Source organism: Xenopus tropicalis, chromosome 1 (assembly GCF_000004195.4).
Source record: "Xenopus tropicalis strain Nigerian chromosome 1, UCB_Xtro_10.0, whole genome shotgun sequence".
NCBI classification, from domain to species: Eukaryota; Metazoa; Chordata; class Amphibia; order Anura; family Pipidae; genus Xenopus; species Xenopus tropicalis.
Window position 1 is genome coordinate 202,125,065 of NC_030677.2, and position 72,089 is coordinate 202,197,153.

At 42.1% G+C, this 72,089-nt stretch overlaps 1 protein-coding gene across 1 annotated transcript; it reads right to left on the minus strand.

The window, feature by feature from the left end:
* Positions 1-15,031: 15,031 nt before the first annotated feature.
* Positions 15,032-59,070, minus strand: onecut2 (one cut homeobox 2). Its single transcript, XM_002934443.5, has 2 exons — positions 57,342-59,070; positions 15,032-19,927 (listed from the first exon to the last, which is right to left on the minus strand). Exons 1-2 carry the CDS (start codon positions 58,444-58,446, stop codon positions 19,641-19,643), a joined length of 1,392 nt encoding a protein of 463 aa, XP_002934489.3. The 5' UTR covers positions 58,447-59,070; the 3' UTR covers positions 15,032-19,640.
* Between the last annotated feature and the right edge of the window lie 13,019 nt (positions 59,071-72,089).

A 72,089-nucleotide genomic window follows, 5' to 3' on the forward strand; every position in this document is an offset into this window, starting at 1 on the left:
CCTTTGTCACCTTAAGTACCTACAGTATCACAGGCTGCAAACCTACCCCTGGGGCAGAATTAGCCTGAGACAAGGGGCACATTATACATTACATTTTTGAAGCATAAAACCACAGAAGTCAGAAAAATACCAAATGATATATATACACATTACAATGTATGTATGTATAACTTTATTTATAAAGCGCCACAAGGGTACCCAACGCTGTACAGTCTTACAGAATACAAAATTACACACAGGGAGTACAAGTGATATAATAAATAAATAAATACAATAAATATATACTGTATATATATATATATATAAGTGCCATGTGGTATGAGACACAGTAGGAAGGAGGTCCCTGCCCCGTAGAGCTTACAATCTAAGTGGTTGGGTAACATACAGGCACAAACTGGAAGGTAAGAGTGCATCAGGTATGGGCATTTGCCCTAATGTAAATTATACCTGTTTGGCTGTGAAAGTTCCACCTGTGGAAGACACACAGAGCTACTAGTAGCAGCTACTTGTCACGGCTAAAAAAATAGACAATGCTGATCATTTACTGATAATTGTCTCTACGTGTGTTTAGCAGAGGCAATTCTCAGTACTGTCTATGGCAGGGGATTTTCTGGAGTTTAGTAGTCATGACAAGTAGCTGCTACTAAGTAGCTCTGTGTGTCTTTACCCTACTAGTAGCAGCTACTAGTCGTGGCTACTAAAATAGACAATGCTGATCATTTACAGGCAATTCTCAGTATTGTCTATGGAAGGGGATTTTCTGGAGTTTAGTAGTCATGACAAGTAGCTGCTACTAAGTAGCTCTGTGTGTCTTTACCTTTAGGGCTGTGGCACACGGGGGGGGGGAATGTAAATCGCAATAACATTCTTGCCGGTGGGATGTCATATCGGGGAGATTAGTCACCCACGACAAGGGAGATTTGTCGCGGGCGACTAATCTCCCCGTGTGCCACAGCCCTAAGGGTAAAGACACACGAAGCTACTAGTAGCAGCTACTTGATGTGGCTAATAAAATAGACAATGCTGATCATTTACTGATATCTGTTTCTCTGTGTGTTTTAGCAGAGGCAGTTCTCAGTATTGTCTATGGCAGGGGATTTCCTGGAGTTTAGTAGCCATGAAAAAGTAGCTGCTACTAGAAGCTCCGTGTGTCTTTACCCTAAAGGGCCTGGTCTTCTTTAAACAAAGTTTTGTTATGATGTAGACATTGATATTCTGAGATAATTTGCAATTGACTTTCATTTTTTATTTTCATTTTTTTTTAGCTTTTCAGTTATTTAGCTTTTTGTTCAGCAGCTCTTCAGTTTGGAATTTCGACAGCTCTCTGGTTGCTAGGGTCTTGTTTACCTTAGCAACCAGGCAGTGGTTTCAATAAAAGACAGGTATATGAATTAACTAAATAATGTACATCATCAACAGGCCCTAGAGGTTTGCAAAGCCCTGTAGGCTGCGTTTATCCCGATGAAATAAGGGGGATTTTCAACCCCCTCCGATCCTAATCCGAATCCTGCTGGGTGGGTTTGAAGGTTCGGCCGAATCCAAAAAAGTGGGTTTGGTGCATCCCTAGAATGAATAGAAGAGGGACTGAATATAAAATATGTAATTATAGGTAACAACAATAATTGTTAGCTCCTCTTCTGCATCTTTCCAGCTTTCAAATAGGGGTCAAGCTGACAATATTAATTGTAAATTTGACCCCTATTTGAAAGCTGGAAAGATGTAGAAGAGGAGGGCAACCAATTCAAAAAATATACAAATAAATAATGAAGACCAAATGCAAAGTGACTAGGGATAGAACATTCTATAACATAGGTAAGGTAAACCACCCCTTTAATATAGTTTTAATATGAAGCTCTTTGCACATATTGATATTTGAGTGTTCAGAAACCACTGAACCAGTTGCCATTGGTCTTTATTCATCTTTAGTCATTGGTCTATATTTGCAGTGTCCTTCTGGAATAAAAGGTGTAACTATGTAGCTATGGCCCAGAGCGTGAAGTCCTTCCTATGTTCTTTTAGCCAAGCCCCAAAGAGATTCCTGTTGTGCTGTGTCGGTCCCAGTCCAATATATTGTTCCAGGAACATCCCAGTACATGTCCGTAAAGCTGATTGCACCATGTTAGGATGCTGATGTGCCTAAGTAACTAAGCACAAATGCACTGTAGGATAATGCTGGGCTCATTGTGTTGATGTGTGCTGTTCCTGCTTATGTCAAAATCTGTCTGCTTGGCAGATCCTTCCCCATCCAGGAAGCCGGTGGGGGCTTATTTCATCAGGAAAAACGCAGCCTACAGGGCTTTGCAAACCTCTAGGGCCTGTTGATGATGTACATTATTTAGCTGGAGTGGTTGGTAATGGTGGGACGATGTTGCTGCTGGATGTGGGGTTTTGATTGATATCCTTTTTGTTACTGCCACTTCCCAGATCACCAACTGCGGAACTGTGGAACCCACAAGTCCATTTATTATAGTGACACTGTCCTGGACTCTTGCTTAGTGTGTGGCTTTTCTTATCCTTAACCCTGCTATGGCTATCAGTCTACAGGGCTTCTTCTCCGCCTCTAGTAAGGTCCAAAAATGCTCCCCATTGTACTATTTGTATGGTTGTGTAGTAAAAATGTACACCCTGCAGTGTATGCTGTTTATTCACAAATATAAAGAAATGTTGGTGGAGGAGTCTTCCCGCTATAGTTCCAGGGGTACCCAGGGCAGGAATATAAGCACTCACCCTTAACTCGCCCTAAATTACATTTAGGTTGGACCCCCTTAGCCCATAACAAGGTTACAGATATATAGAAACATTGGGGTAACAGTCACCCTGCTATAGTTCCAGTACTCAGGCACAAATAAGCATCTCACCCAAAATCCCCCCTAAACTGGGCCTTCAGGCTTGGGCCCCCCTTAGCCCATAACAAGGTTACAGATAGTAATAGAAACATTGGGGTAACAGTCCACCCTTGCATAAGAGATTCCAGGGGTACCCAGGGCACAAATAAGCACTACATCCCAAATCACCCCCCTAACTGGCCTTCAGCTGGGGCCCCCTTAGCCCATTAACAAGGTTACGAATATATAGAAACATTTGGGGTAACAGTCACCCTGACTAGTTGATTCCAGGGGTACCCAGGCGGGCACAAATAAGCACTTCACCCCAAATCCCCCCCTAAACTGGCCTTCAGGGCTGGGCCCCCTTAGCCCATAACCAAGTTAACAGATTACTATAGAAAACATTGGAGGGTAACAAGTCAGCCCTGACTATATGTTCACATGGGCTTAGCCCAGGGCGACAAAAATAAGCACTCACCCAAAGTCCCCACCCTAACTGGCCCTTCAGGGCCTGGGCCTCCCTTAGCCCATAAACAAGGTTACAGACTATATCAGAAACATTGGAGTAACAAGTCCACCCTGCTATAGTCCAGGGTACCAGTGGCACAAATAAGCACTCACCCCCAAATCTCACCCTAAACTGGCCTTCAGGCTGGGCCCCCTTAGCGGCCCATAAACAAGGTTACAAGATATAATTAGAAACATTGGGTAACAGTTCACCCTGCTATAGTTCCAGGGGTACCCAGGGCACAATAAGCACTCACCCCAAATCCCCCCCTAACTGGCCTTCAGGCTGGGCCCCCTTAGCCCATAACAAGGTTACAGATATATAGAACATTGGGGTAACAGTCACCCTGCTATAGTTCCAGGGGTACCCAGGGCACAAATAAGCACTCACCCCAAATCCCCCCCTAACTGGCCTTCAGGCTGGGCCCCCTTAGCCCATAACAAGGTTACAGATATATAGAAACATTGGGGTAACAGTCACCCTGCTATAGTTCCAGGGGTACCCAGGGCACAAAATAAGCACTCACCCCAAATCCCCCCCTAACTGGCCTTCAGGCTGGGCCCCCTTAGCCCATAACAAGGTTAACAGATATATAGAAACATCTGGGGTAACAGTCACCTGCTATAGTTCCAGGGGTACCCAGGGCACAAATAAGCACTCACCCCAAATCCCCCCTAACTGGCCTTCAGGCTGGGCCCCTTAGCCCAATAACAAGGTTACAGATATATAGAAACATTGGGGGTAGACAGTCACCCCGCTATAGTTCCAGGGGTACCCAGGGCACAAATAAGCACTCACCCCAAATCCCCCCTAACTGGCCTTCAGGCTGGGCCCCCTTAGCCCATAACAAGGTTACAGATATATAGAAACATTGGGGTAAAAGATTATATAGGAAGAATGTGAAGGAGTCAGTTCAATAGAGTGTAGGCTTCTCTCTTGATGTGTTGGTTTCCCCTATAATCAGGGGGGCTGTAACCCAGCACAGCATAGAATCATAAGATGAAATAAGATAGTGCAGATGTGAAAATAGGAGAAAAAAAAAGAAAAGCCTTGTGCATCCTCAGCACAGACGCGATACTCAAACCCCTAGGAGGTTATTCATTTACCAAAGGGGGATGTGTAGATTGAAAATAACCCACAGTGCCCCTGCCTTGGGTTACACCAACAGAAAGCGGCACAGGGGGGGGGCGAGAGGTGCCACGGGATGACAGACAGAATGAAACATTAGAGATTCAGGGTGACATATAGTACAGGATTGTGGAGTGGAGGTCAATAAAAGAACAAGGGTGTCAGAAGTCGTGGGTAGGGGGGGCAATTAAATAAGCAAAGTGATCAATAAATACTGTATAGTAGTTGAAACAATGGCCTTTATCATAGATACTGGTTAAGGCAGTGAGTGCTTGCTAACTATATATTTGTTGGTTAAGACATTTAGGGTTCAAGTCCCCAGTTTTGTAACTCTAAACATTCCCCTAGTAGCATATATTTGAAAATATGGTCAAGCTATGGTCACAGGAATATCCAAGCCTGATTGGCATTTCAGGTCCACCAACCTCTGATCTAACAATAATATAGAGCAGTTATTCCCAACCAGTGGCTCAGGGGCAACATGTTGCTCCCCAACCCCTTGGATGTTGCTCTCAGTGCCCCCAAACCAGGGAGTTATTTTTGAATTCCTGACTTGGGGGCAAGCTTTGGTGGAATAAAAACAAGATTTCCTACCAAATAAAGCCCCTGTAAGCTGATAGGGTGCATAGAGGCACCTAATAGCCAATCACAGCCCTTATTTGGCTCATCCAGGAACTTTTATGGTGCTTGTGTTGCTCTCCAAGTTTTTTACATTTGACTGTGGCTCACGAGTAAGAAAGGTTGGGGACCCCTGGTACAGAGTGATGCAGTAGGTGAGAATTAAGCAAGAAACAGGCTGAGAAGTTATTTAGAATAGTACTTCTCTAACTATGAGACATCTGGGGAGTACAGGTCAACTCCATGCTCCTCACACTTGTAGGCAATGTGGTTATGGCTGATACAACCCCGGCGTGGTGGGTACAGGATTCAGATTCAACCAAATCCTTTTGTAGTAGAATGGGATGGCACACCTAGTACATAAAGATATATAGGGGGGCGCTCTCTGTGTAGGGGGCTACCTGGAAGCCACCAAATTCTTTTGTTTCAGCCAAAGCTGAAAGTGCTCAAAAATGGGCAGGTAATTGGCCACTGTCAGGGGTCTTTCTGACAACCCTTATGATATCCGGCCAAAAACAGGTCATATGTCTATCAAGCAGGTTATAATTTTCCATCAGTTGAGCATTGCATAAGCTTGTTGGTGTGGCCCTCTCCTGATGGGTTCTACATGGACCTCCTATATAACCCAAGGGAAAAATGACTTGACCTCTGCCTGGTTGCCTATATAGGGTAAGGATCTGCTTGTCTCCAGACCTGGGTATGCCCAGCTTCATTAATATCATGTGACTTTAAAGTCTGTGATCACTGCACTATCTTTGTGCTCAAGGTGCCCAACGAGGGAACGGGGATGAAATATACATTACCAAGATGAAAGGGATTTACTCTTCAGGTAAGTGTATATATTGCCCTAGGATCCATATCTATCAATATACATTACAAATTGTAAATATGTGTACTTTTATAAAGAAAACCAGTTCATCAGGAGTGAATTAAAGCAGTTTATTTGACATTAATTGCAGAATTTACAGCACTGATAGGAATGAAATAAAAAGAAATCCAGATCAAGCAACATTGCAGACAATACATTGATGTTTAACAAAGATGCCATCAAATACAAAAATAAAAAACATAAGGAAAAGAATAACAAATAAAACATATTTGTTTGGACACATGAATTTATGGAGAGGACTAAGAATTTTGGGTTAAAGTGCCCTGATGTAGCATCGCCTACCAAGGAATCCATCTTCACACCATTCATCAGACAAAGGATAGAGGCGCATAACTGCCCTGGGTGAGTGGGGTTTTACTAAACAGAAAGGAGCGTAGGGGTAGTAAATTGCATGTAGTGTCTCACAATTATAACCAGGGTTTGCCTTTGCCTCCCTGTAAGCCCTGCACATTATAAGCACTGAGCTCGGAGCACTGGCAGGACTGGATCAGGGCTGAAATAATCCGTAGGCAACAATAAGACACAGTGCATAGGTGTTACAGAATAGAAATGCACCATTTAAGGGCAAATAGAGCAGATTTATGGGTATCTGTTCAACCGACTGGACTCTGAAGCATAACCTGTAAGTGTGAGGGGGGTATGTTGAATGCACAGAAGATTTTTGCCATTTTGGCATTTATACATATGAATGGGAGCCGCTATATTGTTCTCTTACCATATATATTCAGTATTAATGAATAGTTGGAATCTCAGCCATAAAGCAGGGTAGGACTGCTGCTTACAATGGGGATCAGATAGGGTCTGTGCCACTGTGACAGAATGCTCTGTTATACAGATAGCTAGAATCTCAGCCATAAAGCAGGGCAGGACTGCTGCTTACAATGGGGGGATCAGATAGGATCTGTGCCACTGTGACAGAATGCTCTGTTATACAGATAGCTAGAATCTCAGCCATAAAGCAGGGCAGGACTGCTGCTTACAATGGGGGGGGGGGATCAGATAGGATCTGTGCCACTGTGACAGAATGCTCTGTTATACAGATAGCTAGAATCTCAGCCATAAAGCAGGGCAGGACTGCTGCTTACAATGGGGGGATCAGATAGGATCTGTGCCACTGTGACAGAATGCTCTGTTATACAGATAGCTAGAATCTCAGCCATAAAGCAGGGCAGGACTGCTGCTTACAATGGGGGGATCAGATAGGATCTGTGCCACTGTGACAGAATGCTCTGTTATACAGATAGCTAGAATCTCAGCCATAAAGCAGGGCAGGACTGCTGCTTACAATGGGGGGATCAGATAGGATCTGTGCCACTGTGACAGAATGCTCTGTTATACAGATAGCTAGAATCTCAGCCATAAAGCAGGGCAGGACTGCTGCTTCCAATGGGGATCAGATAGGGGGGAGGATTACATTTATCTGATGCATTATAGCCAGATTTACTATGTATAAATGCCATTACTAAGAGTAGAAATATTCTGTGCACCCCGTTAGAAATTCCCCCAGCTCTTATCATAATCAGGAGGTAATAAATGGAAGAAATACCCCTTTTTATGAAAAGGTATATAATATTCTCGTCACACAGTCATAGCGTCTGACTTTTATAAACAGAATGACCCACAGATTTAATACAATAGAGGATAAAAAACAGGTTTTTTGTTGTTGTTCATATTTATTTCCCTATCAATACATATAAAGGGCAACACATAACAAAAAAACATAAAAAAAAGTCATGGCATTCCCATTTGGTTGAGAACAGAAGGCAATAAGTACAAGTGGCAAATATAACAGGAAGAAATTTGGCAAAAATATTCATTAAAAAAACATTTTCAGTTTTAAAAGACAGAAAATACAGAGAAACCTGACTGTCCCAGGCAAAGAAAACAATATAAATATTAGGTCAGTGAAAAAGCCGGTTTATTTGGCAAAAAAAAAGGAAAATGGGTTCTTTGGCAAATAAATTAGAACATATAAAAAAAGAGACTGACTTTCCACTTGGTTTGATTACTGGGCCGTTGGGTTGATGGGTCACAGCCCCAGAATTCCCCCTCCCATGGCAGAAACCAAAATGATTGTTTTTATTATTATACAAAATATTTCCCTTCCCCCCAGTGTGTCGTGTTTAATACAAATGTAACTGACGAGTAGTTCTACCGACACAACTATCTTTGGCAAACTGCATTATTGGCTTTCGCTCACAAGCACAAGTCGTACATTGTCTTACACGTGTGTCTATGGCAGAGCTGGGCTTGTGTGTTTGGTAAAGGACCAGTAACACCAAAACAACTGGAGATAGGGCAATAGGGTAAGATACTGTTTAGCCATGAAGGTGGCCATTTAGGCTGAGATAGGGCAATAGGGTAAGATACTGTTTAGCCATGAAGGTGGCCATTTGGTTGAGATAGGCCAATAGGGCAAGATACTGTTTAGCCATGAAGGTGGCCATTTGGCTGAGATAGGGCAATAGGGTAAGATACTGTTTAGCCATGGAGGTGGCCATTTGGTTGAGATAGGCCAATAGGGCAAGATACTGTTTAGCCATGAAGGTGGCCATTTGGCTGAGATAGGGCAATAGGGCAAGATACTGTTTAGCCATGAAGGTGGCCATTTGGCTGAGATAGGGCAATAGGGTAAGATACTGTTTAGCCATGGAGGCGGCCATTTGGTTAAGATAGGGCAATAGGGTAAGATACTGTTTAGCCATGAAGGCAGCTGTTTAGCTTTAGATAGGCCAATAGGGCAAGATACTGTTTAGCCATGAAGGCAGCCATTTAGGTTGAGATAGGGCAATAGGGCAAGATACTGTTTAGCCATGGAGGCAGCCATTAAGGTTCAGTAGGTCAATAGGGTAAAATACTGTTTAGCCATAAAGGTGGCCATTTGGTTGAGATAGGCCACTAAGGTAAGATACTGTTTAGCCATGAAGGTGGCCATTTAGGCTGAGATAGGGCAATAGGGTAAGATACTGTTTAGCCATGAAGGTGGCCATTTAGGCTGAGATATGCCACTAAGGTAAGATACTGTATAGCCATGAAGGTGGCCATTTAGGCTGAGATAGGGCAATAGGGTAAGATACTGTTTAGCCATGGAGGCAGCCATTTGGTTGAGATAGGCCAATAGGGCAAGATACTGTTTAACAATGAAGGTGGCCATTTGGTTGAGATAGGGCAATAGGGTAAGATACTGTTTAACAATGAAGGTGGCCATTTAGGCTGAGATAGGGCAATAGGGTAAGATACTGTTTAACAATGAAGGTGGCCATTTAGGCTGAGATAGGGCAATAGGGTAAGATACTGTTTAGCCATGGAGGCAGCCATTTGGTTGAGATAGGCCAATAGGGCAAGATACTGTTTAACAATGAAGGTGGCCATTTGGTTGAGATAGGGCAATAGGGCAAGATACTGTTTAGCCATGGAGGCAGCCATTTGGTTAAGATAGGGCAATAGGGTAACATAGTGTTTAGCCATGAAGGCAGCCGTTTAGCTTTAGATAGGGTAAGATACTGTTTAGCCATGATGGTGGCCATTTAGGTTGAGATAGGGCAATAGGGCAAGATACTGTTTAGCCATGGAGGTGGCCATTTAGGTTGAGATAGGGCAATAGGGCAAGATAGTATTTAGCCATGGAGGCAGCCATTCAGTTTGAAATAAGATACTGCCCTATTTCAAGCTGAATGGCTGTCTACAAGGCTCTGCAGTAGCTTATTTATATCAACTCTATTTAAACCTCTGAAAAATGATATATATTAGATAAGCTATATAAAATACAGTGGCTTTAGAACTTAACCCAGGAATTAAACAGGAATCAAATGTCTTGATCGGCTCCATGAAGAACTATAGATTGCAACCCTTTCTGATACAGAATAAGCCATTTGTTAACAGGGAATTCTTTATTTGTAGGTGCTGGTTAGAAGGATGTAAAAAAAATATTGTCCCTTTTTGGCATTACTGGTCCTTTATTGCAGAAATATGGATTTGGATGGGACTTTCTTTATTACAGAAATAAATGCAGTTATTAAATATGTCAATGAAAAAAATAACAAATACAGCGAGTGATGTAACAACAGCTCCAATTCAAGCTTCCCGAAGGCAACCAAGCAGATACTGGTTTCACACAACAGCCAATTGGTTGCTATGGGTTACAAGAACCTTAGCTGCTGATTCCAAGCCACTCCCTGCGTGGGTTTTTGCAGTAACATTGATACGGTAACAGTGTTGAGCTGACATACATCGGCACAGGGCAAACCTATCTTACCCAATGCAGAACTTTGGTATTGTTAGCTGTTGATTTGACTGAACCATAGGGTGCAGTTTCCATAGTCACTAGTTTTTTTTTCTATTTTTATTGGGTTTTTTTTAAAATTTGATTTCACACAACATACAACGTGGCAGTAGACGGTGTCTGAAGAGTACTGTATACAACCAATGATAGGTAAGGGAAAGTGGGAAATCAGACGGAATCGTGAAGGAGAGAATTGCTTGGTGGGCAGGCAAGCAGCAGCAGGGCCATAACAAATGTAGACTTGTATCAGCTTTGGAACCTGTTAGTTAACTGTATATGATACACAAGAGTTGCAAATATTCTTGTACATGGGGCTTAGTGATGTCATCAGGTATAATCAGTGATGTCATTCTTGTAACATGACTCAATAAGTCCTAGTGCTTTTATACAGGTCACAGAAATCTTCACTGACTTCCATTACTCTAACATTTTACAACAAGTACATTATCAAGTCATATGACAAAAATGACATCACTAAGCATTGATTATAACTGGTGACATCACTAAGCACCTTTACAGGATATCCATGGCTCTTGAAAGCCCTTGGTGACTTCTATTATTCCCAATATATATACATCTGGAATTAACACAGACTTTGGAATTCTAGGATATACTGAGTCAACTACGTTGTTTTTTATATCTATTAGTCCCTTTGATCGGCATCTGAAAATGCTATCTAGTTGTTAGGGTCACTGACCCAGACAACCAAAAAAAAACCCCAAGATCATGAGGCTTAAGTTTTATTTATTTCTATTGCTTATATTATGCAGGCCATCTATTAATCATTATCCATACTGAATTTCCTGGGCTGGTTGCTACAATAATTAGGCCTTAGCAACCACATCACCTGTTACAAATCCTGACAGCTGCACAACAAAAAATATAAATATGGAGACAAATTGCCTCATAATACCTGTGTTTAAATCATTTGACATTAATTTCAAGGTGAACTAAAGAGGGGACATGACCATTAACTGCTTAAATATAGTTGGTAGTGGTGGAATCTGTTTTCCTCTATAGAAGGAATGCATTACAAGGCAACCTGTGGTGCCACTGTGGCCAGTAAACAAGGGGTTAAAGGAAATGTAACCCCTTACACAAATGTATGTTTACCCCAGCTGATGAGTTTAGTTGAACGAAGAAAATCCTTGTGATGTTGCTGCTCAGAAAATTAAGTTAGTGAGAAAGGGAAAGTCTAAGACTTTTCTCTGCTTACTAACTTCATTTTCTGCCGACTGATCCCCGATTCATTTTCAGCCAAACTGATCAGCAGGTGGCGCAATTGCTTCTATTTAATTTCAATAAGACATCAAAATATAACAGGTTCCAAAGCTGAAATAAGTTCTCATTAAAGAACTGGATTTATTAATTGGCCCCACAATACCTTATGCTTCTGCTCTTAATGTCTTCCCCATGCATAAAAACATCGATGGGCAACCGGCCAGCGTCCAAATGCTGACAAACTGCAACTCTCAGCAGGAGAATGTTGTAGTCGAGCAACATTGGGAGGCAGGAAGGTTTCCCCGTACTGGCATTAAATCATAGCACTGCTTCTTCAGTCCCAATCATAATAGAAAGCAGCAACACAGAACAACTTCCAAATCATAAAACAAGGTCAAATATCATTTTCTACACAAAGCAAATTAACCTCTTTTAGCCCAGAGCGCAAGTGGGTGCCCTGCTCAGCAACGCCCCCCCCCCCCCCCCATCGACGCTCTCCGACGCTAAAAGACGTTAATACAGATTGTTTCCTCAGCAACAAAAATAGGAAATTGTAAACTCTGGCCTCATTCTGCAACGCTCCCCAATCCTCAATAAATAAGATTTAAAAAAAAAAAAAAAAATCCCCCCCCCAAACAGAACAACGCATGTCGTTTCAGTTGATGAGCGCACCTTCTGCACTAATACAAAAGCACAACCTAGAACGTATAAAGCTTTTCTTTTATCTCTTAAATCACAGTTACTAAAAGAAACAGTGAACAATATATTACATACGCTATAATTACATTACTCTAACCACTAGTATCTATGAGGTATATCTGAGAAAATTCGGTAAGGAATTGTGCGGTCTGCCGCGCCGCCCGTTTCAGATTAAAGCTTTCAAACCGTGAACGTACAAAAAAACCAAAAAAAAATCCAATATATTTACAAAGAATCAAAACGTGAAAAGTGCAGGGCCGGTTTTAATGTAGCGGAGAAGGGGTGGTCGCCTGGGCCAATAGAAGTAGATAAAATTACAAAAGCCTTTGTATTATGATACACTTGTTAGATATATTTAATGCAGGGATCCCCAACCTTTCTTACTCGTGAGCCAACCTATGCACCCTATCAGCTTACAGGGGCTTTATTTGGTAGGAAATCTTGTTTTTATTTAACCAAAACTTGCCCCCAAGGAATTAAAAAATAACTCCCTGGTTTGGGGGCACTGAGAGCAACACCCAAGGGGTTGGGGAGCAACATGGTGCTCACGAGCCACTGGTTGGGGATCACTGGTTTAATGTATCCATGAAGGATGTCCAGCCCTTCGACATTAACCTGGGCGGCTACAGGTTGGACATTCCTAATGGACGTAAATCCATTTTCCCCATGAAAAAAACGGGGGCCCCTCGCCTTCTTTACTAACTCCGGCCCTGGGAAAAAAAAAGGGATTAAGGTAAAGGGGACCTTTGGTATTTTGACTTAAAGAAAAGGTTGTTCTGTGCAAGAGGGTGTAGCAAAGCACCGCAGTTACAAAGAGTGGGAGATCCCAATGCATTAGGCAATGCCGAGGAACTCACAACAGGGGAGTGGGGGAATAGACAGAGCTTGGCTACTTCTGGACTGACTAAATTGCTGCTTTGGTTTAAGCAAGGCACTGGTCCCATGGTTATGGAATACTCTGCGAGGAAAAGGCAAGGCCGAGAGCTGTTACCAGGTTAATCCCCCCTTCAAGAGACAACAGGCTATGTTTGAAAGTAAGGATTATATTCATCTATTATCCATTTTTTTTACATTTATTTACAAGGAAGGCCATACTGCTTGCATCAACAAAGATAAACCTTTGGCATTCTCTGTAGAGCCTAAAGCAACAAACAATAGTCATAAACAATGGAGCAGTAGAAATCTATGAAGATTGCCTTGACTTGGCCATAGACAAAAGATGTTTGATTATTTGTTTATCCACCATCTACCATGTTTGTGGACAATTGGACTATCCATTCTACCTTGTGACCGATTAAATATCACTGGACTAAGGGTCCTTTTCAGCCCATACATGTGTCATGAAGCTATTGATTAAATCAAGAGAGGCTCAATCGATAGCCAATGCCCTCCAATATATGATCACCTTCAGCCAATGCAAGCAGTATTGCACTTCCCACTCATATGTATAAATAAAAGAATTTAGATGATGAACGCTCTGTGCACATCAAATAATAATAAATAAATGGAAAATAAACCCTACTTCTAAACATGGCATATTATCCCAGTTCTAGACAGTTCAAAATTCACAATATCCAAAAGATCAGAAAGACGAGTCAAAGCAATGTGTTCCTAGTTCAAAGGTTACCCGCCTGGTCACAGTAGGTTTTTTTTGTTAGACTTCTGAAATGACTTTCTGCAATGACTTTAAACCTTTTGATTTATCAATAAAGAACTTAAATAAAAATACTGCTTTAAAAACTGCTTTGGCAAAGGCACTCCAAAGCTCTGGATTTGCAATATATATATATATTACATCATGTAAGTACTGGTTCCAATATCTTCCTGTTCTGGTCAAGGGAAGACAACTGCTTATGATGCAATTGGTCAATTGAAGATATAGCTGTTTACTTTTCCAGACAATAATTGCACCCATGGACTATAAGGGTGAAGACACACTGGGCTACTAGTAGCAGCTACTTTTTCATGGCTACTAAACACCAGAAAATCCCCTGCCTTAGACAATACTGAGAATTGCCTCTGCTAAAACACACGTAGAGACAATTATCAGTAAATGATCAGCATTGTCTATTTCAGTAGATATGACAAGTAGCTGCTACTAGTAGCTCTGTGTGTCTTCACCCTAAGCCTCTCAAATCCCAATGGGAAGCAATTCACAAAAATTCTTGGTGGTTTTTCTAAAGCACAGGCACAAACAAGTGGGTAGTCTTTGAATGAAGGTAACATTTAGTTGAGTAGTTTATAGTAACCCATGGTGCACCACTGTAGGACAAAGAGATTACCTTCTGTCTCTCAAAAGGGGTGCACCATGTTGAGAGGCAAAGAGATTACCTTGACATGGTGTTTCGAGGCAGACGGTAACCTCTTTGTCCTACAGACACTGGGATAAATGACTGAAATATTTGATCGTATATTCTAGCACCAATAAATCACCTAATGTCCATCCAGATGCATCTACTGAGGACTTCTTTGGACCTGGAACACCTTGCTTTGCTCCCTTGTGAACTTGACACCCACAAACAAAACCAAAAGACGCTCTCAGGTCAATAAGCCAATTCCACACAGGTTTTTCTTTGGGCTATCTGAGCTTCAGCTGTATATTTAGAAAAGAAAAATGAGCTCCTTTTGTCCAAGAGAGAACAGAAACACAATCCACTGCCATGCATGTTAGTCCTCTCTTTAACCAAAGGAGTGAAGGTTCCAGGAACGAGGCAGATGCAAACAGCAGACCGCACACTGAAACAAATCTTTGGTATCTTTGGTATCATCAACAACGATTAGAATTACAAAAGGAAAAAAGTCAGTGAGGTAGCCTATTTTTGGTTCTCACTAGGAATAGAAATTTTTTTTTTCCGTTTTAGTTTTTTTTTTTTTCCATTACACACATAGTTCGTTCTTGGAAGCAGCTAGTTTTAAGGGTTATTTTTCCTTTCGCTCTCTCTTCTTTTTTTTTTTTGGTTTGGAATGTCTTTTGGGTTTTTTTTTCCTTTTTGCTTTTTTTTTTTTGTATTCCCCCAAGCTCGTATTAGAAGCCACAAAAGTTTCCAGCAAAAAAATCTTTGGTGAGCAATAACAGTAGTGTAAATGGTATTTGTATTCCGAATGTACAACTCCAGAGTCAAGATGAATGCTTGTCCACAAACGTCGCTCTGTTGTTCTGATCAGCCAAAAAAAAAAAACGAAAAAAACCAAAACGAACGAACGAAAAAAAAATCATAGTGCTTTGGTTGATTTAAATAAAAAATATAAACTATACAACGCACTGTTCCAGTGGATGCCCAATAAATTAAATAAATAAAGTTGCACCGTGACATAAAATGGCAAAATGATTGGATGCGTCTCCGTCGGAAATAAACTTAAATAACTTAATTACGGCTTATAAAAAAAAAAGTACCATTGAAAAATTAAATACATTTTTTGAAAAGTGTTGTTTTTTTGTTTTGTTTTTTTTTGTAACCTGCATTTTTTTCTCACATATGTAACAGAATTTGGCTGCTTTGTAAAGCAAAGATACAGAGTCTAACAAAAGAGCATCTCTGATGCCGTAAGCCTTTAACCTTGATAAATAAGTAAATCAATAACAAATTCAAGCACAAAATTACGTTAAATAATCGGGAAAAAAAAAAAGAATTAATAAGTTAATTATACTTTGGATTTAAACCGAATGAAATAGGGCAAAAAGGGAGGGGTTTAAAGCTTTCAAAATAGCGAGTGGTTTTACATTAAATTATTATTATATTAGATTCTGTTAATTAATAAATAAATATTAGTCAAGACAGCCAATAAAACATGAATAACAATGATAACAAAAACATAGTAACAAGCAAACAGCACATTTTTTTTTTTATGCCATAGAGGCCACCCCTGCCTAGTTCCTATTGGTCGCAGGAGGTGACTATCACATATGCAGGCTTTGCTTGTGCTGGTTTTGTCTTTTTCTTTGGATTGAGCTTTAGGTAAAAATAGATTGAGAATAAAGCTATTCAACCGAAGTTATTAACACATTCTTTGTTCTTCCACTGATGATCGGCCTCTTGGGTGCCAGAAAGGTGCAACTTTTTGGCACTCAAGGGGTTGAATTAATGTACATAGTTTCTTGAAAGTTGAATTTATCTAGGATGTGCCCATGATGTAGACTCCCCGTGAAAACAGAAGATGTTGGGATACTAAGTATTGCTTTACGGGCAGTATTTGCAACCATTTCCCAATTCCGTGCTATAAATGGATGTTCTCCAGCTTGGAGCCGTCAAACCTTCCAGAAACTGGATGTTTATGCAACTGGGGAAGGTGCCGAGGGGAACTCTTGTGCTTCTCACAAATGTTTCCAGAATGAAAAACAGCTCAGCTCTACAATAATGGTACAATGGATTCTTCAAAGCGACTTGTCAACGTTGTCTGTAATGGTGACGGGAGAAGTCACCCCAACAGGCACCGCTCGACAAGACTTTCCATTTATAATAAAATGGAATTCTCTTATTCTAAATATTCAATTATATATCCAGCTGGAGTGTATTTCTGAATCCCCCAAAACAGAAGTAAATTTATTGCCAAAATAAAACACTAATTGGAGAATCTCTAGTCTAGAATAATTGTCCTATTTCCAAAAAGATGGTGTGTCAGAGCCTATGCCCTCAATGGTGGCTCCCGATATCTAATTCTAGCCTTGGACCACAAAATGCTTGATATATTATTGCTCTTCCCTTAGTTATTAACTCATAGTTGTCAATAGTTATTCCAGGATTTGTGAAACCCAAAGTTGGAACAAACACTTAGGGGCAGATTTATTCAAACCTGAGATTGCCTTTTTTTCCTGAGATTTATAAAAATCTCTCCAAAAAACAATCTCAAATATTTTCAAATTTGAGTTTTATGAACTTGAATTTTTCTTTCTCTACCAAAAAAAATGTAAATGGCAAAATCTAACAATTAAAACCTAGACATTACAGCTATTTTATTTTTTTTTAGTTTTTTTTTCCAACCAGTCAAAATAAGTTATTTTTGTTGCAATCAACTTGAGTTTTTTTTCTAACTATGCTAAAAAAAATTGCAAAAAACCTCAAATTTGAAAATTTGTAAATCTGCCTCTATTCTTAGAAATAAAATATCAGCAAAATTTGAAAAATGCAACAATAAAATCTCAAGTAGTGATGAGCGAATTTCCACATTTCGCAAAAATTTGCGCGTCAAGAAAAGTTGCGGTCACATCAAAATAGGTGCGTTTGCGCAAAAATTGGGCTAATTTGCTGCAAAATGGGTGCGGTTGTGTCAAAAAAAGTAGTGCTCGACAAAAAAGTTGCACGACAAGTGCGTTTCGCAAATTTTTCTGTTGTTTTGTAAATTTTTGGGCAAACCGGAATGGGACTGATTCGCTCATCACTAAGCTTAAGTGATTTTTCTTTGTTGAATTGCTAAGCCTTTGGGGAAAACAATGAGTGGAACTAATTCTTAAGCAAACATTCTAAATGTTTTATGTATAAAAACTGATTATAGGAAAAAGTGAGTAGAAAAAATCCACAGCAATTTTTGCCAGATTTTTTTTTACTTCTTTTGAAAGGGAAAATTTTGCTTAGGAATTAGTTCCATTCAACGCTTCCCATTTTTTTTGTACATTGACCCAAATCCAAAACACGAAATTCAGCACACAATTGTTTTTGTATCCCAACACCTTGTGTCTGGAGCCAGTTAAATCCTATCGCTTTATGTGGGAATATGCATTGGGTGAAAAAAGGGCAATTTTCTTACTTCCATAACAATTAGCTTTAAATAAAAAACCTGATGGTGGCACTGTAGGTGCTTAGCCGTGCAAGAAGCATGTATGAGGTGAAAAACGAAAGCTATTGAGAATCCTCTTCTTTGGTACTGTAGCTATTGAGGTTTTGGTTGCTCTGTCCCTTTGTTTTCTTTGAAAAAAATAAACTGCATAGGCACAAATTAAAGACAATCTTCAACTTTAAGAGAACTAAGTGAGTTGTCAAATGAAGCAGCAACAGCATCCTTCAGTATTCGCTTTGCCTTTTCACCCTATCCAACCCTTTTTTTTTGTTTTTGTTTCCTCGAGATCTGCTTCCTAAGACGTTTGTCCAAACACAGTGTGTTAGTAGTTTTTTCCTGACGTGCTTCCTTTTCTCAATGGAACAGTTTGTTGCAGAAGAAGTAGGTGCAGAAAAAGTTTCTTTGGTTTCAATTAAGTGGTACATAAAAAAAAAGTCTTGAATGTCTTTAAAGAGTTATTATAGCCTTTGGCTTGGAACACAGACCCAGATATACTACGGGGGGGCCATTCACTGGTGAACAAAAACAGAAACCAACCACAAACAATGTTGGAAGAACAGCGGCCATGTTGGATCGCAGTGTGACCATGTTAAGTATTAGCTTCCTAGCAAAAAAATTAAATATCATAAATATTCTTCACATATATATATATATTTATAAACGGTAGTAAACTATCCAGGTGTTGAAGCAAACACGCTTATTGGTTTGTAAAACATGGCGTTCTACATTCTTTGGTTATACTTTTGTTCTTTGGTGTGCTGTACGGTTTGGGAACGAGGCTCAACGACGTCCCCAGTATAGACAAATATCGGTGTATTTAAAATGGAAAATATTGGCTTTGATTTATTAAAACATGACCAGATGTTCCCATAGATCAGTAAATCGATCCTTTGGTCATTTGCCAGATTCAACACCTTTTCATGGTCGAGTGAATAAGGCAACAACCTTCATTATTGACTTATCTGACACAATAGATCCATAGAGAACATGGACCTACCCAATGTGTTTCTGATACCCATACAGTGACCTCCTGAGCGCAAACATTATATATACAAACGTATGGAATGTGACTGGATTCAAGTTGTGGCATATATCTATTTGTATCTTTATATATTATATTTTGTGCTTCAGACTGTACTTTTACATCACAAAACGGTCTCCAAGAGGCATCTAAGTGTAGTTATTCGGTAAAAAATAATATAAAGACTGTAAAATATACTGAGAAACTAGATGACGCCTTTCAGAAGCAACAAAAATAGAGCTGTTCTTTGGAACCACCAGGGTTGAGGATTTGTGCTAGGAGGGGAAACCACTGTGTTAGGAGGTTGTGGTTGATTGGATCTTTGGTTTCTTGTGCTATGGATTCTGAATGGGGCAAAACACAGATACCCCTCTTTAACCTGTTTGGTTGACAGATGCCTCTTATTGGTGGGAGAATGCAATGAGGTCTTGGGTGACCCACTGACACCGAGGCATTGATATTGCTGTTCTGCTACAGGAGCCTCACAATGTATGTGGCTCCCAACAGCAGGTAGAGTGTGCGTTTGGCAGCACAGCAACATAAAAGCAAGATTAATGTATAACTTTCACCAGTGAATAGCCCCACAACCACCAAAAAAACAAAATGATATTTCTATAAATCCGGTCTTCTCTTTTTGGTTACGGTTGAGTCGTGCCCCATTTAGAAGCCTTTACCCCTCATGCTTTGGTACAAGTGCTGGAGTTTGAAGAGCTTCCCCCTGTACTGAGATCGTCCTGCCATTTCTCTAGGCTTCGCCTCCTGGCGTTCATGAAGAAGTTGCTGACGGTGTTGAGTTCCAAGCCCAACTGCTGGGAGATGGTGATCTGCATTTCTTTGGACGGGCGCTTGTTCTCTTTAAAGATGGCAAACAGCGTTCGGCGTTGGAGATCCGTGAACACTAGACGGGACTTCTTTTGGGTGTTGTTTCGGTCTTTGTTCGGTTCTTGTTCCTTGCGTTTGCATGCTTTGATAAAGGCAGACAAGAAAGAGGTGATTAAAATAATGTTTCATTAATAAAGTGACAGTTTTTACCAATAAGAGCAACACAATGACCCAAGAATGGTAAGTACATTTCCTTCTTTCACATCTATTTTATCTAGTCGGTTCATTCCCATTTTGGGATTTTTTTTTTAAGTTATGTAGACCACTCTAATACACAAAGCAATACAAGAAATACTGCACAGAGGTTGTACAGGTATGGGATCCCTTATCCGGAAACCTATTATCCGAATTACGGAAAGGCCATCTCCCATAGACTCCATTATAAGCAAATAATTCTAATTTCTACAAACTATTCCCTTTTCCTCTGTAATAATAAAACAGTACCTGTACTTGATCCCAACTAAGATATAATTACCCCTTATTGGGGGCAGAACAGCCCTATTGGGTTTATTTCATGGTTAAATGATTCCCTTTTCTCTGTAATAATAAAACAGTACCTGTACTTGATCCCAACTAAGATATAATTACCCCTTATTGGGGCAGAACAGCCCTATTGGGTTTATTTAATGGTTAAATGATTCCCTTTTCTCTGTAATAATAAAACAGTACCTGTACTTGATCCCAACTAAGATATAATTACCCCTTATTGGGGGCAGAACAGCCCTATTGGGTTTATTTAATGGTTAAATGTTTCCCTTTTCAATATAATAATAAAACAGTACCTGTACTTGATCCCAACTAAGATATAATTACCCCTTATTGGGGGCAGAACAGCCCTATTGGGTTTATTTAATGGTTAAATGATTCCCTTTTCTCTGTAATAATAAAACAGTACCTGTACTTGATCCCAACTAAGATATAATTACCCCTTATTGGGGGCAGAACAGCCCTATTGGGTTTATTCAATATTTAAATGATTTTTAGTAGACTTAAGTTATGGAGATCCAAATTACGGAAAGATCCCTTATCCGGAAAACCCCAGGTCCCGAGCATTCTGGATAACAGGTCCCATACCTGTACCAATGTACAGAAGTGTAATTCTTGCGATTAGGAGCCATTTTAACGAGTAATGGGTCAAGACAAGATTCAAACAATAACTGGGAGTTTGCAGTAACGTATAAACAATTAGGACCCAATCGTTATCAACCTAATGATATAGGATTAAAAGTTGTTAGATCCAATATTCATAAAAGGAATTTGTCTCTGCATAAGCAGCCATTGTCTCTTTAGAAGGCTGGCCAGTAGCTCCTTATCCCTCTTATTGTCCTTTTATTTAGTTTATTCCCACAGAAGGGAATAGTGCTGGCAGCTGTAGAATGAAACCTAATCTTATTGCCAAAAGGGGCTGAAGTTTAGCAATGTATCTACCCCAGTGTGGGTATCCTCCTGCATTTGTGGGGAAATCTAATGGTATAGTGGCTCTTTGACTAAAACACAAAGTTGCTTCCAGTTGTAGACCCATACAGTGTATATATATAGATATTTTTTTTCTTTAATTACATTTTTTGTAGCTATGTACACACACACACACAGCAACAATCACAAATACGTAGCACCCAGCCAAGGTGCTGTACACAAAAACACACGCTCGGTGCAGCTACAGCGGAAAAAAGCAAGTCCTTTGTACATGGCTGTATCCAGCTATCATCTTGGCAGCGCATTTATAACCATGCTATGCCAGCACATTTTTAAAGTTCTCTTTAGCTATTTGTGCGAAGGCACATTTCAAGCTATAACAAGCAAAGCCATTTGTATTTGTTGGCATTTGAGTAAGGTTGTGCCTTCTCCCATTTGCTCAGCCCTAATGGAATATTCTTGGCGCCAATAAATATATGATAATAATAGCTACGCCATATAAGAGATATCAATCTCTGCCGCGCAGTTTGGCTCTGGATACGAACATGGTTACCTTAAACAAAAGGGGTTAATGGAATTGCTGTGCCCTGATGTTGTGGGAAAGGGAAACATGGTGCGGGGCCAATGTTATTGCAGTGCAGAGAGGGCAGTCGCCCCCTTGGGCCCAGAGCACCTAATGGGGCCCTATAAAAATAAATATTATCAAAGCAGGGCAATTATTCCCTATTGTAAAATTGTACTGGCCAAGCTTTTCTTTTAAGTCTGTGCCGATGAAAAATAGTCCTAAAAATGAACCCCTAGGGGCTAATCCACTAATCCGAATCCCGAATGGGAAAAAATCGGATTGGAAACGAACATTTTGCGACTTTTTCGTATTTTTTGCGATCTTTTCGTCGCCGTCGCGACTTTTTCGTAGCCGTTGAGACTTGCGCGAATTGTTGCGACTTTTTCGTATTTTTTGCGATCTTTTCGTCGCCGTCGCGACTTTTTCGTAGCCGTTACGACTTGCGCGAATTGTCGCGACTTTTTCGTATTGAGCGCTAGAAAATGGCGGGCAAACCTTTTCCGATTTTTTCGTGTCGGCTACGAAAAAGTCGCGACAATTCGCGCAAGTCGTAGCGGCTACGAAAAAGTCGCGACAATTTACGAAAAAGTCGCGGCGGCGACTAAAAGATCGCAAAAAATACGAAAAAGTCGCGACAATTCGATTAGTTAATCGGCCCCCTAGTGTCCATTTCCAATTGTCTTACAATGCTACTGTCTATATCATTAGGTGCCCATATATACAAACATTTCATCTCATTCTTTTCTGACTGTGCATAGGCCAACAGCGTTTACCTCCCCAACTGGAATCTCACTGGGCAATATAAAGACCTTATGGGTCTAAGGACCTTATGGGGTCATGACGTGGGTCTGTAATTTACATTGATCTGGACAGGCTTGCCTTGCCATAGGATTGTTGGCCAGAGAGCTGAATCGGCTTCCTTTTTAGCTTTGTACTTGAGTGGCCAAATTAGGCAAAATGTGATTCTTTGATGACCTACCAAATACAGAGATCTTCCTACAAGGGAATTATAGGGCAAACCTCTAGCAAAAGGCCCATATCATCCCACTAACCATGCATCTAACTATACTCCCGGTACAAAGCCGACTGCTGTTTCCAAGGTAAGTTGTATTGATTTGGGCCAGAACTGCAGCTTAGGAAATCCTTTTAGTGAAATGTGTCATGAAACGAAGACATTGCTAACATGCTTTTCAATCTGTAAATTGATTTGAGCAGATTAACGGGCAAGTTTGCATGACATCCCGCATTCAGATCACACGCAAATCGCTATCCTCTTGCTGCATTTAATGGCACAGAGTAGCCCGTTTCATTTGCTTTTGAAATGAAGACTGAAAGCTCTGCTCCAGCTCTCACAGAAATCCCCTCATTTCCCGAGGACAAAGGATGTAAAGCCCAAACCATAATGGCCCAGGCTGCCCGTAGCGCACCATCTGAAGCTTCCCACCTTTTAGTATTGTGCTTCTTTTCTGGAAATTCATTCATATACAGGAAGGTACCAACTGTGCATGTATTTGGGTAGTAGGATGATCTCTAGAAACCAAGGACTTCTACTTCTACTTCTACATCCCTATTCCTCTCATAGTGCTTCTATATTCCCTATCTTATCCGTGTTACATGCTGCTTGTCTCTTGTTACCCCATTCTTGCTGTCCTCCTCTGAAGGTATACCATCCATTATGCCATATATCACTAAAATATTTTTTAGAAGGCTGTTCACTATTTTGATAGCATTTTCTACTAGAAGAATTTTTTGGACTTTCACCCACTGTTGAGTGGAATACCCCTCGTTGCCTTTTAATATCAGTTTGAAGCCAGGAAAATTCTGCCCAATCTGTCGTGTGGTTGGCTGGTAGACCCAAAATGTGAAGGTATTGGCATTAACAGAGAAATGTTTCATTTTGGGCAATCAACTGGATACTCTGGGTTTCTTCCCACAGTCCAATAGCATACAGGAAGGTAATTGGCTAATATTGACCCTAGTGTGTATGAATGTGCTATGGACCTTAGATTATAAGCTCCACTGGGGCAGGGACTGATGGGAATGTGATAGGGACCTTAGATTGTAAGCTCCACTGGGGCAGGGACTGATGGGAATGTGATAGGGACCTTAGATTGTAAACTCCACTGGGGCAGGGACTGATGGGAATGTGATAGGGACCTTAGATTGTAAGCTCCACTGGGGCAGGGACTGATGGGAATGTGATAGGGACCTTAGATTGTAAGCTCACTGGGGCAGGGACTGATGGGAATGTGATAGGGACCTTAGATTGTAAGCTCCACTGGGGCAGGGACTGATGGGAATGTGATAGGGACCTTAGATTGTAAGCTCACTGGGGCAGGGACTGATGGGAATGTGATAGGGGCCTTAGATTGTAAGCTCCACTGGGGCAGGGACTGATGGGAATGTGATAGGGACCTTAGATTGTAAGCTCACTGGGGCAGGGACTGATGGGAATGTGATAGGGACCTTAGATTGTAAGCTCACTGGGGAAGGGACTGATGGGAATGTGATAGGGACCTTAGATTGTAAACTCCACTGGGGCAGGGACTGATGGGAATGTGATAGGGACCTTAGATTGTAAGCTCCACTGGGGCAGGGACTGATGGGAATGTGATAGGGGCCTTAGATTGTAAGCTCACTGGGGCAGGGACTGATGGGAATGTGATAGGGGCCTTAGATTGTAAGCTCCACTGGGGCAGGGACTGATGGGAATGTGATAGGGGCCTTAGATTGTAAGCTCCACTGGGGCAGGGACTGATGGGAATGTGATAGGGACCTTAGATTGTAAACTCCACTGGGGCAGGGACTGATGGGAATGGGATAGGGACCTTAGATTGTAAACTCCACTGGGGCAGGGACTGATGGGAATGTGATAGGGACCTTAGATTGTAAGCTCACTGGGGCAGGGACTGATGGGAATGTAATAGGGACCTTAGATTGTAAGCTCCACTGGGACAGGGACTGATGGGAATGTGATAGGGACCTTAGATTGTAAGCTCACTGGGGCAGGGACTGATGGGAATGTGATAGGGACCTTAGATTGTAAGCTCCACTGGGGCAGGGACTGATGGGAATGTGATAGGGACCTTAGATTGTAAGCTCCACTGGGGCAGGGACTGATGGGAATGATATTTAAACATTTAACAAGTTCCCCAAGTCAAAAACCCTTTCTAAACATTTATTTCAGCACAATACCTGTATTCTGTCCAACAGTATGTAACTAGCACATTGTCTACATTATATCTATAAATGTCTCTCTGGTAACCGTGTCAGTCACATCCCGCCCCAGATGTACCCCCATGTACCCCCACAACAAGAACCTGGTATGACAAGATTAAACACTTACAGGACTGCAAGATAGCGGAGAATTCTGGTGCTGCGTAGTAACATCATATGAAAATATGAAAAGAAAAAAAAATATAGAATTAAGACCTGATATTTGGTATGCTGCTCAATAATAGTTTACATCTTGTCCTACAGGACTTGTTCACATATTATATAGAAACATGTACATTCGCATATTGTACCAGAAGTCAAGATATATTACACTGGGGTACGGGGGGGGGGTCTTTGTAGCTGGAACGAGTACTTGTCTGGCCTTAAGTGGCTTTCTGCTTTGTACAGTGGCTTTAAAATAGGACAGTAGTGTAATTAGGGGTGTAACTAGGTGAGTGTAACTGGGTGAGGCTAAGGTTGAAGTCACACAGAGCTACTTAGTAGCAGCTACTTGTCACAGCTACTAAACAACAAAAAATTCCTTGCCATAGACTAGGGATCCCCAACCTTTTATACCCCGTGAGCCACATTCAAATGGAAAAAGTGTTGAGGAGCAACACAAGCATGGAAAATGTTCCTAGGGGTTCCAGTGAGCTATAATTGGCTACTTAATAGCCCCTATGTGGACCGGCAGCCAATAGAAGGCTCTGTTTGGCTTTACACTGGGTTTTATGCAACCAACACTTGCCTCCAAGCCAGAAATTCATAAATAAGCACCTGCTTTGAGGCCACTAAGAGCCACATCCAAGGGGTTGGGGAGGGACATATTGTCCCCGAGCCACAGGTTGGGGATCACTGCCATAGACAATACTGAGAATTGCATCTGCTAAAACACACAGAGAGACAATTATCAGTAAATGATCAGCATTGTTTATTTTAGTAGCCGTGACAAGTAGCTGCTACTAGTAGCTCTGTGTGTCTTCACCCTAAAGGCTGTGGCACAGGGGGGTGATCAAAATACCAACTACCCTCTGAAGATTACTTCCCATTGACTCTAAAGTGTTTGTTCTTGGGCCTAAATTCATGCCCATGAAGGGACTATGGTGCCCAAGGAAAGTACCGATTGCCCATGCCCATTCCCTCATCCAATACCCCCTAGCCACAGCAATCCTGCCTTCTGCTCACCATCTCTTTGCCCCTGTCGCTCACCATTGAACTTGCCATCTGGGTCAGGGCGGCAGGAGTGGAAGGTACCAGTCAGTATTTTCTTTTTTTTCTTCAAATTAGTAGCTCCCTAGGCCGTGCCTAGTCTACCTACCCCTAACTCCAGCCTTGCCATGGTACTACCATTCCATGACTGGCAAGGAAATTGTTTTGTTAGCCAAAAGTAGCCATACATAAACAGATAAGATTGTATAAAATAGTATCATAAGCTCTTTTGGGCAGGGCTCTCTTTACCTGTATCAGTTATTGATTGCTTTATATGTTACTCTGTATGTCCCATGTATTTAACCCACTTATTGTACAGCGCTGCGGGATATGTTGGTGCTTTATAAATAAATGTTAATAATAATAATAATAATATCTGTGCATGTATGGGGCCCTGCTGATCCCACCCAACATCTATATACTATGGACACTGAATGGCTCAGGAATAGGGAGCCACAGATTCAAGTGAAGAAGATCCTCTTCACTCCCTGCTATCCCAGCATTCCCTCAATCAAAGCCTTGCAGGGGATGCTGGGAACTTGAGTACAACAGGCTGCTGGTTTGACATCTCTGTTGTACAGGATATGTAACAAAATGGCGTTTGCGGTAAAGTTCCAGTCATTAGATCCCTAATGCAGAGAGCAAGGCATATTTCATGAGCGTTAGAGGCCCAGGGTAACCTTGATGAGTAACAAAGCGCTTCTCTCTTCCATTAATGATCACATTGTTCGGAACCACAGAGGCAAGTGGGAGAGCTCCATCAATCATAACTCTCTGGGTATCTCTTTGGGGTTATGAATCATGTTCCTCCCTGTCAGGAGCCGATCCCCCTGAGCTTGCCAGATGACTTGCACAAAGCCGTTTCAGGAGATATCAGATACAGATTAAAGTCATTTGCCTTCTACCTACATTAGTCTGCTTCTGTGTTATCAGCACAAGCCTAGGAGAGATTCCTGCAAACATAACAGACTGCCCGAGTCTCTCTGCTGATACTACATTTACATAGAGATTTCATATTTACTGACTCGCAGGCAACATGTTACCATTCAGCCTGTGAATCAAAGGAACTTACAATCTAATTTCCAATCTAACTTCTACAAAAGGGTCAGTATAAGCAAGTACAGGTATCGGACCCCTTATCCGGAAACCCATTATCCAGAAAGTTTAGAATTACAGAAAGACCCTCTCCCATAGACTGCATTTTAATCAAATAATTGACATTTTTACAAATAATTCCCTTTTTCTCTGTACAGCCCTATTGTGTTTATTTAATGGTTAAATGATTCCCTTTTCTCTGTAATAATAAAACAGTACCTGTACTTGATCCCAACTAAGATATAATTACCCCTTATTGGGGGCAGAACAGCCCTATTGGGTTTATTTCATGGTTAAATGATTCCCTTTTCTCTGTAATAATAAAACAGTACCTGTACTTGATCCCAACTAAGATATAATTACCCCTTATTGGGGGCAGAACAATCCTATTGGGTTTATTTAATGGTTAAATGATTCCCTTTTCTCTGTAATAATAAAACAGTACCTGTACTTGATCCCAACTAAGATATAATTACCCCTTATTGGGGGCAGAACAGCCCTATTGGGTTTATTTCATGGTTAAATGATTCCCTTTTCTCTGTAATAATAAAACAGTACCTGTACTTGATCCCAACTAAGATATAATTACCCCTTATTGGGGGCAGAACAATCCTATTGGGTTTATTTAATGGTTAAATGATTCCCTTTTCTCTGTAATAATAAAACAGTACCTGTACTTGATCCCAACTAAGATATAATTACCCCTTATTGGGGGCAGAACAGCCCTATTGGGTTTATTTCATGGTTAAATGATTCCCTTTTCTCTGTAATAATAAAGCAGTACCTGTACTTGATCCCAACTAAGATATAATTACCCCTTATTGGGGCAGAACAGCCCTATTGGGTTTATTTAATGGTTAAATGATTCCCTTTTCTCTGTAATAATAAAACAGTACCTGTACTTGATCCCAACTAAGATATAATTACCCCTTATTGGGGGCAGAACAGCCCTATTGGGTTTATTTAATGGTTAAATGATTCCCTTTTCTCTGTAATAATAAAACAGTACCTGTACTTGATCCCAACTAAGATATAATTACCCCTTATTGGGGGCAGAACAGCCCTATTGGGTTTATTTAATTATTAAATGATTCCCTTTTCTCTGTAATAATAAAACAGTACCTGTACTTGATCCCAACTAAGATATAATTACCCCTTATTGGGGGCAGAACAATCCTATTGGGTTTATTTCATGGTTAAATGATTCCCTTTTCTCTGTAATAATAAAACAGTACCTGTACTTGATCCCAACTATGAGATAAATAATCCTTATTGGATGCAAAACAATCCTGTTGGGTTTAATTAATGTTTTATCGATTTTTTTGTAGACTTAAGGTATGGACATCCAAATTACAGAAAGACCCCTTATCCGGAATACCCTTGGTCCCGAGCATTCTGGATAACAGGTCCTATACCTGTAATACAAAGTGATTTTTGCCTAAGTGCAGTCCTACCCCCATATGTAATAAAAGGCACTAAGTTTGACCAGGAGCAGTAACCTATTCCAACCAATAAGATGTTTGCTTTTAAACAGGTGACCAGTAACTTCTACCTGTAGGTTGCTATGGGCAAACTTAGTGCCTTTTACTATATAACTCCACTAGTCTGCAAACCTGCCCAATCAATATCAGGCTAATAAGCTCCTGACTTGGTCTAGAGGGGCTGAAGCCAGGTTTGGCATCACATGACTAAAAGAAAGCAGGCAATGCCATATTTACCTGGGAAATATGGAGGTACAAAAGTGGCTATAACTTTTTTTAAATCAGAGTTAATTAAAAACATCAATACTGTTTCTCCTTATATGCACCTTTTCAGGTGCAAACCACTATTTTTGTGATAATAGTATCCATTTAGTCACAACACTAGTGAGGGTAAGGTCTATAGGTTGTACACATCTATAGGGCCCACCTTTCTATAACAGAGAGCAGCCAATCAGAAGTTTCTACTCTTCCATAATGATGAAAGCAAGTTGGCTACTTGGCTACATGAGCAATGGCCTTCCAGCAGATTCCGCAAGGATTAATACTATAAGGGAATTTCCCCATGCCCATAGGACACAATCAGTCTGATTTGACATAAAGAAAATAGAATCATATCGGCAATAATGCAGACAATGAATTGACCATTTGAGGGGCTTCAAGTGGTTCTCAAGTATTGTCTCCTCGTCTAATTCATTTAGCAATGCCGTGTGGATTTGTATGTTGGTATGATTTCTCAAAGTAGGTCTTAGAAATCAATTTGATTACCTCTCCGAATTAAGTATGCACAACTGAGAGCAATTGAGATCAATATAAATCAGGTTAAGTACTCCACTGTGTACAAGCCCATTATGTTACGAAAGCTATTGGAATGAAGATACAAATAAACACGTTGTCAGACATGGGCACAACACGTGGATTTTTGTGGGGGAACCCTGGCTTTTCCCTTCCACCGTCATAAAAGTTGGTTGTTTTTATGGCTGGGAAAGTGGTAACATAGGGAGTCATTTATCAACACTGGGCTGTGGGCAGTAACCCATGGCAACCTATCACATTGTTGCATTTATTTTTCTACCTGCAGCTGTCCAAAAAAAAAGCCAATTGCTGATTGGTTGCTATGGTTTTATACCCATGGGTAAATTTGCCCTTTGTTGATAAATGAGCAGGTTCTAAATGTCTTTGCTTTCTGAAAAAACATCTGTATACAACTATTTAGTGAACTTAAGCTCAAACACCCAATAGATGTCCATCAATGTACTTCATCTAATGCTTCCTAGGGTATATATGTCCTTCCAAAAACGAACATGAACATGTTTTACCAATGTGCTATTGAGAAATACTTTCACCGTACTATTTTATGTTAATATGTTGCTATGGAGAAGCCACAATAATAATCAATAATTCCCTACAAACAAACTGGCACAGAAGAATCAGTGTTCTTCTTAATGGGATGGTACACAAATTCCACTTTACTAATGTCTAGAAAAGAGACTGGGACATCCATGCTCTTACTCCTAATCTTAATGTTTGACTAAGCAACTGGTAGACAGGAATCCTTGTTCCAAGTAATAGATACACTATTCAGTATCAGTACTCTTCCTAATGTTCTACCTGGAAGTAAATCAACAAGCTTCTATGTCATATCATGATGTACCAAGAAACTGGAGCCCAAGCATCCATATAGTTATTAATGTACAGCCTGGAACTTGGACACAATATTCAAGATTTTACAAGTGTCTTGAAAACAAACAACCATGTTCTTATTAACCTACTGAGAAGCTAGAATGAAAGGAATAGTCATGTCCTACCATGGAACTGGTTAACAACAATCCATATTCTGTATTACCATGGAATGGATACACAAGCATGGGTGTTCTTACTTGTGTCCTACTATGGAGCTGGTGTATAAGTATCCATGTTCTTACTAATGTCCTATATGGAGCCGGTGTATAAGTATCCATGTTCTTACTTGTGTCCTATTATGGAGCTGGTGTATAAGTATCCATGTTCTTACTAATGTCCTATATGGAGCTGGTGTATAAGTATCCATGTTCTTACTTGTGTCCTACTATGGAGCTGGTGTATAAGTATCCATGTTCTTACTAATGTCCTATATGGAGCCGGTGTATAAGTATCCATGTTCTTACTTGTGTCCTATTATGGAGCTGGTGTATAAGTATCCATGTTCTTACTTGTGTCCTATTATGGAGCCGGTGTATAAGTATCCATGTTCTTACTAATGTCCTATATGGAGCCGGTGTATAAGTATCCATGTTCTTACTTGTGTCCTATTATGGAGCTGGTGTATTAGTATCCATGTTCTTACTTGTGTCCTACTATGGAGCTGGTGTATAAGTATCCATGTTCTTACTAATGTCCTATATGGAGCCGGTGTATAAGTATCCATGTTCTTACTTGTGTCCTACTATGGAGCTGGTAGACAACTCCATATTTTTACTAATGTCCTTGTTCTTACTAATACCTTCTGGCACAAAATAGCCACAAATATTTATGCTTTTGGATGATATTAATAAAAACAGAACCTTGCCTTGGCTTGGCTGATACATTATATAGCTTTAAAAAGGGGTTGGATGGCTTTTTAGCAAGTGAGGGAATACAGGGTTATGGGAAATAGCTTATAGTACATCCAGGGACTGGTCCGATTGCCATCTTGGAGTCAGGAAGGAATTTTTTCCCCTCTGTGGCAAATTAGAGAGGCTTCAGATGGGGTTTTTGCCTTCCTCTGGATCAACTAGCAGTTAGGCAGGTTAGATATAGGCATTATAATTGAACTTGATGGATGTATGTCTTTTTTTCAACCTAACTTACTATGTTACTATGTTGCCCCAGCCACTTTGTACCTGAACATTAGGCAATATAATAATATAAGCCGGGGTGTTTAATATCTTGCTCTTCATTAAGGAACTAGAGGCCAAGCAGCAATGGCTATAATGGATAGATGAAGAACAATGACATGAGAATCCTTATTTATAGAATGCCAAAGAGCAGGAAGATAAATGCCCCTTGTCTTGTAGTACATGCATTCCAATTCCTACACTGGATCCTTACAGGGGACACACATTCATGTTCTTACCCTATATCAGTAGATAACTGGAGCACAAAAATCCACAATATTCCTATTTCCATGCAATTATATTGTTTTTCCCTTTGTGAAATGCATTCAGCTGCTTTTCATTCTTAATAAATTCTAGTAAGAATTAGAACAAAACCATAATTAAAAATGATTATATAAGAGAGAAAAGACCAAGTGATCAGATGATTAGCCTGCAAGACAGCCTCGAGATAACCAGAAGAATATGACCCAAACATCCCTTGGAGACTAGACGTAAACAACCAAAGCAGGATGGATCCTGTAGCATCTCAATGTGTAGGAATGAGGGTATGAACTGTATGAAGCCTCCCCCCAAGGAATAATCAGATTGTAACCTGTTTTATGGAAGGTTTCAGCAATATTACCCATGGTGCAAAGCCAGAAGATCTCGCGTTCTGGCTTTAAGGACTAATAAATTTATGAAGCACTTAACAGTGCTTTCCTGCCTTGCCTGGCCGAACGCTGAACATAAATCTGACAAGCCATTTAACAAGTCATAAACAGCATGTGGCATGGCAGAAAAACCGTCATAGCGTCAATCTAAAAATATATCGTCGATATGCCGTCACTTACTTTGGATACTCATATTACATATTCTAAACACATTTCAGACATAAGCATTATCTTTCTTTCAATATATTAAATTGCTGAACTACAATTACTATCATCCCAATATACTATAGGAGGAATTCTGGGATTGGACTGCCATTTTACATATCTGCAACAGATGCCAGGTTGGAATTATTTGAAATAAACGGCTTAATTTAATGAAGCTGGGACTTTTCCTTTGGTAGGGAGGGCAAAAGCGAAGTTCACTTGCACAGAGCTGCAGATAAGCCACCCCGAATTTCTGATTAAATGTCATTTGGCTTAATTTATTTATGGCTACATTGGTGGCTTGAAATTGAAACAGTAATAGAAATTCAAAGAGCTCCTGGGTGAACCCATGTTTTTGCTTCTACAGACATACATCAGCATGCATTTGTAGCACTTTATAGGGGGTATGTACCATACAGCTAGGTACTCAGCTATATAGGCACTTTATGCTTAGCCACCATTCATTTGGTGAAGGGTAAAGGGATGGGCAAAAAAATGGTGCAAAATTAGTGTCACCCACAAAGCACTTGCATCTAAAAAAAATGGCTGAACTCCACACTTTGTGCTGGGTTCATAATGCATAGAGCGGAGCAGATCACAGTTCTGTTGGCTGTAAGGCAGTCCTGTACTTAATCCATATAATAGCAATGCCCTTAGGTGGGCAGATTTTAGCTGCCAGTTCAACTCCTTGAGTCCACGTCGGCAGCTTATTTGCCCATGAATGGGGCACTCCAATGGGCCTACCCGAAAATCGTCCAGGTTTAAAAATCTCATTGTTGATGCGGTTCTCGATCTGATGGTAAGTATCACCATCATTGTGATCCGATAGTTTTCCTTAGGGCCAAATGATCAAATCAGTCTGGAATCACCCACCTCAAGGTGGGCATATTGGGAAAAAGATACACTTGTTTGGCAACTTTGCCCAACGATTGGACCTTTCAATGCATGGCCAGCTTAACTCTTGTGTCTGAGCAATGCGCATCAAGACTGGACTTTACCATCAACTATTTCCCATGTAAACTTTGCCACCAGTCAAGGGTGCAGATTAACATGGAGCAGGGGCACAATACTGGCGCAACTGTTGCAAGCTTCATCTCACCAAGAGAAACGTAAATGTTGCATAATAACGTATAATATAGCTGATTAATGGAATGAATAGGAAGTCAATCCATATACAGGTATGGGACCCATTATCCAGAGTGCTCGGGACCTGGGGTTTTCTGGATAAGGGATCTTTCCGTAATTTGGATCTACTGCCTTAAGTCTACTAAAAAAAATAATTTAAACATGAATTAAACCCAATAGGATTGTTTTGCCTCCAATAAGGATTCAAGATATCTTAGTTGGGATCAAGTACAGGTACTGTTTTATTATTACAGAGAAAAGGGAATCATTTAACCATTAAATAAACCCAATAGGCTGTTCTGCCCCCAATAAGGGGTAATTATATCTTAGTTGGGATCAAGTACAGGTACTGTTTTATTATTACAGAGAAAAGGGAATCATTTAACCATTAAATAAACCCAATAGGGCTGTTCTGCCCCCAATAAGGGGTAATTATATCTTAGTTGGGATCAAGTACAGGTACTGTTTTATTATTACAGAGAAAAGGGAATCATTTAACCATTAAATAAACCCAATAGGGCTGTTCTGCCCCAATAAGGGGTAATTATATCTTAGTTGGGATCAAGTACAGGTACTGTTTTATTATTACAGAGAAAAGGGAATCATTTAACCATTAAATAAACCCAATAGGATTGTTCTGCCCCCAATAAGGGGTAATTATATCTTAGTTGGGATCTATGGGAGATGCTCTTTCCATAATTCGGAACTTTCTGGATAATGGGTTTCCAAATAAGGGGTCCGATACCTGTACTATCGGTGCAAAGTAGAACATTCCTTCTCGGCCGGTTTGTGTATTTCCTTCAACGTCAATAAAATGCACTTGTCTGAGATGGAAAAGAACCCACAGTATCTTGTACACAGATCCAATCATACAAAAAAATGTTTAATTGAATTGATTTTAGCAATGAAATGACTATGGGAAAGTCATCATGGTGTAAATGTGAGCAGTAATTAAACTTAATCTGATTGCTCAATTAGTACAATATGCAACCTGAGACAGAACTAAAAGAAGCTTAGTGAGATTTCTGAAACATTAACGCCATTACCTTATTGAGCCACTTTGTTCTGCAAATAAATCCTGCAAACTGTTACGGAACTGCCTTTGGTTAGGTGCGCATATATGTATCAACACTGCTTGCCAACTCGTAATCAAGTGAGAAGCTTATTGGTCAGACAATGTAGCCTCCCTGACCAATAGCTGCCTGGGGTTCAATGATGAATCATGTGACCTATTTGATAGATGGAAATCATAACATTCAGAATTCTTTGGGCTATGAATGCAATCTTCTTCCAACTGGCCCTCACAAGACATTCATTGGCCGGAGGCTCTCTCTATGTGGTTTAAGCAGGGACAAGTGCCCTGGGCCCCACATATAGTAGTAGTAACATAGCAGATATTAACCACTTGAATGTGTCTGTAGTAGCTCTGGGATAAGGCCCTTTAGGAAGGGACTGTGGCTGTGGGATAGCAGGTATAGTAGGGAGAGATGGTGCCTATAATAGCAGTGGGGGGATAATAGCCTCTGGGAAGGGACTGTGGCTGTGGGATAGCAGGTATAGTAGGGAGAGATGGTGCCTATAGTAGCAGTGGGGGGATAATAGCCTCTGGGAAGGGACTGGGGCTGTGGGATAGCAGGTATAGTAGGGAGAGATGGTGCCTATAGTAGCAGTGGGGGGATAATAGCCTCTGGGAAGGGACTGGGGCTGTGGGATAGCAGGTATAGTAGGGAGAGATGGTGCCTATAGTAGCAGTGGGGGGATAATAGCCTCTGGGAAGGGACTGGGGCTGTGGGATAGCAGGTATAGTAGGGAGAGATGGTGCCTATAGTAGCAGTGGGGGGATAATAGCCTCTGGGAAGGGACTGTGGCTGTGGGATAGCAGGTATAGTAGGGAGAGATGGTGCCTATAGTAGTAGTGGGATAATAGCCTCTGGGAAGGGACTGGGGCTGTGGGATAGCAGGTATAGTAGGGAGAGATGGTGCCTATAGTAGCAGTGGGATAATAGCCTCTGGGAAGGGACTGGAGCTGTGGGATAGCAGGTATAGTAGGGAGAGATGGTGCCTATAGTAGCAGTGGGGGGATAATAGCCTCTGGGAAGGGACTGGGGCTGTGGGATAGCAGGTATAGTAGGGAGAGATGGTGCCTATAGTAGCAGTGGGATAATAGCCCCTGGGAAGGGACTGGGGCTGTGGGATAGCAGGTATAGTAGGGAGAGATGGTGCCTATAGTAGCAGTGGGGGGATAATAGCCTCTGGGAAGGGACTGGGGCTGTGGGATAGCAGGTATAGTAGGGAGAGATGGTGCCTATAGTAGCAGTGGGATAATAGCCTCTGGGAAGGGACTGGAGCTGTGGGATAGCAGGTATAGTAGGGAGAGATGGTGCCTATAGTAGCAGTGGGGGGATAATAGCCTCTGGGAAGGGACTGGGGCTGTGGGATAGCAGGTATAGTAGGGAGAGATGGTGCCTATAGTAGCAGTGGGATAATAGCCCCTGGGAAGGGACTGGGGCTGTGGGATAGCAGGTATAGTAGGGAGAGATGGTGCCTATAGTAGCAGTGGGGGGATAATAGCCTCTGGGAAGGGACTGGGGCTGTGGGATAGCAGGTATAGTAGGGAGAGATGGTGCCTATAGTAGCAGTGGGGGGATAATAGCCTCTGGGAAGGGACTGGGGCTGTGGGATAGCAGGTATAGTAGGGAGAGATGGTGCCTATAGTAGCAGTGGGGGGATAATAGCCTCTGGGAAGGGACTGGGGCTGTGGGATAGCAGGTATAGTAGGGAGAGATGGTGCCTATAGTAGCAGTGGGATAATAGCCCCTGGGAAGAGACTGGGGCTGTGGGATAGCAGGTATAGTAGGGAGAGATGGTGCCTATAGTAGCAGTGGGGGGATAATAGCCTCTGGGAAGGGACTGGGGCTGTGGGATAGCAGGTATAGTAGGGAGAGATGGTGCCTATAGTAACAGTGGGTGGATAATAGCCTCTGGGAAGGGACTGGGGCTGTGGGATAGCAGGTATAGTAGGGAGAGATGGTGCCTATAGTAACAGTGGGGGGATAATAGCCTCTGGGAAGGGACTGGGGCTGTGGGATAGCAGGTATAGTAGGGAGAGATGGTGCCTATAGTAACAGTGGGTGGATAATAGCCTCTGGGAAGGGACTGGGGCTGTGGGATAGCAGGTATAGTAGGGAGAGATGGTGCCTATAGTAACAGTGGGTGGATAATAGCCTCTGGGAAGGGACTGGGGCTGTGGGATAGCAGGTATAGTAGGGAGAGATGGTGCCTATAGTAACAGTGGGGGGATAATAGCCTCTGGGAAGGGACTGGGGCTGTGGGATAGCAGGTATAGTAGGGAGAGATGGTGCCTATAGTAGCAGTGGGGGGATAATAGCCTCTGGGAAGGGACTGTGGCTGTGGGATAGCAGGTATAGTAGGGAGAGATGGTGCCTATAGTAGCAGGGGGGGGATAATAGCCTCTGGGAAGGGACTGTGGCATGAGATTCCATTTGTTCATAGGTAGATCTATAGATACAAGTTGGAGCAGCCATACAGGATTTCCTTGGCAGAAGTATTGCCTTATTAGCATATAAATAATTAACAATATTTTTGCATGGTTAAAGCACCACATGCTCCTATCTAATAGGGTAGTAGCTGGTAACATTCACAAATGGATTTTTATCAAAATGTTGCTAAATTGAAATCTAAAAGCTATATATAGTCGAACAGACCGAGTTGAAGAAATGGATTCAGATGGAAAGAGGCACTGCCTGAGAAAGGGTTAATAAGAATATCGACAGCCAAAGAGCGAAAGCAATCTGATATCTCACAAGCTGCGAGGAGCGAGGCTTTATATACATCGCTGGAAATGCCACAACTGGCTCCCTCACACACCAACAATTAGTTTTGAGCATTAGAGTCCCTTAAAAACACATATGTTGTGTCTCCGGCCCGGCCATCTGCTCCGATTCAGGACAAATCCTCAGCGTATTTCTATGACTAGTCCCTGTACCGGACAAAGTCTGATCTGATTAAAGGGCAACTACATACTACACTCAGTACTATTGCTGATGACTAGTGGGGCATTAGCTACTAGTCTTTGTCCCTTAGGGTGAAGACACACTGAGCTACTTAGTAGCAGCTACTTGACTCCAGAAAATCCCCTGCCATAGACAATACTGAGAATTGCCTCTGCTAAAACACACGTAGAGACAGTTATCAGTAAATGATCAGCATTGTCTATTTTAGTAGCTGCTACTAGTAGCTCTGTGTGTCTTTGCCCCTTAGAAGCTGCTTGGGAAGTGATTACTAAGGGAAGTCTATGGGTTGTGATGAATTGGAATTGCAGAATCAGTACATAAATAGCAAGGCTGACGAGCTGCGTCCTCGGGAGATTGCATTGGCATTTGCATGGGATGTTCTGCATGTTACACAAATACGCCGCTCGTTTGTGGTTGATCTAATTCAATTGATTAAACAGAAAGTGCAACGCTGAATTGTTTTCTCAAGGCTGCAGAGATACATTGCACAATATATAGGCTGGCTGCTTATTAATACAAGAGGCAAATAGTCACATTCCTCTATCAAGTCATCACGCCGGCCGACATGGAGCACCATTCAATATGGCTACAAATGCTGGGATTCAGGCTTTCAGAAGCTGGCCCATAGTGAGATTACCAAATAGACTGCTCAGCCGGGGGCCAGAAACATCAGATACTCCAGCTTGTCTGACTGGAATCTCTTCAGTCCAAGATTTCATTTAAAATAGGTTGTACTGACCCAATGCAGTGCCAAAAGCCCCCCGGAGGAGTTGTGTTTGGCCAAGAGTGGTGGGAGAGCTCTGAGAGAAGCATTATGGGAATTAGATAATACAGTGGTTATATACAGACACAGCACAATCTACAAATTAAGCTCTGCTTGCTTGGTGAGGTCAGTATATAGTGAATTATTTACCCCCTATTGTAAAATATAAGGATATTAAAAGTCACTGAGGAACTCCATGACCATATAAAACTACAAGGCTGTAGGCCGAGTGCCTTTATAAAGGTCATGGAACTCCAAAGTGACTTCTAATATCCTCATATTTTACAACAGGGGGTACATAATTTATTATAATACATGTTTTACTGAGTCATGTGACAGAAATGACATCACTAAGCTCTGATTATTACTGTTGACATCACTAAACACTATTTATAAGGATATCATTTACAGGATATTTATTTCTCTTGTGCATTATAAGTGGATATTAACCAAATTGGATTATGCTGGGGTCCTATGCAGGGCTATAACTTCTTCTGGTTCCCCCCTTAGCCAATAGGACTACCCCTTTCTTTGGCAATCGGATCATGGGCAGCACTGTGCCACCAGTTTGACCACATTCTCCAGCAGCGGACGGGGGATTTTTTTCTATAGCATTTCCTTTTCCCCCCCCAATCTATAGGCACCCATGGACAGCCCCCCTAAAGGTGCTGCCCTATGCCGAGGCCCATGGGTGCCTATATATAAATACAACCTTGGTCCTATGGAAAACTATTGGGAGAAGACTGCTTTAAGGAATCAATGTGGCCCTCGCCTTGTGGGATTTTTAAATCAATATCTGGACACTTTTTAGCCAGTTGGGCCTGAGAGACCTAATTAGAATCACATATTTTTAAGGCCAACAAGCTGCCAACTTGGTCCGGAGGGGCTGCAGATTTTATCAGGCTGCATATGGCCAGCTTAAAAACCATAAAACACGTGATTGTCGCTTGGTTTCCCCCAAAAATAGTCCGTGAGTCAGTTGCCCTTTGTTCCCTTACATCAGCGCACAGCCGGCCCAGCATTTGTTTACACAACAAGATATAAAAACACACAAGCGCTTTTTACCTTCTCTTATCTCCCAGCCTTCAAAGCGATGTTATTAACGATCATTACAACCATGGTAATTAAGCTATCAAAAAAAGGCTCAATAGTGTTTACAAAGGAATAATAAATCTTTTATGAAAAATAATTTGGTGCAGACTGTAAGCTGCCCATTTTGCACTGTTCTCGGGTGTTTAGTTGCCCTTTAGCAGCAGCAGTGATTGTGCAGATTGGCCGCTGTTGTTGGTAGTTACTTTATTGTGTATATTTTACTATTATTCTGTATTCAGAGAGGAACGCTAGCATCTTGCCAGGCCTTCCAGCTTGCCTTATCCTAAAACATGCAGTTCCCTCTGAGCTAAATTAATGATGTGATAAGGGAATTATAAGTATACATCTGGACTTTAAGCCTGGGATTTATGCACTTTGAATAATTTATATGAGGCAGATTATCATGCCAAATTTTGAAAGATATTGAATTACTACAAAACCAGAATGCTCGGTGTCGTCGGGCTGCTAGCTCTCCCTACCGTCGGCCATGGTGCGGCCCTTGTGCGGCCCTTGTGTGGCCCTTGTGTGGCCCTTGTGTGGCGAGGGGTGGAGTTAATACATGAGTCCAGTGGTGTCTTAATGGACGCCATCGCAACAATAAAAAAGGCTTTATTTGCGACGTGAAAAACAAAAAGGAAGCGCTGTAAAAATGCTATTTACTTGAATTTTTAACAAGATGGAGTCCCTTTATTTGCTTCCTAAAAGAAACCCATTTCCTGCCAGTCGTTTGGCTTCCTGTTCCAAAGCAGCACTCGCATTTGGGAGCCCTAGGGAACCCCAGCCTGAAAGATAAAAAGGGCCACGGAGAGATTCATGAGCTCTTCATTGGAAGCCAAGGGTTTGAAAACCAGTGTTTACAGCACTGCTGCATGGTGAGGCCTAAATAAAAAGGTTAAGTAAGCCACACTAAGCAAACTGACACTGCCTTCAAAGATAGGACTGTAGGAAAGGACGGCCTCCAATGTGCCATAAAACTGCGCGGCTCTCTTTGAAATGAGGGTTATAAAACGTCGGTGGCGATTGCGTCCCCTTTTTATCCCAAGAACGAGGTCATTATTCTTCTTTGACTTCACAGTTTTAATTTGCAAAATGGAAAGGAACTGCTTATCAGGCACTCCTTTACGGGCGGCGAGTAAGCTGCAAGCGATTAAGTGCAACTATCGAGGAGGGATCATTTTATCTGCCCTAGTAAATGGAACGGAGCCCTTCAGTAATCTCGTGCTCATAGGCCGAGGGTGAGCTTTGTCTTTAGGGAGGTTTATTAACAGCATTTTCTGCACAGATTCCTTTGTTTTGTTCCCGGGTCAGATCCATGTATAATACCCCAGAAGACACAACGGGATAAATACAGTGCCAATCCCATGTATAATACCCCAGAACCCACAGCAGGATAAATACAGTGCCAATTCCATGTATAATACCCCAGAACCCACAGCAGGATAAATACAGTGCCAATTCCATGTATAATACCCCAGAACCCACAGTGGGATAAATACAGTGCCAATTCCATGTATAATACAACAGAATCTACAGCAGGATAAATACAGGGCCAATTCCATGTATAATACAACAGAATCTACAGCAGGATAAATACAGGGCCAATTCCATGTATAATACCCCAGAACACACAGCAGGATAAATACAGTGCCAATTCCATGTATAATACCCCAGAACACACAGCAGGATAAATACAGTGCCAATTCCATGTATAATACCCCAGAACACACAGCAGGATAAATACAGTGCCAATTCCATGTATAATACCCCAGAACACACAGCAGGATAAATACAGTGCCAATTCCATGTATAATACCCCAGAAGACACAACGGGATAAATACAGTGCCAATTCCATGTATAATACCCCAGAACCCACAGCAGGATAAATACAGTGCCAATTCCATGTATAATACCCCAGAACCCACAGCAGGATAAATACAGTGCCAATTCCATGTATAATACCCCAGAACCCACAGTGGGATAAATACAGTGCCAATTCCATGTATAATACAACAGAATCTACAGCAGGATAAATACAGGGCCAATTCCATGTATAATACAACAGAATCTACAGCAGGATAAATACAGGGCCAATTCCATGTATAATACCCCAGAACACACAGCAGGATAAATACAGTGCCAATTCCATGTATAATACCCCAGAACACACAGCAGGATAAATACAGTGCCAATTCCATGTATAATACCCCAGAACACACAGCAGGATAAATACAGTGCCAATTCCATGTATAATACCCCAGAACCCACAGCAGATAAATACAGTGCCAATTCCATGTATAATACCCCAGAACCCACAGCAGATAAATACAGTGCCAATTCCATGTATAATACCCCAGAACACACAGCAGGATAAATACAGTGCCAATTCCATGTATAATACCCCAGAACAAATAGCAGGATAAAATCAGTGGCAATTTCAGGTATATTAACCCAGAACACATGGAGGCATAAATACAGTGCCAGTTGTACATATAATGCATCTAGAACACATGGGATCACAAATACATGCCATACGCAAGGCATTGTGGAGAAAATGACTAAAGCGTCACAACCACCTGTGTGAAGTACAAACAAATGCTGCTTTTAATTGTAACTGCATTTAGATAAAAACTTTAATGCCATAAATAAAGAATGTAAAGAAATGACATTTTTTCTTTTGTCAAAACTGTTTTTTTTTGGGATGGACATTCCTCTAAACAAAGCAACATTTCCAGTAGCTGCCGGCAGGGAGAAGAGATAAAAAGATCATGTCATGATGTGGCCAGTTGGTGGCGATGTTGCCTAGGTTTGTTTTCCTTACAAAGAGGCCAAGAGAAGTCAGTTCCAAGTGGATGTGACCTATTGTGTATTCTGGACCCTCCTTGCCCCCCCCCCCCCCATGTATCCATACTGGGCCAGTAGCCCTCCAAAGCCGGAGACCTGTGGGCAGCTGAATATTGAGGCCTGAGCCCCCCCCGACCTGCTTCCCTTAGCACAGATTGGTAATTAATGTCTCTGGTGGGATTAATCAGTTCGCCCAACCCGATGTGAATCAGCAATGTGAGAATGTAAATAATTGATGGAATCTTTTCAGCGAGAGCAGCACAAAGCCTGCGATTAGGAGCAGTGTCATTCCCCCTGCTGCCATTATTGCCACTAGCACTCTCAGTGACCCCCACCCAGCACCCACGCTCCAGACAGTGTGAAGTGCACCCACAGGGCCACTAGCCCCACAATTAAACAAGTGGTCTCCCATCTAATGCTTAGTCTCTCCCTCCATATGGAACACTTGTCTAAAGCATATTCATTGTGTATTGGAAATATACTGGCATAAAGCTCTTATATAATATTTATAGGGAGTAATGTAGCCTCTCTTGTAAAATAAAAAGAAATAACAGGCCACATAGATGCTGTATTATAGAAATAATGTACCCCCTACTGTAAATGATAAGGATATTAGCAGTCACTGAGGGGTTCTGTGACCATATAAAGGCACATGGCTGCAGGCTGAGTTATACAGGGAACACTGAGTATCACTCATGTATTATAAGGGATAATGTACCCCCTACTGTAAATGATAAGGATATTAGCAGTCACTGAGAGGTTCTGTGCCATATAAAGGCACAAGGCTGCAGGCTGAGTTATACAGGGAACTCTGAGTATCACTCATGTATTATAAGGGATAATGTACCCCCTACTGTAAATGATAAGGATATTAGCAGTCACTGGGGGGTTCTGTGCCCATATAAAGGCACAAGGCTGCAGGCTGAGTTATACAGGGAACTCTGAGTATCACTCATGTATTATAAGGGATAATGTACCCCCTACTGTAAATGATAAGGATATTAGCAGTCACTGAGGGGTTCTGTGCCCATATAAAGGCACAAGGCTGCAGGCTGAGTTATACAGGGAACTCTGAGTATCACTCATGTATTATAAGGGATAATGTACCCCCTACTGTAAATGATAAGGATATTAGCAGTCACTGAGGGGTTCTGTGCCCATATAAAGGCACAAGGCTGCAGGCTGAGTTATACAGGGAACTCTGAGTATCACTCATGTATTATAAGGGATAATGTACCCCCTACTGTAAATGATAAGGATATTAGCAGTCACTGAGGGGTTCTGTGCCCATATAAAGGCACAAGGCTGCAGGCTGAGTTATACAGGGAACTCTGAGTATCACTCATGTATTATAAGGGATAATGTACCCCCTACTGTAAATGATAAGGGTATTAGCAGTCACTGAGGGGTTCTGTGCCCATATAAAGGCACAAGGCTGCAGGCTGAGTTATACAGGGAACTCTGAGTATCACTCATGTATTATAAGGGATAATGTACCCCCTACTGTAAATGATAAGGATATTAGCAGTCACTGAGGGGTTCTGTGCCCATATAAAGGCACAAGGCTGCAGGCTGAGTTATACAGGGAACTCTGAGTATCACTCATGTATTATAAGGGATAATGTACCCCCTACTGTAAATGATAAGGATATTAGCAGTCACTGAGGGGTTCTGTGCCCATATAAAGGCACAAGGCTGCAGGCTGAGTTATACAGGGAACTCTGAGTATCACTCATGTATTATAAGGGATAATGTACCCCCTACTGTAAATGATAAGGATATTAGCAGTCACTGAGGGGTTCTGTGCCCATATAAAGGCACAAGGCTGCAGGCTGAGTTATACAGGGAACTCTGAGTATCACTCATGTATTATAAGGGATAATGTACCCCCTACTGTAAATGATAAGGATATTATCAGTCACTGAGGGGTTCTGTGCCATATAAAGGCACAAGGCTGCAGGCTGAGTTATACAGGGAACTCTGAGTATCACTCAAGTATTATAAGGGATAATGTACCCCCTACTGTAAATGATAAGGATATTAGACATCACTGACCATATTAAGGCAGAAATAGCCTTCCTTTCTATAAACATGATTCATCTCTTGGCCCCTTTCACTACATAAGATGGGCCCAGTTACAATCACTTGCTGAACCAGCCAACCGTACCCTGCATTGTAGTATCTGTTCGGCAGAATTTCAATACAAAAACAACTATGCAAAGACGGAATGCCTTGTACACACAATAAACTATACCCTTATATAGTACGCTGTAAAGCAAACAATATGGCAGCATCCAATGTATATAAATGCTGACTATAAATATATGCACACAGAGTAGGACAATAACCATATGGCAGCTCCCACCCATAACTGAGAGGCGCTTCCCCCCAATGCAGTGCTGCTAAGAGTATTTGTCCCCAGAACACCGGCACAAGCGAATATCTGATCATGTTCAGGCCCTGGGAAATTACTCTGTGTACATTTATACAGAGTGGAACGTTAGCCTTTGAACTGTGTAAGACAAACAGATACCTGCCTTTCCCCGGGCAGATAAACTCCATCATAAACCCCACACACTGGCGCCACTTCTCATCCAGCAAGAATGAACGACTGAGTATTCCCAGCTATAGGCTCATTAACAAGCAAACCATTACCTAGCGGGGTGGATAATGCCTGTTCTATACTAGGGTGCAGGTGTGCCTATTGTATGGTAGGGTGCAGGTGTGCCTGTTCTATGGTAGGGTGCAGGTGTGCCTGTTCTATGGTAGGGTGCAGGTGTGCCTGTTCTATGGTAGGGTGCAGGTGTGCCTATTGTATGGTAGGGTGCAGGTGTGCCTGTTCTATACTTGGGTGCAGGTGTGCCTGTTCTATACTTGGGTGCAGGTGTGCCTGTTCTATGGTAGGGTGCAGGTGTGCCTGTTCTATACTTGTGTGCAGGTGTGCCTGTTCTATGGTAGGGTGCAGGTGTGCCTGTTTTATACTAGGGTGCAGGTGTGCCTGTTCTATGGTAGGGTGCAGGTGTGCCTGTTCTATGGTAGGGTGCAGGTGTGCCTATTATATGGTAGGGTGCAGGTGTGCCTGTTCTATGGTAGGGTGCAGGTGTGCCTGTTCTATGGTAGGGTGCAGGTGTGCCTGTTCTATGGTAGGGTGCAGGTGTGCCTGTTCTATGGTAGGGTGCAGGTGTGCCTGTTTTATACTAGGGTGCAGATGTGCCTATTCTATGGTAGGGTGCAGGTGTGCCTGTTCTATGGTAGGGTGCAGGTGTGCCTGTTCTATGGTAGGGTGCAGGTGTGCCTGTTTTATACTAGGGTGCAGGTGTGCCTGTTCTATGGTAGGGTGCAGGTGTGCCTGTTTTATACTAGGGTGCAGGTGTGCCTGTTCTATACTTGGGTGCAGGTGTGCCTGTTCTATGGTAGGGTGCAGGTGTGCCTGTTCTATACTTGGGTGCAGGTGTGCCTGTTCTATACTTGGGTGCAGGTGTGCCTGTTCTATGGTAGGGTGCAGGTGTGCCTGTTTTATACTAGGGTGCAGGTGTGCCTGTTCTAAGGTAGGGTGCAGGTGTGCCTATTCTATGGTAGGGTGCAGGTGTCTCTATTCTATGGTAGGGTGCAGGTGTGCCTATTCTATGATAGGGTGCAGGTGTGCCTGTTTTATACTAGGGTGCAGGTGTGCCTGTTCTATGGTAGGGTGCAGGTGTGCCTATTCTATGGTAGGGTGCAGGTGTCTCTATTCTATGGTAGGGTGCAGGTGTCTCTATTCTATGGTAGGGTGCAGGTGTGCCTGTTCTATGGTAGGGTGCAGGTGTGCCTGTTCTATGGTAGGGTGCAGGTGTGCCTATTCTATGGTAGGGTGCAGGTGTGCCTATTCTATGGTAGGGTGCAGGTGTGCGTATTCTATGGTAGGGTGCAGGTGTGCCTATTCTATGGTAGGGTGCAGGTGTGCGTATTCTATGGTAGGGTGCAGGTGTGCCTATTCTATGGTAGGGTGCAGGTGTGCCTATTCTATGGTAGGGTGCAGGTGTGCCTGTTCTATAGTAGGGTGCAGGTGTGCCTGTTCTATAGTAGGGTGCAGGTGTGCCTGTTCTATAGTAGGGTGCAGGTGTGCCTATTCTATAGAAGGGTGTTAATGTGCTTATTCAAGTGACAGCCGGGAGAAATGGGACCAGCGGTGAGTGTGACATTAGTGCTCGCTGGGAGCAGTGGGACATTCCCAACACCCTGTAAGAAATGACCTCCCAGCACAAATGAAAGCCTTGGCACGCCACATACTTTGGGTGTGTTTGACACAAGAGGGTGGTCTATTGAACACGAGGGGTCTTTAACTGTGTGGTTTTGTGAAATGGAAAGAAAACATCAATAGGATCGATGGGAAAGGTTTCCCCGGCTGCGCATAAAATGGGAGAGGGATTCTATTCACTGGTTAACTTGCCTCTCTCTCTCACACATGCAGATCAATGGATAAGTGTTTAATTGAGACTGTCACATCCCATTCAGCCACAGTCACCTCTGCTGTACCAACAGTGTATAACCAGCAGTCTAACTTGCCAGCAGAGCTTACAGTACCAAGAGTGTGTAACCAGCAGTCTAACTTGCCAGCAGAGCTTACAGTACCAACAGTGTATAACCACCAGTCTAACTTGCCAGCAGAGCTTACAGTACCAACAGTGTATAACCAGCAGTCTAACTTGCCAGCAGAGCTTACAGTACCAAGAGTGTGTAACCAGCAGTCTAACTTGCCAGCAGAGCTTACAGTACCAAGAGTGTATAACCAGCAGTCTAACTTGCCAGCAGAGCTTACAGTACCAACAGTGTGTAACCACCAGTCTAACTTGCCAGCAGAGCTTACAGTACCAACAGTGTATAACCAGCAGTCTAACTTGCCAGCAGAGCTTACAGTACCAAGAGTGTGTAACCAGCAGTCTAACTTGCCAGCAGAGCTTACAGTACCAAGAGTGTGTAACCAGCAGTCCAACTTGCCAGCAGAGCTTACAGTACCAAGAGTGTGTAACCAGCAGTCTAACTTGCCAGCAGAGCTTACAGTACCAAGAGTGTATAACCAGCAGTCTAACTTGCCAGCAGAGCTTACAGTACCAACAGTGTATAACCAGCAGTCTAACTTGCCAGCAGAGCTTACAGTACCAACAGTGTATAACCAGCAGTCTAACTTGCCAGCAGAGCTTACAGTACCAACAGTGTATAACCAGCAGTCCAACTTGCCAGCAGAGCTTACAGTACCAAGAGTGTGTAACCAGCAGTCTAACTTGCCAGCAGAGCTTACAGTACCAAGAGTGTATAACCAGCAGTCTAACTTGCCAGCAGAGCTTACAGTACCAACAGTGTATAACCAGCAGTCTAACTTGCCAGCAGAGCTTACAGTACCAACAGTGTGTAACCACCAGTCTAACTTGCCAGCAGAGCTTACAGTACCAACAGTGTATAACCAGCAGTCTAACTTGCCAGCAGAGCTTACAGTACCAAGAGTGTGTAACCAGCAGTCTAACTTGCCAGCAGAGCTTACAGTACCAAGAGTGTATAACCAGCAGTCTAACTTGCCAGCAGAGCTTACAGTACCAACAGTGTGTAACTAGCAGTCTAACTTGCCAGCAGAGCTTACAGTACCAACAGTGTGTAACCACCAGTCTAACTTGCCAGCAGAGCTTACAGTACCAACAGTGTGTAACCAGCAGTCTAACTTGCCAGCAGAGCTTACAGTACCAAGAGTGTGTAACCAGCAGTCCAACTTGCCAGCAGAGCTTACAGTACCAAGAGTGTGTAACCAGCAGTCTAACTTGCCAGCAGAGCTTACAGTACCAACAGTGTGTAACCAGCAGTCTAACTTGCCAGCAGAGCTTACAGTACCAACAGTGTGTAACCAGCAGTCTAACTTGCCAGCAGAGCTTACAGTACCAAGAGTGCGTAACCAGCAGTCTAACTTGCCAGCAGAGCTTACAGTACCAAGAGTGTGTAACCACCAGTCTAACTTGCCAGCAGAGCTTACAGTACCAACAGTGTGTAACCAGCAGTCTAACTTGCCAGCAGAGCTTACAGTACCAAGAGTGCGTAACCAGCAGTCTAACTTGCCAGCAGAGCTTACAGTACCAAGAGTGCGTAACCACCAGTCTAACTTGCCAGCAGAGCTTACAGTACCAACAGTGTGTAACCAGCAGTCTAACTTGCCAGCAGAGCTTACAGTACCAAGAGTGCATAACCACCAGTCTAACTTGCCAGCAGAGCTTACAGTACCAACAGTGTGTAACCAGCAGTCTAACTTGCCAGCAGAGCTTACAGTACCAAGAGTGCGTAACCACCAGTCTAACTTGCCAGCAGAGCTTACAGTACCAAGAGTGCATAACCACCAGTCTAACTTGCCAGCAGAGCTTACAGTTGAACATACAGAGCACAGAGAGTGGGATGTGGGCTGTACATTTGCTGCCAGCTTTGTCCTTCACTCCAGCAGTGACAGGGTTAAAGGTCAGGCCCAGTGAGCCCAGAGTCCTGGCCGCCCCCTGCTTATCTCTCAGTCACACACACAGCGCTTGGGGCCCGTCCTCTGCACTCTGTCCCTCCCCTGCTGTCCCATGGGGGAACCATCTCACTCCCATTACTGAAAGCAAAGTCCAGCGCTGCCCTGATTCCCTTATCTGACAGTCAGTCTGCACGCAGCGCCGGCTCCCTCCTTTATTTACATACACGTGTGCACACGTTACATAGGCCCCAACATACTGCATACATACCTGCATTCTTATCACATACACATGTTCACACACTACGCACATATTACACCTACATATACTGCATACACGTGTACTCACACACATTACACCATCATCATCATCATTTATTTATATAGCGCCGGCAAATTACACGCCCAAACGCACACAATAAAAACATGTACAGCATCTGTCTGGATCAGGATTTAAAATAGACCCTGGCATTTCAAGTGCACAAAGGCTCAAACAATACCACCCAGGCCCAATACAAAGCATTAGTTTATGGCAATTTACAGCAGCTCTCAGATTGCAGTCTGGGCCTAAAAGTCCCCATACACCATAAGATCCACTCGTTTGGCGATTTCCAAACGATCGAATTATAACGACGGGCATAGGAAAAGTCAGTCTGGGGACCGCATGAACGAGCCGATGCGGTCCCCGATCCGACTAGATTTTCTAACCTGCCCGAACGAGATCTGCCCGATTTCAGGGGAGGTATCGGCATTGGTAGTGCCCATACACGGGCCGATTACCTGCCAAATCGGTCTAAGGGACCCATATCGGCAGCTACTATCGGCCCGTGTATGGGCACCTTTAGGGCGAAGGCACACAGAGTTACTTGTAGCAGCTACAGAAACAGACAATGCTGATCATTTACTTATAATTGTCCCTACGTGTGTTTTAGCAGAGGCAATTCTCAGTATTGTCTATGGCAGGGGATTTTCTGGCTTTGGTAGCAGTGAAAAAGTAATAGCTACTAAGTAGCTCTGTGTGTCTTTATTCTTATATTACACATCAGGCAAAGCCTTGCTATCTCCTATCACTATAACTAATAGAATATTCTTATTTATTTACATACAGCCCACACATGTCACACACCACACATTTACAGACAGACATACATACAGACATACATACAGACATACATGGGCCATACACACATTCTCTACTGACCTACATACAGACATACATACAGACATACATACAGACATACATGGGCCATACACACATTCCCTACTGACCTACATACAGACATACATACAGACATACATAGAGACATACATGGGCCATACACACATTCCCTACTGACCTACATACAGACATACATACAGACATACATAGAGACATACATGGGCCATACACACATTCCCTACTGACCTACATACAGACATACATACAGACATACATAGAGACATACATGGGCCATACACACATTCCCTACTGACCTACATACAGACATACATACAGACATACATAGAGACATACATGGGCCATACACACATTCCCTACTGACCTGCATACAGACATACATACAGACATACATAGAGACATACATGGGCCATACACACATTCCCTACTGACCTACATACAGACATACATACAGACATACATACAGACATACATGGGCCATACACACATTCCCTACTGACCTACATACAGACATACATACAGACATACATAGAGACATACATGGGCCATACACACATTCCCTACTGACCTACATACAGACATACATACAGACATACATACAGACATACATGGGCCATACACACATTCCCTACTGACCTACATACAGACATACATACAGACATACATAGAGACATACATGGGCCATACACACATTCCCTACTGACCTACATACAGACATACATACAGACATACATAGAGACATACATGGGCCATACACACATTCCCTACTGACCTGCATACAGACATACATACAGACATACATAGAGACATACATGGGCCATACACACATTCCCTACTGACCTACATACAGACATACATACAGACATACACACATTCCCTACTGACCTACATACATGTTCAGCACACATTTCAGTTTGTCTGAACACAGATTCTATTCACATGTATGTATTAATTTGGTACATACCAGCACAGGCTCCAGGCCCACATATAGTCCCCTACGACGCAGGTAAATCGGCTGCCTGGGGGGTTCCGAACCCCTTATATATCTATAAGCATATGGTGCCATGTAACAAAACAACTCAATATGTATATATATATATAACCCCCAATGTACTCGCATATAAGAAAGCTCCAGGCTGAGGGGCATTCAGAAGTGCCAGTAGCGCTGGGTATTTAACCCCCAAATAGCAGTGTCGGTCCCGGCCCATCCGCGCTGTTATACTGAGCCGCAGGTGCGGAGCCCCAGTCCCGCCGTCGCGGAGCTCCCACACACACAAAGATCCCGTATGTAGCTGAGCTACTGTGGACTTTCCATAGTCAGAACCAGCACGGAATAATGTGCGACAGTGCAAGTATTGCATATAAAGCAAATATTTTGTACAGAGTCAGACCCAGCCTTTGTGTATTTGATGTGGGGAAAATCCCAACCCAATGACACAGACAGTGCGATTCCCATCCCAGGCCCTATAGCAACAATATAGCAACACTGGGCCACAGATCGAAACTTACTGGGATTCGGCGTCTTTGTAGACTTCTACATACAGTGTCACCCTAACGCTTAGATACAGTGTCGTAATGCAGTGATATCTATCTGTCTATCTACCTATATATCTATCTGTCTATCTATCATCTACCTATGTATCTATCTATCTGTCTGTCTATCTATCTGTCTATCTACCTATATATCTATCTGTCTATCTACCTATATATCTATCTGTCTATCTACCTATATATCTATCTGTCTATCTATCATCTACCTATGTATCTATCTATCTGTCTGTCTATCTATCTATCTATCATCTATCTATCTATCCAGAAAGAGATGATAGAGAAATCTATCGATATTTCTATCTATTTATCTATCATCTAGATAGATGGATAGAAAGATAGATATATGATAGATAGATAGATAGATAGATAGATGATAGATAGATAGATAGATAGATAGATGATAGATAGATAGATATAGATGATAGATGCATAGATAGATAGATAAATAGACAGACAGACAGATTAAGAAAAACTGAGAGAAAGAGAGCATATAGGCAGATATTTAAATTGCACTCTAAAAAATATAGATAACTAAATATAAAAAATTGGTAGAAATGGATAATAGATAATTATGGAGACATAAATACAGAGGGAGAGGTGTATATAGTGGGGTAGATACAAGGAACCAGATGAAGTTAGAGATATATGAGAATAATCATAGAAAGAGTGATGTATGAAATGGTAGGAGTAGACAGATAAATAGATAAAAAAAACTTTTATATTATTTTTCACAGATTTTTACCAGTATGCCAATAGGTCCCAATGAAATATTACAGGTACAAATAATGACTGGTATTAGCAATCACCTCTCTGGCTATCCAGCCCCAAACTCTGCATTAGGGATCCGGGCCCATTGTGGGGGCAGCTGAGCCTGGGACGGGGCTCCTGAGACCCCTTGGCTTCTCTTCTATCCCAGAATGCTTAGCGGGACTGGAAGTGTCAGGGAGAGGAGCTGGGTGGGGGAGGGACTGGCAGCTCTGTGCTGGGAAGCCCAGCTCCTCTCTTTACTGGAAACCAGGCAGATCACATTCCAGATCAATGGGAACTGGGTCCGCACCTTCCTCTCCTTGTGTAGCAGTAAAGAGGTTTCTATTAATCTTCCCAACATGATGAGGATCGATTGGCTCCTGTACAGAAATGTGGGAGACTGGGACACCCCATCATAGCGGCCAGTCTGAGCGCCCCAATACCCCCAGTACCCCCAGTATGGAAACAGATTTACTGTGTGATTGCCAACTGAATCCGTTTGCGCTCACTTTCACTTTCCTTCCCAATACCAAATACAAATATTCCTTATCAATTTAATTTAATAACGCAGAATTGTATTTACCAGATCTGCACAATGGCAAATGATACCCTTATAACTGTAATAACCAGGGTAAAAAATGTTAATAAAATCATTCGGATTCATATTATTGTAAGAAAACAATACATTATCCCTCCAAATTTCTATCTATCATCTATCTATCTATCTATCATCTATCTATTATCTATTGATCGATCTCCCTCTGTCTCTCTATTATCTATTTTTACTAATCAGTTTTCCTTTTTTCATCGCTCTTGTTGTGTATCTTTGTCTAGCACAAGTTAGTTCATTGGTTATATACTCTCTCTCTTCAAAATCTATCATCTATCTATCTATCTATCTATCTATCTATCTATCTAACTATCTATGTATCTATCTATCTATGTATCTATCTATCATCTATCTATCTATCTATCTAACTATCTATGTATCTATCTATCTATGTATCTATCTATCTATCATCTATCTATCTATCTATTATCAATCTCTCTACCTCTGTCTCTCTATTGTCTATTTCTACTAATCAATGTTCCTATATAATCTTTCTATTTAAGTATCTATGTTTGTCTAGTACAAGTTAGTTATTTGGTTATATACTCTTTCTCTCTTTCCTTTATCTATAAGCATCGATCTATCTATCTGTCTATCTATCATCTATCTATCTATCTATCTATCTATCATCTATCTATCTATCTACCTATTATGCTCGTCAACTATTTATCTACCGTCTACCTTGTTATTAATAATCTCGAATCAATGTAATTTATAAAAGGGGGACTGAGGCACACACATAAAATTTCACCTTCTCTTTAATAATTATAAAAATATAAAAATTATTATTTATGAAAATAAAAACCGCCTAGAGTTTAAAAATCGGATAAAACCGAGACTAAATATAGGCAGTAGGAGACAAATATAAACCAAAAAGTTCATTTTTTTTCCTGAAATCTGTACCACAGACAGACGCAAGAAATAAATGCCATAAAGCAGAGACGTGGCACGACATTGATCCTGATGAACCAGTCACTGGTCAGGCCCTCACCCCAATACTCCTGCACCCCCTGGGCCTATTGTGCGACTGCTTCACTGGACTATGTATAAAAAAAATCCGAAATAAACTTTAGTTCAAATATTTCTCCCCTAATTCTGTTTGCTCTGTGTTCTATGGAAAGCACTGAATATTATACAGTTTGGCCACAAATCCCCCAATTTTTTGGTTTCCTCTCCCTATGAAATCGGGAAATCTTAATTTTAATCATTTATTTTCACTCTGAGCTCGGTGCATAATAAACCCCCAGTATTGACTCTGTGATTTACTATTTATATATATGCTTTTATGCACCTATTTATTTATAGAATGCTACTGAACACGTAATATTTTTTAATATTATTAAAAACCGGGACAAAAAAACCTGCAATAAGAGGAAATATACACAGTAACATGAACAGATTTTTCAAAGAAAAAATACTTTTGCAGTCTGTATATTTGTATGTATATTTCAGTATGGAAATGCTTGTCTTTTGTCTGTTTGGAATTGCGCGTTTGTGTGTAAATTGCGCATTTGTATTAATGATAATTCCCTGGCACACGTACAATGCAGGCCGGGTGTGTATAATGGGATATTCCTTACTAATCACCCAGCATTGCTAACAGTATCATTCAGTAGCAACACCTAATCCCCCTATTTAGCCACTAAAGAACCTTCCTCCTCTCCGAGCAGCCAAATCCTCAATAGCCACAAATTGCAGCCTGGCTCTGAATATTCCAAATCCGCACATTATGGGGGGTAATTATAGGGTCGGGTATATAAGTGGGGCAGAATGTGAAACAAGGGGCGTTATAATATTATGACAACCGGAGGAATCACTCGATAACAAATGCATATTCAACAGATGTAATCTGAGAAAAATCAATCAGATAAGTCAGATCCACTAGCAAAATACAGAATAAGCGAAAGGGGGGATTGATGAATACACTTGGCCAAAGGACACTAACCTGTCACTATTTGCCTGGATTATTTCTTCTGCCTTTTTTTTAATTTTTAATACCCCCATACCTTTTCCTCATAGGTGTTATATATATATATATATATAGACACATACACACACACACATTAATATATGTGTATATATACATACACACACACACATATATTAACACACATATATATATGTATATCTATCTTTCTATCTATATGTGTGTGTGTATATATATATATATAGATATATAGCTATATATATATATACACACACATATTAATATGTGTATATATATACACACACACACACACTTATATTAACATATCTATCTATCTATCTATCTATCTATCTATCTATCTATATGTGTATATATATAAATATATATATATATATACACACACACATATTAATATATGTGTATATATACATATACAGACATATATAATAATACCCCTCTCTCTCTCTCTCTCTATATATATATATACATTAACATATTTATCTATCTATCTATCTATCTATATAATATTATATATATAAATTATAAATCGATATCTATGCATTGTCTGTCCCTATCTAAAGTTCCACTTGCATATAATCTAGAACCAGAGAAACCCCCCCCCCCCCAGCACATATAGAGGATGAACAAAGAGGATTCATCATGAACACTGAGCCTGCAAACGTCTCTCACCTTGAAAGAGTCTCCCAGCTTGGGGGCTGATCTTGAGACCCCAGACTCCAGTCTTCTGCCTGTTTAACCAAGAGCAAGTGAAAGTAGCAGTCTATACAGACCCCCGGTTTGTATCAATAATAAGTGCTAGAAATTGTCAGCAGCCCCCCATCCCCTGTAGCTACACAGCACAGATTATGAGCCAGTAACCTGCCTATGGGAAGAAGGGCCCCCAGGACAGTCAAACAAAGCCTTAATTCCTACCCTCTGCCATAGAAATGCAGATATAATATTTATGGGCCCCTGTATATTTCATTTCCTTGATTCTAAAAGCGTCCAGTTGATGGGGAAAATATTACCTACCATCTGCTGGGAGGGGGGGCACTGTATTACTGCACTGGTTTTAATAGGAAATCAAAGCGAACTGGCTGCAAGGGAGGTAATATGCTCATCAGGCTCAAAGCTCTTATATTGTAGTTAAGTTTGTACGTGATCAGAATGCACTGAGCAAGGTTTTCCCTTCCACAAACCAACAGGCCTCTGTGCCCAGAGTAATGAAGTGCCCAAAGGAAAGCTACTATTTGCCCTTATTATACCCAGTCTCACTAAGCCTGCCTGCCCCATTCTATAATAACACTGGCACCTCCAATAAATTAATTATTACATGCGGGTCCCTTTATATGAAACGAGTTTTTATAAGAAAAGGCAGTAAATACCCGACTTAAATACACTAATGCATATAAGTAAACAAACAAAAATCAATTAACCTGTTTCCTATTAATCTCATTCATTCAGGGGTCAGGTATAAATGTAATAATTATAACAAAATGAAACCGTTCAGCAGAGGAACTTAATATAACTATGTTAAATGCTTAAACCAAAAGTCCAATTGTATTTTAAAAATATCCCGTTAAATCATCATTGCCAATAGCATTTGCTATTAACATGGGGTTATTTTTGTTTTTCGTCTTAATCAGAATCTTTCCGATTATTGGAACAATCACGAATTGTAACTTTTTGTATCATTATACAATAAGGAAACAGTTTCCATCCAATTGACATTCCCTCCTCCACACTGAGGAAACTGGCTGTCGCCTCTTGTTATTTAAAAGCAGCATAAAAAAAAAATGGAATGAGGATAAAAATGTCATGGGAAAAAATTCTTGCACATGTTCTGGAAAATAAGAAAACGGCTGAGACTTTGCTATGAGATGACTTCATGAGAGCTTGTAATTCCAGAACAATAGACAGGCGCAGTTCCCGCTTTGGCCACTAGAGGAGGTGCATCACTTCACAATGAGAGATACAGTGTATATACAGTATCCCCCCCCCAACCAACAACAATCAATAGTTTGCCCTGTGATTGTATCAGGGGTCTTCAAGCCCAAAACTCACATTAAAAGTAAAACACATACCCTTCTATAAAACACTTGAACCAGGGATAACAAACACTGCCCCCCCAGAAGCCACTGCACCCCCAGAAGCCACAGCACCCCCAGAACTAGGACTGCACAGAACTCCTGTTTTTGTTCTAGGGACAGTCCAATATTCCCAAGTGACAATAAACCCCGCTACAATAAAATCCAAACTGAAACCACTTTTAACCGTAAAGTAATCAAATTCACGGCATTAATTGATACTTATCTTTGCTGGTTTCCTAATTAAAAGGAGTGGGATGGAAGATGCACTTAATGACAGCCACATTATATTCCCATGGAGTCGCTGCTGCTGCAAAGGACAAACTTTGGGGGGGTCTCCAGTGACACTTTCTAAGCTCATTGGGGTGTAGGGGGGGCTCTGTAACTCACCTGCAAGCCGAAGAGCTGACATTCTTTGGAACTCGGGTTCTTGCAGCCATTTCCACATCCTCCTGAAGGTCTCCCTGCCAGATTTGAGTTTACTCCAAGGTTTGGGGTTCCTTAGCAGGTCGGAGAGGGTCCCCTGGGAGCGGCACAGGACCCTTTGGGCAAAGATGGCCTGCGGGATGCTGTAGCGCTTCAGCTCGGCTGTGATCCTCTGGGCAACTTCTTTGGTGTTGATTTCTTCTAGTTGCCCAGAGCTGTTCATCTGGGAGCCAGAGGAGGAGGGCGGCCTGTCCCGGCTGGAGGCTAACACTGGCCCATGGGTCTGGGCATGACCTGGGTGACTAGGGTGGTGCATCCCGCTCAGGTGGGACATCATGGCGGAAGGTGGGGTGCCAAGGCCCCTGGAGAGGTGCTGATCCCCCCTTGCCAGCATGGCGGTGTGGGCATCAAAGTTTGGGCTGAGCATTTTGTCATGAACAGGAGGTCCATAGTTATGGAGGCTTTGTTGGGTGTTGTGGATGGATCCCAAGCCGTTGCCCAGGGGGGTCCCCGCCAGGGGGGACAAGCTCTGACCCATCCCCATGTCCTTGTAGGGGCTGTACAGGTTGTTCATGGCCGGGATGCCCCTCTCGTCCCTCATGAGGGTGAAGCTCCCGCTGACATTGGCAGACAGGCGCTGGTGGTGGTGATGGTGATGGTGAGGGTGATGATGGGGGTGATGGAATTTCTCGGACACGGTAGAGATGGGTGGGAGAGGCTGGAGTGGCGTTAAGGTGGTGTAGGTGCTGCTCATGCCCATCCCGGGGGGCGACGAGTCGCAGGGCATACTCAGGGCGTGATGGAGGGGGATAGACAGCTCAGGCCGGTACTCCCCAGCCCCGTCCAGGATGGAAGCCATGCTGGAGACCATGGCCGAGCGGGAGGATGGAGGGGTCAGGTCCTGGTGGAGCCTCCGGTGATGGTGAGGGCTGTGGCTACTGATCAGATCCTGCTCATGGCTCGTCCCACCGTGCAAACTGGCCAGACTGTCCATTGTCATCTCCGGATTCATGGCGCAGGCATCCAGCTCTTTGGTTAGGCATCTAAAGGCGTTGTAGGCAGTCTTCATTCAGTCCATAGGGTACGGGGGTCCTAGGGGATGGGGGGCAGGGGGGTATAAGGCCTCTGGGTGTTTGACAGGGGGGTGAGTGGCTGTCAGGGTGAGTGGGTGTCAGGGTGAGTGGGTGTCAGGGTGAGTGGCTGTGAGGGTGAGTGGCTGTGAGGGTGAGTGGCTGTGAGGGTGAGTGCTGAGTGCGGGTCGGGGGGCCGGGGGCTGGGGGGGTGGATGTGCCGATCACCGATTCCTGTCGCTGCCGCTGCTCCTCGCCATGTCCGACCCCTCTACTCCTCTGGCGTCTTCTGCTCAGGGAGACGGAGCTGTCCAGAATGGGCTTTGCTGAAAGCGCAGCCTAACTCGCTCTCCGGGAGAAGGGGAGGCGGTCGCAGTGGGCTTTGCAGACAGACGCAGCAGCCAGTCGCAAGAGGCAGATGTCCGGTGACAGTTGGCAGTAAGAGCTCGGCAGCCAATCAGAGTGGGCGAGGCGGGGATGGCTCAGCTAAGTTTGGTTTGAGCTTCTCCCTACTCACATTGCTCCAGTGTTTGCTGCAAGGATGGGGGGCAAGCAAGAATCCAATCAACTGCCCCTTTATTATGGTACGACAAAGTAGCCCCGACTTCTGTAGCTGTATGTGGGGGGATAGGTCTGGCAGCGCTTTGATCCTGTAGTCTGTGTCAGCGATACATTGTTGCAGAGAGACGCTTGCGATTGTCCAATGTATCAGTTGCTCTTTGTGCGATTGTATGGATACACCGAGCGGTCTGAATTGGTTTAAATACTGATTGGAGCACAGTCATTGGTGTTAGTAGTCACACACAGCGGGTGAGAAGGGGTTAACACGGTCAATGGGGGGGGGGGGGGTCATTAATTCCCTTAATATTACTTGTAAGGGATAACAGAAGCAGCACCCAGGATCCCAACCGGGCATGCTGGGAAATGTAGTCCAGATCCCAGAGCAGTTGGGTATAATGGCAGGTCCCGCTTGGTGCGGTCTGGGTTTTACTGCTGAAAGGCTCCATACAAATTAGCGGCCGAAACGTTTATTTGTGCCCATAAAGGTCTGACAGGGAGAGGCCCCGGGGGGGCAGAGCCGCACAGTCAGGTGGGAATGGGGCCCCTGTGTATGGGCTGGGGGGGAGCCCTGAGGAGCGGGTCGGGGGGGGGTCGGGGCCCCGGGATGCGGAGGATTTGGGTGCTGAGGTTGCGCAGATGTTCCCTTTGTCTAAGGGCCAGTAATTAAGCAAAGGGAGGACATAAGTTTGAAAAGCGTGACCTATTTTCTTTTGATCAGCTGTCACAGGAAGAGCAGGGGGTCTCCTTAAGAACTGCCCCCCCGGCCGCTTCCAGCTGTTAGAGAAAACTTGCACAGGGAAGAAGGAAAGTAGCAAATGTGCCTTGTTTGGCCCTAGTGTCCCCCCCCATCCTGGGCGTCTGTGGGCCGCTCCATAGCCATCCCATTTACCAGCATTGGGGGCCCTACCATTCCTGGGAGGGGCAGGGGGGAAGCCAAGTCGGGGCCCCTGGGAGCTGCTGTTTGGAATAGTGGGTCTGATCTTAGCCAAGAGCTCCTTACACACTCATCCTTACACACTCACTCGTACATACTCACCCTTACGCACTCACTCACTCCTACACACTTCCATATACACACCAACTGTTATACACTCACTCCTACACACACACTCCCATATACACACCAACTGTTACACACTTACTCACTCCCACACACACACTCCCATATACACACCAATTGTTACACACTCACTCACTCCCACACACACACACTCCCATATACACACCAACTGTTACACACTCACTCCCACACACACACTCCCATATACACACCAACTGTTACACACTCACTCCTACACACTCCCATATACACACCAACTGTTACACACTCACTCCTACACACTCCCATATACACACCAACTGTTACACACTCACTCACTCCCACACACACACACTCCCATATACACACCAATTGTTACACACTCACTCACTCCCACACACACACACTCCCATATACACACCAACTGTTACACACTTACTCACTCCCACACACACACTCCCATATACACACCAACTGTTACACACTTACTCACTCCCACACACACACTCCCATATACACACCAATTGTTACACACTCACTCACTCCCACACACACACACTCCCATATACACACCAACTGTTACACACTCACTCCCACACACACACTCCCATATACACACCAACTGTTACACACTCACTCCTACACACTCCCATATACACACCAACTGTTACACACTCACTCACTCCCACACACACACTCCCATATACACACCAATTGTTACACACTCACTCACTCCCACACACACACTCCCATATACACACCAACTGTTACACACTCACTCCTACACACTCCCATATACACACCAACTGTTACACACTCACTCACTCCCACACACACACTCCCATATACACACCAATTGTTACACACTCACTCACTCCCACACACACACACTCCCATATACACACCAATTGTTACACACTCACTCACTCCCACACACACACACTCCCATATACACACCAACTGTTACACACTCACTCCTACACACTCCCATATACACACCAACTGTTACACACTCACTCCCACACACACACTCCCATATACACACCAACTGTTACACACTCACTCACTCCACACTCCCATATACACACCAACTGTTACACACTTACTCACTCCCACACACACACTCCCATATACACACCAACTGTTACACACTCACTCACTCCACACTCCCATATACACACCAACTGTTACACACTTACTCACTCCCACACACACACTCCCATATACACACCAACTGTTACACACTCACTCCCACACACACACTCCCATATACACACCAACTGTTACACACTCACTCCTACACACTCCCATATACACACCAACTGTTACACACTCACTCCCACACACACACTCCCATATACACACCAACTGTTACACACTCACTCACTCCACACTCCCATATACACACCAACTGTTACACACTCACTCCTACACACTCCCATATACACACCAACTGTTACACACTCACTCCCACACACACACTCCCATATACACACCAACTGTTACACACTCACTCCTACACACTCCCATATACACACCAACTGTTACACACTCACTCACTCCCACACACACACTCCCATATACACACCAATTGTTACACACTCACTCACTCCCACACACACACACACTCCCATATACACACCAACTGTTACACACTCACTCCTACACACTCCCATATACACACCAATTGTTACACACTCACTCACTCCCACACACACACACACTCCCATATACACACCAACTGTTACACACTTACTCACTCCCACACACACACTCCCATAAACACACCAACTGTTACACACTCACTCACTCCCACACACACACTCCCATATACACACCAACTGTTACACACTTACTCCTACACACTCCCATATACACACCAACTGTTACACACTCACTCCTACACACTCCCATATACACACCAACTGTTACACACTCACTCCTACACACTCCCATATACACACCAACTGTTACACACTCACTCACTCCCACACACACACTCCCATATACACACCAATTGTTACACACTCACTCACTCCCACACACACACACACTCCCATATACACACCAACTGTTACACACTCACTCCTACACACTCCCATATACACACCAATTGTTACACACTCACTCACACACACACACACTCACACACATATACACACCAACTGTTACACACTTACTCACTCCCACACACACACTCCCATAAACACACCAACTGTTACACACTCACTCACTCCCACACACACACTCCCATATACACACCAACTGTTACACACTCACTCCTACACACTCCCATATACACACCAACTGTTACACACTCACTCCTACACACTCCCATATACACACCAACTGTTACACACTCACTCCTACACACTCCCATATACACACCAACTGTTACACACTCACTCCTACACACTCCCATATACACACCAACTGTTACACACTGACTCCTACACACACACTCCCATATACACACCAACTGTTACACACTGAATCCTACACACACACTCCCATATACACACCAACTGTTACACACTCACGTAACATACACACACACACACACCTATTTTTACATACTCTTGCACTTAAACATTCACCTACATTTACTGATAAACACATGCACACTCATTCTTACACACTTACTCTTTCAGAATATACACCTACTGTTGCACAACTACTCTTATACAATGATCCACCCCCTCCACACACAACCACATACAAGCACACATACATATCCATACACACAGGCACATATAATAAATACACACACTTCAAAGACTCTTATGGTACTGTGTCTCATTTCACATGCACACAAACACCTACACACAGACGTACATAAGTGTAGGTAAAATGAGAAAGAGGGAACACACACACATCCAATATTGGGCTTTTGCACACGTATCACAGCTAACAACATATACAATAACAACACAGTTATACTACTAGAGACTTGCTTGATAAGTGATTAAGACCCCTGTGAGTATCGAAAGGTTGATTTGTGATAAAGCACTTTATATCAAGCACACCAGTTGTGCAATTGTGTGTTTGTATCTATATATCGAATGTATATGTATTACAGTGCCCTGTTTCCATTCCCAGTATCCCAGGGGTGAATAACTTTGGGTTACTGTTCTGGTCAGGGGGGGCTGGAATTATATACCCAAAAAAACTTATATTTCTAGCCCAGGTCCCAGCATTACAGCTGTGTGCTTTTATCTCTGATGTTATTCATTAGACAAATATTTTTTTCATATTGGAAAAAAAGCTGGTATCTAAGATTCTATGAGGGGCAGATAATATACCCCAGTACCCCACATGGTTGAACCCTATATTTTATTCCTAAACGTGTGCAGTGGCCGGTATTCACCTGCCTGCTGCCAATCACTGCTAATCTACTAGCCATATCCTTACTGCTGGAGCCGGGGGAGGGTCATGTGACGGTGGAGTTTAAAGGTGATTGTGAATTCTGATCAATATTCCGAAGCCTTCATTCTATAGTCTGTACCTTAGCAGTGTTTGCTAACACAGGCTCCATTTACATTCTCCCCATACACACTCACACCCAGCCCTGCACACACACTGCTAGTGTTAAACAACAACCCAACACTGTTTTTTCCCTTTATTATTTTATTGCCCCCCCTATAAAACAGAAGCCCAGGCTTTAAATAACTGAATTCATGGATAGATTTCAGCATTATACAATAATCATTTTCTCCTTAATAAACACTGCACCATCTATGAAACCCAGTACTGTGGGCTCAGTCCGTAGAAAAGGCAATGTAACAATGCAAAAAGCAATATATATATTTATATATAATCAAGGAGAGCTCTAATAGGGAAACCTATTGATCCGCAGGCTTACAATGTAGCCAATGGCCGTTTAATGACATTAAACATAGACTGTAAAAACTCCTATAGAGACCCGCATATCCTGAGCATTTTATTGGGCTTTGTTCTAATCTAAGGATTTTATTCTTTTTACATTTATTAGCTATGGATCGTTTTCCTTATCCTTTGTATAATCAAATTTTTTTGTTTTTAAATTTATAGGCACTCATTCCCGGATTTTTTCTTTTATTCTTATTTACTGTCATTCTACGGATATACTCTATTTATCAGTGGAGATGAATTTGTTACAAAGGCACAAATAAATACAAATAATATATAAAACCGTTAAAACTGATCAGTATTGGTAGGTTAATTCCAAGTATTTTATTTTTGTATTTTCCCCAAACCATCTGGCATGTGAGTAGAAGGGTATTGATTAGAATCTCAGGGCTGCAGACCCCATGCTAATCTATCGCTTGGCTGGCAATCAGCTTGTTCTGTGAATTGCATCTGCCTGTATATCCAGCACCGGTTCTGAACAGCCACAAACCCTCCCTAATGGGTTCATCTGGACTTGGGTAAGTAAGACTTTTATCTTCCTGAACAGGGTGCCATGAAACTTAGGAGTTTGTCAGATGAAGGGGTTAAATATTAACGTCCATTGAAACGTTAAGAGAGGCCTCAGTAGGGAAATCAAAAGCAATTTTGTTATTTTTTATTCAGAGGAAATCGCCTTGTCAGATACATTCGATATATTTATAATAAGAAATACCGAATACATGCAAAATCATTACTATATATACATATATAACACATATATTATATTTAATATTATTATAATTCGTACAAGGATCGAATTCTACTCGTTTTGCCTTATTTCAGAAGCATGTAAATATGTTTATACAACTATATTATAACGCTTTCTCCCACACAGTACAACGACACACCAGAAAGAGAATATATAATAAACAATTATTATTTCCAGTCGCTACAATGTCCCCTTTATTTTAGGTACATGTATAATTTCACTAAACAGGTATTATACAGCTCAGGGATTTATTGTTCATGGAAAATGAACAATTTAAAAAAATATTTTGTAATATCTATTATATATATATTTACTTCTACATAATGTAAACGATGGAGAGGCCCTGCGATGAAATATTTTGTTATTTAGAACTATACACGGGGATATTTGATGAATAATTGATATTGTAACTATAGAGTCCATGCTAAATGTATGCAAGTTTCGATTAAGCATTAGAAAGCAAAGCTGAAATGAAACAATTGAAACACACACGATGAGATGTATGCAGAATAGATTGCCTGAAACGAAGGAAATATTTTAGAATTCAAAATCTAGTGCAGGTTTTGACTGTTATTTTAATGGCTTACATATATACACGTAGATAATCGGGGGAGAAATATTGTTTCGATCTAATCTTATCTGGGGACCTGTGTTTTCTTTGCAGATTTACATTTGTTCAAAGTTTACAAACTAAATTCTCTTTTTTCTGTACAAGTCGAATTTTCTGCAAAAAAACCCCCATTTGGTGAGAAAGCTTAAAACAAATAAATCGATCATAAATAAATAAAGTACTTTAATAACTAGAACAGGGACTTATTTTGATTTAATTTGTATTTCCTTATACACACACAGGGAAATGTTTCTTATTTATACCGAGTCTGCAGCTAAATCTGTTGAAAATAAAATACAAATTTGTTGGAAATTTGAGATTTTGACACCAGGTCCCTCTTTATTTCTATACCTTTGTATAAAGGGTCATTTTGTGTTTCTGGCAGCAAGACTCAGGCCACAGGGAGCATACTGGCGTGAGGTCCCTTTGTCCCCTTGAAGTTAAGCGTGAAATCTTTTTGTTACTGTCCCTATAGAAAGCTGAAAGTTGCAGTTGATGGAAAAAAAAGGACAAATTTAACTGGATAAATGAGAAGATGTTGTAAAGTTGACCCCCGGGGCTTTTTTTTTTTTTTATCCCACTCCAAGTTTTCTTTACTTCAGTTCAAACGTTTTAATATACAGATTATTTTACCTGCATATAAAATGATTGCCTGCAGTCAATCAATAAGGCTTTGGCTGTCTAATAGGAATCGAATCATATCATCTTAAGCGTATTTGTAACATAGGAATTAAATCTAACGACGTTGAAGGATCTGAGTCCATTGCAGTTTGCTGACTTTGAAATTAGTTAACGAAAAATATCATCTATCTTCGTATTAGTCTTCTTGTGCTTTATATTTGGCAGGATTTTTACACACATTGACGGCATAAAATTCTTTATACGATTTGCATTGTTGATGGTTGTATTTACCAAAAGGAATCGTTTACGATCTTTCCCTGTATTTGATGTTTTTGTTTCTGGCGAACTTGTGGTTTGTGGTCAGGGGCAACTGAGATCCAGCTGAACTACAAACACCATGTAAAACTTTAATAAGAAGCCGTAGCCCAATCAAATAATTCTATTTTATTGTTCTTTGGTTGATTAATTGCACTCTAGGAAACGAAACTTCAATAATAATTATTATTTGAAAGATGATTTTCTCTTGAAACGAAAGTAATGGAACAAGACAGGAATAGGTGCCATATAATCCCATTGCTGTCCTGATCTTTTCTGTTACATTTAGAGTTAAAAATACAAATCTTTAAATTGGGTTATTCCTCAAATAGAAGTGAATCTTTGTTATGTGACGATTTTTTTTTCTTTTTAAACTGGTAAAATGGGTTCTTTCAAAATCTGCCTCTTTCTATTGATATAAACTCGCCTGTAGGAATACAGAAGGCACTTGGATTTAATTAGTCACTGATAAATTAGGCGGCTAGAATTGTGACAAATCAGCAAATTGCCTTCGATTTTGATTAACCCCCTCAGGTGCCCCAGGGTGATGGTTGCCTGGCTTCCGCAGCGAAGAGGTTAAAGGCAACAGGCTTAGATCAGTCATTCTAGGGGTAATTGCCCTCCCAGCCACTGGGGGAGCTCCAGAGAAAGAAGAAGAGAGAGGGGGGCGGGGTCTGCCTATTGACCACCTGGGGGCGGGGTCTAATAAAAATTCTTTCCCTAGTAGGATTTTTATACCCCATTGGGATTTTCATTATCCTTCTGGGGGTATAATCCCATTCCCTGTATCCTACTGGGGGTATAATCCCATTCCCTGTATCCTACTGGGGGTATAATCCCATTCCCTGTATCCTCCTGGGGGTATAATCCCATTCCCTGTATCCTACTGGGGTTATAATCCCATTCCCTGTATCCTACTGGGGGTATAATCCCATTCCCTATATCCTACTGGGGGTATAATCCCATTCCCTGTATCCTACTGGGGGTATAATCCCATTCCCTGTATCCTCCTGGGGGTATAATCCCATTCCCTATATCCTACTGGGGGTATAATCCCATTCCCTGTATCCTACTGGGGGTATAATCCCATTCCCTGTATCCTCCTGGGGGTATAATCCCATTCCCTATATCCTACTGGGGGTATAATCCCATTCCCTGTATCCTACTGGGGGTATAATCCCATTCCCTGTATCCTACTGGGGGTATAATCCCATTCCCTGTATCCTCCTGGGGGTATAATCCCATTCCCTGTATCCTACTGGGGGTTTAATCCCATACCCTTCCTTAGTTGCCATGGTTACTAACCCATTGTAATTGTTTACAGGTAATTATAATCCCACACCCTGTTCTGCTGTGTTTATACCCCACTGGGATTCCCTGTATCCTACTGGGGGTATAAACTTAGGGGGCTACAGGGGCTATCTCTACCCTCCCTGGTGCATACAATTCTATATGCCCTGCAGTGGCCCTGTATATTATATTGGGGGTATATATTTATATAATACCCTAGTGACAGCTGGAGAGCAAGGGGTACTTCCACCTTATTGGACACCCTCTTTCCTACTGGAGGTAAAAGTTGCTATATTTACTTATTGTACAGCGCTGACGAATATGTTGGCGCTTTATAAATAAATGTTAATAATAATAATAATAATAATAATAATAATTTTCATCATGGAGGAACACATGGTTGAACGTGATGGACGTATGTCTTTTTTCAACCCAACTTACTATGTTACTATGTTACATTGGCTGCTGAAACCTATTGTGGGCTGCCCATAGGTGATGTGTATAACACCCTCTGTGCATCGCCTGCACCTCTCCCCTCTACACACTATTAACCCCTTCTTTGTAGCTGTTGTTTCCCAGTACTAAGGACATTAATACCCTGGGGGCAATTGCTTATAACCTATTTGAAACTGCCTATGCCCAGTACAAGGTATTGATTATACCCTGATGGGGACTGTATATATCATTCTTGACAACCAGTACTGGCTTGATGTATATTCAGGTTACTGAGCAACTATACTGGGTACTGAGGGGCTACTGTTACCCAGAAATGGCTTATACCTGCCCATTGGGCTATTGATGATCCCCTTTTGTAGAGCATTATACAGTACTGTGGGTCTGGGGAATGATAATAATCTATAAAAGTGGCTACTGGACTGTGGGGTTGGGCTCCTGGGGGCCCAGGAGGAGTGACTAGGGGTCTGCCTGAAGATTAGGTGATAATGCCTATTTGTTCTAGATATTTCTGGAAGCCCAGAATCAGTTTGGATAAGTTTGGGGAAAAGCAGTGATTTATTGTCAAGGATATGTTTGTAATTATGGTTGAGCAGTTGATACAACAATGATTTCCTATATCAGTTATCTTGCTGTCAGCAAAGGGGCCCTGATTAACTCTTCAGCCTCAAAAGGGATCTTAAACCAAATATCAGAAACCCACTGCTCTCACCTCTCCCACAATCAGCGTCGGGGCCCACAGGACTGGCCCACAGGGATACCAGGAAAACTCCCGGCGGGCCCAGGTGTCAGGGGGCCCTCCTGCTTCTAACCATGTGGCCCAGTTCCAGGTCGTTACTTATCTCTCTATACCAACAAGGAGACTAAATAGAAAAATAGATTATACAATGTACAGAGGTTGAGTGAGGGGGGGAGTAGAAGGAGCTTGGAGATTGGGCCCCGGGCCCCCCAGTCCGACACTAACCACCATTTAGACAAATAGGCCCCATAGTGCAGGATACTAATATAAATCCAAAAGACTTTGAATTCCAAATGGCCACTCACAGGTCCTGAAACCTTTATACCTCTATGGCTGCAACGTTGCCTTTCCATCCAATCAGTAACAGTGCTCGGTCCCTCTCCTACAAACCCCCCCGTGCCCCCCCCCTGCCCCCGGCAGCTGCATTTGTTTATAGGGAATTGCAAGGCCATTTCCCCCACAGTGTCCCGGTGTGGGTGTTAGTGCCGGCAGGACTGCAGCCAGACCCTATAAATTAAGGTGACCTTATATAATACAATTGTCTTCTCCCACCAGGAATATTCTGATAAAGACACAGCATTATTATACAACAGACAGGGTACAAATGATCATTGATTCTACAATAAGTCTGACAACATTGTACCCTGTGGGTTGAGGGTAGGATTTCTGGATGTGGGTCTTATCTATATTTCTTATTTTATATTATATTATCTATATTCTTTATATTTTACTCCTTTATACATTTTTTGTAAATGTTTTTTTCTGCCCCGTCCACTTCTGATGATGTCACTTCTGGTTTGCAGCAGCAGTACTTCCTGTGAAATGTGTTTAATGGTGGTCAGCGGGTCAAATATTGAGTTACGGATAAGGCAGTTGCGGGTCAGGTAGTGGGTCCAAGGGGGTAGAAATGTGGTGTGTGGGTTGTGGGTCACAGTTATGGGTTGGGTTCAGGTTTCAAAAATTGGTTCCACACAGGATTCTATTACAGGGAACGAAGAGCAGGAGTGATTCTATCCTAAGCCTAATCATACAGGTACAGGTATAGGAGCCGTTATAGGACCAAGGGTATTCTGGATAAGGGGTCTTTCCGTAATTTGGATCTTCTACCTCAATTCTGCTAAAAAATCAATAAAACATTAAATAAACCCAATAGGGCTGTTCTGCCCCCAATAAGGGGTAATTATATCTTAGTTGGGATCAAGTACAGGTACTGTTTTATTATTACAGAGAAAAGGGAATCATTTAACCATGAAATAAACCCAATAGGGCTGTTCTGCCCCCAATAAGGGGTAATTATATCTTAGTTGGGATCAAGTACAGGTACTGTTTTATTATTACAGAGAAAAGGGAATCATTTAACCATTAAATAACCCCAATAGGATTGTTCTGCCCCCAATAAGGGGTAATTATATCTTAGTTGGGATCAAGTACAGGTACTGTTTTATTATTACAGAGAAAAGGGAAATCATTTAACCATGAAATAAACCCAATAGGGCTGTTCTGCCCCCAATAAGGGGTAATTATATCTTAGTTGGGATCAAGTACAGGTACTGTTTTATTATTACAGAGAAAAGGGAAATCATTTAACCATGAAATAAACCCAATAGGATTGTTCTGCCCCCAATAAGGGGTAATTATATCTTAGTTGGGATCAAGTACAGGTACTGTTTTATTATTACAGAGAAAAGGGAAATCATTTAACCATGAAATAAACCCAATAGGGCTGTTCTGCCCCAATAAGGGGTAATTATATCTTAGTTGGGATCAAGTACAGGTACTGTTTTATTATTACAGAGAAAAGGGAATCATTTAACCATGAAATAAACCCAATAGGGCTGTTCTGCCCCCAATAAGGGGTAATTATATTTTAGTTGGGATCAAGTACAGGTACTGTTTTATTATTACAGAGAAAAGGGAATCATTTAACCATGAAATAAACCCAATAGGGCTGTTCTGCCCCCAATAAGGGGTAATTATATCTTAGTTGGGATCAAGTACAAGGTACTGTTTTATTATTACAGAGAAAAAGGAAATCAATTTTAAAAATCTAAATTATTTGATTAAAATGGAGTCTATGGGAGACAAGCTTTCTGTAATTTGGATCTTTCTGGATAATGGGTTTCTGGATAACGGATTCCATACCTGTATATATGATATCTTTTACCAATATAGCCAGTTTTATCACAAAGGGGTAGCACAGGTTATCCCAAATGCACATGTTTGCCTTACTGTACAGATAAGTATAATTTCAGGTTAATTTGATAAATCAGGGCTGCACTGGGCTGCACTGATTACAGCCTGATCTCAGCCCTTCTGGGTGGATTTTTCTAGAAGTGTCTCCATTTTCTTTATGCAATCTGGAGATCTCACTCTGCTTGTAAACAGCATAGATATTGACTATAAATACAATTGTGGGGCTGATTTACTTACATAGGCGCCACGCTGCACCAGTGCAGTTACTAATGGCGACCAAACAGCAATTCGTTTTAATCAGTCTACATCAAGTTAAAGACCTAAAGCAAATATCTCATTGGTTGCCATGGGTAACTGCCTTGGGGCAATTTAGTAAATTAACCCCGGTATCTTTGCTAACCATAATACAGACTAATCAGCCCAGACACCGGCATTTCTTGAACAATGAAGGCTCTTGAAAAAAACTGTATATTAGATATATAGTAATAGGTGTAAGAATTTGAGACATGGGACATTCCATACTGTCGGTGGATTGTGTTTAACCCTTTAAATGCCACTGGCCGCTCTGGGAATACTGAATTGCTAGGCAACACTCTTTTCCCAGTCATTTAAATAGAATTAAATAGAATATGGAAACACTGAACTGACATTCTGTGATTCTGGGACGTCTTTGACAACAATGAATGGGGCCATTTCAGCCACAAAGCAGGGCAAGAAACTTGTATGAGATGGCACTTTGCCAGGGGCAGCAAAATGCCACCCCTAGTAAGTTTCACTTTATGCTTTTCAACCAGCCCTTTGGTGCAGGAAGCACAACCAGCCCCCCAACTCATGTGGTGAAAGGGGGGATCATTGGGTCCAGCACTGGATTTGTGTTCAGGGCGCCCATAGGCCCCCCATTGTCAGGTGTGGGTTGAGTTTTTCTCGGCCCACACATAACTACTTACAAATCCGGGCCTGATTGGGTCTTGTGCTTTGACAATGCAAATATAATCTATGTTGTTGCCAGGGAAAGGGTTAATGCATACCCTTCCTGCTTGTAACACCTTGCTACCATCTTGTCCCCTTGCCACCATCTTGTCCCCTTGCCACCATCTTTTCCCTTTGCCAAAATGTATTTGGCCAATGATCTCCTGTAAAAAGGACTTTTTATAAATTAAAAGGGTGGGGTAAAATGTATAATTT

Bases quoted from the DNA above. Each gene is read 5' to 3' on its own strand.
- onecut2 (XM_002934443.5), bottom strand. From the start codon at position 58,446: ATGAAGACTGCCTACAACGCCTTTAGATGCCTAACCAAAGAGCTGGAT. The intron at 19,928-57,341 runs GTGAGTTACAGA...CCTTTATCAAAG, and splicing joins GTCAGCTCTTCGGCTTGCAG to CATGCAAACGCAAGGAACAA.